This window comes from Choloepus didactylus, assembly GCF_015220235.1.
Source record: "Choloepus didactylus isolate mChoDid1 chromosome 26 unlocalized genomic scaffold, mChoDid1.pri SUPER_26_unloc1, whole genome shotgun sequence".
NCBI classification, from domain to species: Eukaryota; Metazoa; Chordata; class Mammalia; order Pilosa; family Megalonychidae; genus Choloepus; species Choloepus didactylus.
In genome coordinates, this window is record NW_023637614.1 from 1,483,203 (window position 1) to 1,555,291 (window position 72,089).

The 72,089-nt window shown below is 33.2% G+C and overlaps 4 pseudogenes; 3 read left to right on the forward strand and 1 right to left on the reverse strand.

The window, feature by feature from the left end:
• Window positions 1-11,241: 11,241 nt before the first annotated feature.
• On the forward strand, window positions 11,242-12,183 carry LOC119525706 (annotated as a pseudogene).
• Window positions 12,184-24,393: 12,210 nt separating this feature from the next.
• LOC119525707 lies at window positions 24,394-25,224 on the forward strand (annotated as a pseudogene).
• A 3,109-nt stretch (window positions 25,225-28,333) lies between these two features.
• Window positions 28,334-29,289, forward strand: LOC119525708 (annotated as a pseudogene).
• Window positions 29,290-39,610: 10,321 nt separating this feature from the next.
• Window positions 39,611-40,586, reverse strand: LOC119525750 (annotated as a pseudogene).
• Window positions 40,587-72,089: the final 31,503 nt, after the last annotated feature.

Sequence of the window (72,089 nt, forward strand, 5' to 3'; positions counted from 1 at the left end):
TAACAGCTGAAGCTCCATCCTGTTTTCACAGGGATCAGGTGATTACATGTTATCTATATTTAAGAAGGTTGAGAGGGCTTTTCTGCTATCTTGCAAACATTCACAGCTTTTTTAAACACTTTATCTTCTCCTTCAGTATAATCTTCTAATGTGGGACTTGAAGGATATGAATCATCTGTCCTTATTATATTAAGGCTTTCCACTTTTTATCATTTGGAAATTGTATTTGAGTGATTTTAGGTAAAATTTCTGTTAAATATGCTTCTATATGAGAAGGAATAACTGGCTCTTCACTAACAGAACACAAAATACAAGAGCAGTGTAGAGAGGAATGAGCATACTCATTATTAGATTCCTCTGTACAGATATCCTGTCATGCTACTTTGCATAGTATCACATCTATTTCCTCTTGATAATCAGAAGCAATTGCACCAGCATGTCCACTAATACTCATCTTTGCCTGTTGATTCAAAGGGATGAGGAGCACAAATTGGCAACATAGCAGTCTTAACTTCCAGTTCAATGGAAACTTTGTTGCATATCTTGTTGGATGCACTTCTCTTTTTGAAATAGCTTCAGAACAGCAAAGAATAACGTCTTAGGGACAGGAAGCAAATATTTTCTAGTGGATCACAAATGGTAGTAGTGAGTAACGCCACTTCCATTTCCATGCTGAGATTCCTGGACTCCTTTCAAGCCCACTGCTGATAGATGCTGCTCAGAAAAAAATGGATTCCTTTCAAAATATCCCTGCTCATTGACAGTGCACCAGGTTACCCAAGTGGTCTGATGAAGATGTACAAAGTGTTTCAGGTTCTTATCATGCCTGCTAAAACAACATCCATTCTGTCACTCATAGATCAAGGAGTCATTTTTAAAACAAAGTCTTAATATTTAGGAAATACATTTCAGAAGAATATGATTGCTATAGATAGTGACTGTTCTGAAGGATCTAGCCAAAGTAATTTCAAAACCTTCTGGAAAAGTGTTACCATTCTACATGCCATGAGAACCTTTGTGGCTCATGGGAGGAGATCAAAATATCAACATTAACAGGAGTTTGGAAGAAGTTGATTCCAATCCTCGTGGTGACTTTGATGTCTCAACACTTTAGTGGAGAAAGAAACTGCTGTTGTGGTGAAAATAGCAAGAAAGCTACAATTAGAGGTGGAGCCTGCAGATGTGACCTAATTACTACAATCTCATGATAAAAATGTAATGGATAAGAGTTGCTTCTTGTGAATGAGAAAAATGATTATGGGCTTCTTGAGATGCAATCTACAAATGGTGGAGATACTGAGAACATTGTTTATATGGCAACAAAGGATTTTGAATATTGCATGAATGTAGTTGATAAAGGAGCAGCAGGATATGAGAGGATTGACTCCAATTTTAAATGAAGTTCTACTATGAAGAAAATGCTATCAAACAGCATAACATGCTACAGAGATCCCTTTTGCTAAGAGTCAATCAGTGCATCAAATTTCATTTTTGTCTTACTTTAAGAAATTTCCACATCCACCCTAATATTCTGCAACCATCACTCTGACAAGACTGCAACCATCAGTATGGATCCCAGACAAGCCACCTGAAAAAAAAAAGGAAAAAAATTATGACTTTCTACATGATCAAGTGGTGGTTGGAATATTTAGTAGTAAACATTAAATTAAATTAATGTATATAGATTATTTTTATGTATAATGCTCTTATATACTTAATTGACTACAATATAATACAAATAAAGTTTTATATGCATTGGAAACCAAAAAATATGTACTTTATTTTGATATTCACTTTACTGCAGTGGTCTGGAATGGAGCCTGTAACATCTCTGAGTTATGACTGTATATTCACAATACAAGCATATGAAAAAGAAGTTATATCAAGAAAATATGTAAATATCCAATATATCAATTAAAAAGAATATCAGCCCACTGAAAAAGAGACATAAGATCTTGATCATATACAATATAACATATATTAATCACCAATAATTACATGCAGAAGAGTTCATTAACATTAGTAATCAAACAAAAGTAAATATGAGGTGCCACTTTGCACAAATTTCAGTGCCCAGTTAAAGAGAGAAGAACAAAACCTCTGCATCAAATATTGGCAAGATTGAGGAGCAAGTGGGAATCTCATACTTAGGTGTTTGGATGTAAAATGTTACAATAAATTCTGAAAGCTGGCATTTTTAAAATAATGTTTAATATACCTTTTAACCTGTGACACAGTAATTCCACTGTTTGATATACAGCAAATGGATTTATTGGGTATGTACACAAAATACTTACATGAGGATTTGGGTAGTGGATTTTTTTGTTTCAAAAAAGCTCCAAATTCAAATGTCAATGAATAGGAGAATGGTGAAAGAATTGCTGTCTATCCAATAGCACAGTATACAGCAAATCAAACACAGCATGGATGAATATTTTCCACAAGCTATGGGATCTCAGTTTAGGAAATACTTTAGTTGGTGCATGTATTGTTATCTGTTATCAAATTGGTATGCATTTCTCATAGCAAAGGAAAAAGAAAATATACCATTCCTTTAGACATGTGGACTAGGAAACATGTCTTTAATTTAAAATCACTTGATTGCTTATTGTGCACCTTCAGAAACATGACATAATTTGCATAACCTTGGTTTAGTTTCAAAATTCAAAAACTAACATCTATTTCATGTGCGCTTATTAATGATATATTTATAACACAGGGCTTACTACCTATTTGTCTTTCAATAACAAATTCTAAGAAAAAATCCTATATAATAACTATATCTTTAATATTTCATTGTAACTGCATTTTCCAGATTTACTAGATTGAGCTGATATAACTTTTTTTAAAATTTTTCCATTATCACTTTAATCCATGAGTCTTAAGTGAATGACTACCTTCACATATGTATATCTCCATGGAATTCTACATATCATATCTATTTTCTTCCTTTCCTTGAATATGTCTCTTACCTTTTAACACTGGGAAATATGTAGGGTGTGCACATTAAGACAATTAAAAAACCTCTCTGATGATTAGGGGATAATCAATGAATTACATGCCACTTCCTCAGGGAATATTACAAAAGAGAAGGGAAACCATAAATTCTTCCTACCAAAGTTAAACATGCATAATTTGTGAGAAGAAAACAAATTCTTCATTAAAGGGGTTTAAAAAGACTTATCTTTCCCTGTGATGATCACTTTTTCTTGGTAATTTCCTGTGATTCTGGGATTCTGACTGCAGACACTTATGTGGTTACTGACAGCTGATTTCTTCATGAACATCATTAATATTCATTATCTCTTTGTTAACTTGGGCTCATGCATAACAAAATAGTGCTCCTAAAGTATTAAATCCTGTGAACTGCTCATATGTCACAGATTTGGCTCATGTGAATGACAGTAGGAATTTGGATGCTGCAAATGCAGATGAAATTAGAAAAATCTGAGATTTCATCAATGATATCATCTAATTGAAATTATTAAGGTTAAAAATGACAGATATAATTAAAGACACAGTTTCATTTGAATGTCATTATCTGAGATACAACTCAAATATTTTGGATGAAGAGTGTCCTATGTAATATTTGATAAATAACAAATATTCTTTTAGTGAAAGTATGTACCATACAATATTTGATAAACTGGAAATACATTTCAGAAAAGCATATCTCATGAAAGCCACCAAGGTTCTGGTTTTGGTTTTGTTTGTAATTTACCACTGGACATGGTCTTTCACAATAGGCATTACAAACTGCTTGAGTAGAATGACAAATAGTATGCTTTTTAAGAGTTATAGAGTTATAGAACATCCGTGAACCCAAAATAATTTCTACTCACACAAGTATATCTAAAAATTGAAAAATCAGTCATTCCTTTGCATACCTCTGTACACATTGTTCTCCCAGAGTTAATCTTAAATTAAGGGAATAAAATGTACACATTAAGGTGTTAATTAACAGGTGTAGCATATTCTTTTCCATATCAAAGGAATGGGCAGGTTGTAAGAATCCAGACGTTAAAAAGAGAGATAGTAACTGAGAATTAAAATGGAGATTCAATAAATACTAGAACATTTCTTAGAAAAAGAAATGAAGACATCAAAGTGTTATGATAGGTATTCAAATACTGAACTGCCTTGTGCAATCTAGTGAATATCCTATTGTAAAGTAAAACCCCAAGATATCAGGCCCTGGGAAAGGGCAAGTTTCTGATAAGTTTAATAAATGGAGACACACTTATAGTTCATATATATATATATGAAAGACTGATGGATCTGGAGAGGAGAATGAGGCTCAAAAAAGAACAGAGGAAAACTTATTCAGGAAGAAAGGTGATTCCCAATTTCAAGAATTGTCCTGTCCACAAGATGGTGGATCATGCTTGCATAAAAGATGCCAAACATTGCAGATTCATAGATTTTCTGCTCTGCTGAAAATTTTACTGCACAGCAGTGAAAAATCATCCTTACTTGACAACTGGCAAATGGTGGTGACTCTAGACTGTCATTGCTCCAACCTTTAGGGCCTCAGTTACTGTTGTGAATGCTAATTCTGGAGATTTCACTACATTATAATAATTTTACCTTGCATTTTGTGACACTGGTAAACTTAAACTCTATTGTCTTGTCCAATTGAAAAATCATGCTTGTGCAAACATAGATATTCATTGTGGGGACACTGAATGTGAGAGGAGTTTAAAAGGGAATGCATATGGATTAGGCTAAAGTTGCTTCACTAGCTTCAATAAATTTTGATTATTTACTGATTTTCCTTGTTAAATGGTATGAAAGGAAGATAGAAGGATTTGCCATTAAACTATTTGAAAATCACAGTGTTATACTCTACAACATTTTTCATTTTAAAGTTGTAGAAATAAATTGATAGCTTATGATATGATATCATAAATACACAGATAAGTATTTGAAATGTTTTGTAGAACATATTTCACAGTGTTATATGAGATGCAATAGGTATAATAAATTAGTCACATATTTTAATGTTGACTTAAATCATAGATTTTTAGCAAGCATGGGTCTATAGCTTATGGGCCTGGAAGCTTATTCAAATCATGGAATATCTATTAAAAAGCTATAATATTATAAGTACAAATTTGGGCATAAATGTGAATATTTATTTCAAAGGAGAAATAAAAGCAAATTTCAGATATGAAGAAACAATTATAGTCTCATAATTAATAAAATCTTTAAATATTTGTATTACACTACAGACAACTCAGTCTATTAGGTAATGAGTGTTTTATAAGCCAATTCACAAAAGAACAAACATATGTCATTTAAGGAAACATGTCATTGATTTTAACAATATAGATACAATCACAAAACCTCATATGAATTATTATGAACTCAATTCCCACTTAATTGGACACCAGAAATGCCTCCAGACATGACAGTGCAAACTTACATTGGAAAAGTGCAATGGAGCAGAAGACAGAATGTAAAGTATTCTGGTTTGCTAATGCTGTCATTCTGCAAAATATCAGAAATGGATTAGCTTTTATAAAGGGGGTTTATCTGGTTACAAAGTTATAGTCTTAAGGCCATAAAAGTGTCTAAGCTAAGGCATCAAAAATAGGGTAACTTCATAGAAGAATGGCCAATGGCATCTGGAACACCTCTGTTGTCTGGGAAGGCATGTGGCTAGTGTCTTCTTCCTTTGCTCCCGGGTTGTGTTTCTAAATGGTGTTCTCACAGGATGTTTCTCTCTAGGCATATAGGGGTATTCTCTTAGTTTTTCTTAGGCAAACTCTGGAGGAGAAAAAGTCTACTTTCAGTTACCATCTTCAAATTGTCTCTCTTGACTGTAGCAGCAAGCTCTTTTTGTCTGAGTTTATATAGTGCTCCAGTAATCTAATCAAGACCTATGCTAAATGGGTGGGGCCACACCTCCATGGAAACAATCTAATCAATGGTATTACCCACAGTTGGGTGGGTCACATCTCCTTGGAGAACATCCAATCCAAAGATTCCAACCTAATCAACACTAATACAGTTACCCCCCATGAGATTGCATCAAAGACTATGGGATTTTGGGGGATGTAATACATCCAAACCAGCACATGAAGAGAAGGTGGTTTTCACTAATCATGGATATGGTCATGAGGTTTTAACAATATATACAGAGACCAATCACTGTATAACCAAACATCCATTCTGCAGCCCATAGATCAAAGAGTCATTTTATTTTCAAGTTTTATTAAGAAATAACTTTCATGAGGATATAACTGCCATAGATTGTGACTGCTCTGATGGGTCTGGCCAAAGTAAATTAAAAACTTTCTGGAAAGGATTCACCATTCTAGATATCATGAAGAATATTTGTGATTCATGAGAAGAGATCAAAATGTCAACATTAACAGGAGTTTGGAAAAAGTTGATTCCAAACTCATGGTGGCATTGAGGGGTCAAGACTTCAGTGAAGGATTTAACTATGGATATGATGGAAATAAGAGAACTAGAGTTAGGATTGTAGCCTGGAGATTTGACTGAGTTGCTAAAATCTTAGGCAAAAATTTAATGGATGATGAATTGTTTCTTATGGATGGATGAGCAATAAGAAAGTAGTTTCTTGAGATGGAATCTGCAACTGGTCAAGATACTGAGAACATTGTTGAAACAGCAACAAAGGATTTGGAATGGTACATGATCTTATTTGATAAAGCAGCAGTAGAGTTTGTGAAGATCACTCCAATTTTAAGAGGAGTTCCACTGTGAATAAAATGTTATCAAATATCATCACATTTTACAGAGAAACATTTTGTGAGAACTCAATCAGTGCATGAAACTTTAATGTTACTGCATTTAAGAAATTCCCACATCCACCCCAATGTTCAGCAATAACCATCCTGATTGGCCAGCAGTCATTAATATAAGGACATACAGGTCCCTTGCAAAAAATTTATTACCCCTGAAGGCTCAGATGATGGTTAACCTTTCAAACAATAAACTACTTTAATGTACATAAATTGATTTTTGGATAGAATGCTCTTACACAACTTAATGTACTATACAGTAGTGTAAATATAAGTTTTAAAGTCATTAGAAAACCAAAAAATATCATGTGACTCACTGTATTGAAATATTTGCTTTATTGTGGTTGTCTAGAATGGAATCCATAATATTTCCAAGATATGCTTATATATTCACACTTTAAACATATGAAAAGAGAAGTTATATGAAGAATATATGTAAATATACAAAAATTAAGTTAAAAAGAAAATCAGCCCAATTAAAAATAGACAGAAGATTTAGACCCATTAAAATAAAAGGTATGCTAATCAACAATAATTACATGCAAAAGCATTCATTAACACTAGTCTCCAGGCAATTGTATGTACAATCACAATGTGCTACCAATTTACACCAATTTCAATGTTTAATTAGAGAAAAATAAAACAAAGCCTCTCTGAATCAAAAATTGGTGACAGTAAGGAGCAAGTTTGACTCTCACACTTAAATGCTGGGATGTTAAATGTTACAATAAATTTTGAAAGCTGGCAGTTTTTTTATAAAGTTTTATATACCTATAACCTTGACTCTGTAATTCCATTGTTTGATATAAAATAAAGAGAAATTAGTAAACATTTAAACAAATATACTTATATGAGTATGATAGTGTATTTTTTTTTCAGAAAAGCTCCAAATACAAATGTCCATTGGGAGGTATATTTATCCAACAAAATAGTATAAAGCAAATCAAACACAACATGGTTGAACATTATTTATAAGGAATGGGATCTCAGTTTAGAAGTACTATAGTTGGAGCATTTATTGTCATTATGTTGTTACGTGTTTTTCATGTTAAAGGAAAAGGAACATATACCACTCATTAGACATGTGGACTAGGGAGGATCTGGCTTTAATTTAAATTCCATTGGTTGTTTATTATGTGACTTCAGAAAAATGACATAACTTACCTGATCTTGGTTAACACTGAATTGTGAATAGTAATATCAATTTCACTCATGTGCATTAATTTATAACACAGTAATTTATAACACAGAACCCACTACTCACTTGTGATTAAACGACAAAGTCTAAGAGAAAATTCTATTTAATAATTATATCATTTAATATTTCATCATGAATTTAATTTTTCCAGTTTTACTCTACTTACCAGACATATTTTTTTTCCATCACCACTTTAGTCCTCGACTCTAAGTGAATTACTACTTTACATATATAGGTTTCCATGGAAATGTATAAATTATTTATGTTTTGTTCCTTCTCTTGAAATCCACTTTCATTTTCTCACTGGGGAACATTTACAGATTCACAGATAGCATGCACATTAAGACAATTTTTTAAAAAAATCTCTCTGATGAGTTCAGGATAGTCAATGAATTACACACTACTTCCTCAAGGAACATGACAAAAGGGGAGGGAATCCATAAATTCTTCCTACTGAAGGAAAAGAAGCATAATTTGAGAGAAGAAAATTGACTCTACATTAAATGTTGATAAGAATGGTCTTTGATTCTGATGATCACTTGGATCTTGGAATTTCCTCTTACCCATTGCTTCTGACTATAGATATTCCACTGATTACTGACAACTGATTTGCTCAATTCCATCAAAGATATTCATTATCTCCTTTGTTACCTGGGAATGCCTGGGAGTAGGATAGTACTTCTAAAGCACTAAATCCTATGAACTGATCTTATGGCACAGATCAATTTGATTTATATTTACTGATTCTGGCATGTTGGATACTGTAAGTGAAGATGAAGTTAGAGAAATATGAAAATTTCATCACTGATCTCATTGAATATAGTCCATTAAGGTAAATTTTTGGATAAAATAAAGGACACCCATTTTCATTTGAATTTCAGATAAGCAGCAAATATTTTTAGTGTATATCCCAAGTAATATTTTATTAATAACAAATATTCTTTTAGTACAAGTATGTCCCATGCAGTATTTGATAAACTGGGACTGTGTTTCATATAAGCATTACTCATGAAAAATTAAAGGTTTTGTTGCTGTTTTTGATTGGTGTGAGTTTTATCTACTGGGTAATTTACTATTGGGTCTGATCTTTCAGAATAGGCATTGCAAACTGATTGAGTAGACTGCTAAGTATATAGTATGTTTTTTATAATTTATGGAGTTAAAGAAAACCCCTAAAACAAAAATTATTTCTAACTCATATCACTATATTTAAAGATTGAAATATCAATCATGTCTTTGCATACCTCTGTATCCTTTGTGCTCCCATAGTTTCTACTAAATAATGGTATTAAAATGAACACATTAAGCAGTGAAATAACTGATATGGCATATTCTTTTCCATACCAAAGGAATGGACATTATGGAAGAACCCAGATGTCTTAAAAGTGAGATAGTAACTGAGAATGAAAATGGACACAGACTAATAAATACTAGAATAATTCTTAGCAAAATACTGAAGACATTAATGTTTTGTAATAAGTATTGGAATATTGAACTCCTTTCTTCAATCCAGTACATCTCCTCTTGTACAGTAAAGTCCTAAGAGAGAAGATACCTGGAAAAAGCAAGATTCAGATAAAGTTTCCAAATGGAATAGGCTTAGAATTTGTATCCTTGCAAGGAGGAAGGACCTGGAGGGGAGAATAAGGCTCATTACAGAACAGAGAAAATCTCATGTAGGAAGAAGGGATGGAGGTGGCCCCCAATATCAAGAATTGCCATGGCTCCCAGAGTTCCTAGATTTGCTGACCCTCTCTTGAAAGATCTATCCATCACAGCACTGAAAATCTTATTTGACAACTGCCAAATAGTGGTGATCCTGGCTGCAATTGCTCCAATCTTTATGGCCTCCATAAAAGTTGTGCATGCTAAGTCTGGATTTCCATTATATTATAGTAATTCTACTCTGCATTTTATATGACTTGATATTTTAAACTCTATATATATGTTCAATTAACAAATCTTGCAATCAGAAACCTAGATTATTTTTGAGGGGACACTGAATGTGAGAGGCTTTTAGAAGGGAATCAAACTGGACATGGTTAAAGGTGCTACCTTTGCTTCAATCAGATCAGCTTCAATTTTAACTATTTACTGATTTTTATTATAAAGCTTTGTTAAATGAATACAGCAGGATTTTAATGGAAATATTTGAAACTCATAGTGAGATACTCTATAAATTCTTCATTCTAAAGTTCTAGTAATATATTTCGAGCTTCCAAAATATGATGTACTAAATTCTCAAATAATTTAAATATCTCATAGATATCATCATTTTCACAGTACTATATGAGACAAAATGGGCATAATTATTCAGAAAAGTTAATATTGATATGAACCATAATTTTTTGCAAGCATGGGTCTAACTCTTTTCGGCCTAGAATCTCAAAGTACAAATTTGGACAGTAATATGAAAGCTTACTTCAAAAGGAAAACAAATAAAAACAAATTTCAGATATGAAGAAACTATAAAGGTAACATGATTAGTAAAATCCTTAAATAATATTTGTATTGATTAGATTAGAAAACAACTCAACTTAATGAGTAGCAGGAGTGTTTTAGAATCCTTTCCACACCAGGAAAAGTACATGTCATTTAATGAAATATGTCATTGTTTTCAATCATCTACATTCACTCACTAAACCTCAAGTGAATTATTATTACTTTGACCCTGGAAATACCTCTAGAGAGAAGAGTGCAACTTTACATTGGAGAAGTGCAATGAAGCAGAAGACAGAATGGAAAGAGAAGGTGGAATTCACTGATAATGATTATGGTCATCATGTTTTCACATCACATACAGAGGCCAAGCACTGTGTGATAATATTATTAAGGCCAAGTCTAAAGCATTTGTCATGTCCTAAAACTTAAGTTTCATTAGCTTCATGTTAACTGTGAATCTTTCATACATAATATCAAAATGCCACAACAAATCTCATGCAAATATTCAAGTACACTAAAGAAAAACTGTGATTTCATTGTATAGATAAAGAGTTCAATATTTCCACAATTGTGATATCCATGGATATGCACCAAATAGTGTAGGCTCCATTTAGAATTTAATCAATGTTGTATCGGTGCAAATCGTGTTTCATATGGATCCCTCAATTTGGGGAAAAATTATTTTACATTCAAAATCAGATGTGTTGATTATTTTTTATCCATGAAGAAATATTCTCCATTTGGTCTAAAGATATTAAGATTATATAATGCTACATGAAAACAAATAATGATGCTTCTGTTTCTTCCCAGAAGAGATGACTGGATAAAATGGGCCAACAGAACCTGACAAGGCTGACTGAATTCATAGTGCTGGGAGTCACAAGTCACCTAGAGCTGCAGGGTCCCCTTTTGGGCATTTAACTCATAATCCACATGGTCACAGTCGTGGGCAATCTGGGTATGATCATCCCGAGCAATGTGGACTCTCACCTCCACACACCTATATATTTCTTTATCAGACACCTGGCTTTCATTGTTCTGGGCAATTCTACTGTCATTTGTCCCAAGATGCTGGCAAATTCTGTTGTGGAGCAAAATACCATTTCCTATTATGCCTGTGCCACACAGCTGACCTTTTTCCTTTTGTTCATTATCGGTAAATTTTTCATGTCAGCAGCCATGGCCTATCACTGCTATGTGGCCATCTGTAACCCTCTGCTCTACAGTGTTATCATGTCCCAGAGACTTTGCCATGTGCTTGTGGGTTTCCCTTACCTTTACAGCACCTTTGTGTCTCTGATGTTCACCATTAAGATTTTTACATTGACCTTCTGTGGTTCTAATATCATCAGTCATTTTTACAGTGATGTTATCCCTTTTTTACCCATGCTGTGCTCAAATGCAAGAGAAAGAGAATTTTTGACTATAACATTTTCAGCATTTAATATGATTTTCTCCCTCCTTGTGGTTCTAGTATCCTATGTGCTCATCTTGATTACCGTATATTAAATGCATACCCCTGAAGGTAGGAAAAAACATTCTCCACATGTGCTTCTCATCTGACAGTGCTAGTGGTTTTCTATGGGACTCTACTATTTATGTATGTGCAGCCTAAATCTGGTCACTTCCTTGATTCTGATAAAATGTCCTCTTTGTTTTACACTTTAATTATCCCCATGTTTAATCCCTTGATCTATAGCTTAAGGAACAAAGAGGTAAAAAAACGCCTTCCAAATGGTCTTTAAAAATGTATGCAAAATTTCCATTTGATATTCATCATAGAATATTTTCCTAATGAAGTATAGCAAATGCAAATGTACCTAAAAAATTTTTAACAGATATAATTTCATTAACTTGGACTACAAAACAAAACCTAATTATAAGGAATAGTTAGATCATTTTCCTTATACTCAGAAACTAATCCTCACAAGTTATATAATTAAATATCACTTCATCCCAACTGTTTTATTCTGGGTTCTCCAGAGAAATAGACTTACGGGAGATTTATATTACTGTAAAATTATTAAGAGATTTATGGTAAGAATTGCCTCACATGACAATGGGGAATGGCAAGTCTGACTTCTGTAGGGCAGGCCACAATTTGGGAACTCCAATGAAGGTGATGAATTCCCCAGAATAGTGGGCTTGCTGAAGGAGTGATAAGAATTCTTTCTGATGGCTGAAATACCTAGTGCTTATTTGAAGGCCTCCAACTGATTAGATAAGGAGTTTCCTTTCATTGTTGAAGGCAATGTCCTTTTTGATTGTAGATGTAATCATGCTTAATTGCTGTGGTAGTTGGAAGATGTATGTACACAGGAAAACATGTTCTTATATTGAATTCTTTCCTGCAGTTGTGAACCCATTTTACTTACAGTGTTTTGATGAGGCTACTTCAATTATGGTAAGAACCCCCTTAATCAGAATGGGTCTTAATATTCTTCTCACTTGAGTCTTTTTAAGAGAATAAAATTATGGCAAAGAGAAAAACACACAGCACCAAGATGCTGAGAGAAGCAAGAAACCAGCAGACACTGCCATCTGCCTAGGCATGTGGCAGAAGAACCAAGGATCACTGTTAGCTGGTCTTAGGAAGAAAGTATTGCCTTCACCATGCTTGATTTGGACATTTGCCCTACCTCAAACTGTAAACTAATAACTTTCCATTCTTTAAACCAACCCATTTCATGGTATCTGCTTTGAACAGCCTAGGAAATTAAAACAGACTTAATTAACAGACTAGTGATTTAAGTTTACAGTGTCATTCATACCTGTTTGACTAAACACCTGGTCATTACCTAGCCAAGGTGACACATGACTTCACTCCTTGATTGTGATTATATGATTCATTATGTGATTTCATAGAACCTCATTAATTCTCTGATGGGAAACGTATTATGTTACTCATCAATGAGCTATGTATGCTTATGTAAGTTTTGTTTAAGGATTTGTATTTTCTCAATCTTCTTTTCATTTTGCTTTCTAGTCCTAAAATAATAAAGTGTTAAATGGGCAACAAGGAGTTATCTTTATCCTCTTAAGACACAATGAAGCATTTTCTTTGTCCTTCTGTTATCAGTCATTTCTACAGTGGTGATCCTTCCTTATTTTCTATGGAAAAACAGACTTGGTAACTTTGATTTGTAAGCTATATGTTTGATTTCCTTCCTTATGTGTAACTTTGTGCCCCACATGCTGATTTCTGTCACTGGGCTCCAGATATAGAGATAGCTATTAGGAAGGAAATGAATGGATAATGAAATGGGCAAAAAGTAAACAGGGTGTGTGAACTAGGATCATAGAAGAAAGATATAAAAGGAAATTTAGGATATTTGATTGGAACAAACAAAAGATTTATTAAAGGTAATAGTTCATGGAGAATATGAATTATACAAAGTATTGTAAGAACCAGGAGAAATGGAAAATGTTAACATTTTCATTTACATATTTTCAGTGTATTGGGAATATAGCATTTGTAAAGAATAACATATCAACAGGAAAAATTACTCTGCATTTTTTTTATTGCTCAACATCCAAATAGCTTTAGGAAAACCTCTATGTGGAAATGGTGCCATTCATTAATAGCAGTATAAAAGGAGGATGAAGTAATTCTACTGAAATTTTCAACTGTAGTAATAAACACTTTTACCATTAATTTACACTTAATTACAACACAACTTTTGGTACAAATATTTATATGATTTCAAATTATTCTTCCTTTCACACAAACAAACCAAGAATTTTCCTATTTTCAATACTTTCTTAATGCTAGACAAATAATTAAAGGTACTAAGTAGAAGAGAAAATTCTCAACCAAGTTCAAAAAGTTACACAAGCAAGTCTGAAAGAAAAGCATATGGGATGATCTCCCAACATCTCTCCCAGATCTTATTTCCATCTTTTACATGGCATGATGCCCTTGCAGGGATCATGGCAGTACTCACACCTTCTCCTCTTCTTCCTGGGCCACTAGATATGTTCACTTTTCTTTAGCTTTGGTTGGGGTTGCACCATTACCTGTTTTCCCTTCTCTCTAACAGGGTTCCAGTTCAGCCTTTTCCACAGTGTCAGTTTTCCTGTTACTGCCAGGAGCCCATTGCCTTGTGCCACCACAGATTCCTTGTGGGAGGACACTTGGCTGCAGCTTCAATTTGGGGAAATTTTGGGGTCTCTCAGGAACAGGGGGTAGAGATCTCCCTGTGATGGTAGGCATGCTGGGCTGGTTGGCTCTGCTGGAAGCTGGGTCCCTGGCCCTACATCCCAGACAATGGAGGTGGCCCACAGCATAGCAGTCCCAGATCTTCAGTTTCCTCACCTGGTCATGTATTTTTTCTTTCTAAAATTAGTTTATGCCCATTATTTTTCACAATCCACAAGTAAAGCTTAAAAATAATGATAGCACTCTCCAGTATTATCCATATAGAATGTGCTTTATAAAAGTATACATCATCAATTTTGCTACAACTAGCTTTAGTTACTTGAGGACTCATTATCAAATTTTTGGTCAATAAATATTTTTTTTTCATTTTTAATAAAAGCATTAAGTGTAGCATACAGACTGATTGGTATTTGACAATCCCTTGATTGATAGACCTTTCGCTGTTTGCATTTTTTTTCTTTTTGCCAATATTTAAAAACGAATGCCATAGTAAACAGCCTTCTCCTTTTAACTTGATATGATAATCATTTTTATTTCTCAAATAAATGTATGAGTTCTCCTGTACAGTCTAACACTGTATTCTTGGGTAAGTTTTTACATATATACAAAATAATTTGGGAAAACTGTGCTATGAATTGTGATTTTTTTCAAGCAGAGTTGTCCTTTTTTCATTTTCCCTGGTAGGATACAAACATTTACTGACATATCATTTTTGTTGTGTGAGATGATAAAACTGCAGTATGACAACAATAGGTATGGGGTATCAGCTATCTGATATCATATTTACAACATGAATTGTCTTCAAACATCACCTTCTTTTCCATAGAAAATCTAAAATATTCCAGATTTTACTGAACAGTGTCATTGTCTGCAATAGACACAAAGCACAATGTCTCTTCATAATTATAGTGATGAATAGTTCCAAAAGAAGGCTGCTGACCTACAGGCAAATCCTTTATTGTACGTACATAAACTTCTTCCCCCAAATTAGAACCTTAAGATTTCTTTTGATTATTTATTTTCACCCTATAATCAAATAATGAATTGAAGAACCAAAAGTTTTTAGCTAACAAACCAGATTATACTTCTGTTAATACTTAAATTGCAACTGTTACAATAAGACCTTATGACTAGATTGCATAAACTCAGCCATCAGTTATTTCTAAAAGTCCTCAAATTTGATTTCCTACATGAGCTGACTAATGAATATCCTCTATGTATATCATAGCTTCTTTATTGACTTGAAGGGATTTTCTCAAAGAATCCAAATTTTCCTTTTGGAAGAGGAAGCCATTCTCACTTCAGGATATTAGAACTTGATGGGTCATGAACAGGCTTATCTAAAGTATCCAAGTGGTTTATTGTTAATTTCACATATAGGGTTGAGACCAAACTGCAACTTTTAAGGAAACTTGATTTTAATTTATTGTTTAATAATAAAATGTAACTTCTACTATGTGTGATACTTCTTAGACCAGACTCAATCTCATGGTGTACAAAGAAGTCCCCCCATGTCTGACTTGAGGTCTGCTTCCACACAGTAAATGCAAAGCATCAAGTAGACAAAACAAGCTTGTAAAAGAACAAAGTTGAAGAATTTACTATGATGATTGAAGACTTAGTAGAAAGATACAGCAATGAAGATGGGGCAATATTTTATAAAGATAGACAAATAGATCAATGGAACAGAATTATAACATCTAAATTCAGACACATATGTATATTCAACTGATTATCAGCTAAGATGCCAAAGCAATTTAATCATATCCACATGTTTATAAATATCCCTACAAATAGATAACAAAAATAGAGACAAATAAAAATAAAAGATTTGTATAGACAGTTTACAGAAAAAGTATGAAAGGCCAATACAAACTCATGTAAAAAAAGCCCTGGCATCCTGTATCATCAAAGAAATTCCATGTCAATAACAATGAAATATCACTTTCTACACAGTAGATTAGCTAAAATTTTGAATAATGATCTTACCAAATACCAGCTATTATATGTTGCTTCTGGAATCATCAGACATTGTTAGTTGAAGTGGGAAATGGCACAGTCATTTCAAATATCTGAAGTTCAAATATCTGAAGTTCAAATATTCCAACTGCCTATAAATTGAAAAATATATTTTAAAAAAGTCATATAGACATAAAATCAAATCTACTCAGCAACAAAATGGGATCAATTATTAATATGACCAACAGCATGGATAAATTTTAATAGCATTAATTCAAACAAAAAAGATACTATATTATTCTATTTGTATAAAGTTTAGGATAGGTAAAATTAATCTGGTGATAGAAATCTTATCAATTGTGGTCTGGATCTGATGTGGGGGACTCACTATAAAGAAACATCAGGGAACTTTCTGAGGTGATGGAAATGCTCTCTTGATTGGGGCAAATCTCATCCATGCACACTTACAGTCTGTGCAATTTATTATATATAAATAATAACTTAATACATTTTTTCAAGAAACCATTGTACGGTAATCTTTTGTTTATCTTTATTTTCTTTTCAGGTCAATAGGGGACAATGTTATGACTCTCAAGAAAGGAAGTTTTGCTACAGAGTATGTAAGCTCCACTGAAGAGAATTGTCTTTATATAATTCCATTACCCATCACAAGCACATAATCTTCAGTGTTTATAGAAAGTTACTACATCTGGAAATCTGAAGATTTATTCTAACCAAGAAAAGAGTTTTGCTTTTAAATACTGTTTGACTTTTTCACAGTAGTTACCTTCTACCTTTTACTCAACACAAATGCAAGAATGAAAAAAAAGAGTAAGATAATTTTATTGCATGAGGGTCATTCTTTCCAGTATCCATCCTCCTTTTAACCTCTAATTCACTATAGACCTTTAAACAATGAGCATGGTAATTATATACCTTAAGGAAAAAGGGAGAAAAATCCAGAAACAGAAAGTGGCATAACGAAAATATTATTTACAGTAGAATCACTACATAACTAAATAGATATAATTTGCGCTGATATGACTGCTAGATATTTGGGTCCTAGGTCTTCAACATTCCATTTTTACAGAAATCAATCTATGGAGAAAAATGAGCTGCTTTGGGACATATAGTTAATCACTGTGTCTCTTTGATGCCATGTAGTCTGGCTCACTTCAGTAATCTAGACCTGGGCTTTCACAAAGAGGTCCAATAGGGTGCCCAACTGAATTCCTAGAGGATTTCCTGTTAAAGAAATAATCACTGGTGACACCTCCTCCAAGGAGGTAAAAGGCAATTGTGGATCCTGGAGTCACTGTGTTTCAGAGATAGCAGCTCAATGGTTTAGAAAGCTCCATCAAATATCACTACCTTGGTCAAGTAGACACACCCTCTAAGAACTACAAGTAGATCCTCTAATAGAGGTGGGTAGAAAATACTTATCTTCTTTCTGTATAATGGACATTAAAAAACCTAAAACCTACAGCTTAAAAAGAACTACCTAGTTTCTTTTTGGAAGGAACTGGATATTAAGTGTAATCAAGTAATACAAGGCTTCAACTAAGTTTTTTCCAAGATTTATAACTATTTTGAAAATACAGGGCGACAAATATAATCCAGCTATTAATGTCTCCAAATTAGAATTGGCATCAGTATGTCTTGTGCACTTAAATCAATTATATCATCAGTAAAACAATGGATTTTTGCAAATTGAGACTGTATTCATCACAGTACTTTTACAGTGATAACTAAAATAAAATTGCATATTTCACAGGATAACCTGTGAAGTTAAATTAGATACAGAACTACTAACTACTGATGGCAATATTTTAAGAATATAATCCTAGATCATACACTTTGTGGAGAAAAGTATCCATTAAATTTAATAGTATACAATCAAATACATGTAGAAGCATGAAACAATGCAATTTTGGAAAACATATGTAGACCATATATTTCCAAGCAAAATAAATCTCCACACATTTTATTTGGGGAGATATCTAAACCAAGGATCTCCATTTGAAGAGAGACACAGCATGAGCAGGATAAGAAAATTAAGAAGCTGCATAAATCCAGTTTTCTGGTATTATGGGACAGAATTTCTATAATATTCTAAAGGGGAAAATAAAAAGAAGTAAATATTTGTTTCCTGGTTTCCCTTAGAACAACAGGTCTAAAATAGAATGTCCAGAAATAATTTTACATCCTGGTTATACTCCTTTTGTCATTTTATAATAGAAGAATATTCTAAATACATGGAAAATATTTGCAAAATATGTCTTTTGGGGTATCATAATTATTCTCTAGCCATAAACAACAGGTAGTAATTTAAAGGCAACTCACCAATATTTCTACTCTCCCAATTACTCATTAGTCTTCATAACAGGGACATAATCTAGAGAAGGATCAGGATTGTGACCCTCAAATACTAGAAATTTAAGTTTGGTAGCCCCATTTCACACTATTTCTTTTTCTGATCACATGAGGTCACTATCACAAATTGGTAGGCAAATTTCTTTCATATAAGATGCTACCCTCTGACATAAAATGGAGCAGTCCCAGGAACATCATATGAGGAAGTACACGGAGGACCAGAGATGAAAGTGTATGTTCGATGTGTGCCTGGTATGTTAGTATGAAAAAAAAAATGTGACATGGACCTGAATAAAGAATGTGTTGAAAATGAAACTAAAACATAATTTGATTATTTTAAAAAATAGCTCAGAGTATATATTTAACATACTCAAAAATCTTCAATTACTGCCATTTACATATAAGCCAACCTAAGAGAAGTAAGACATGGAGACTGGAAAGGATACTATGATAACCACTGGCATTGTTAAGGAGGCTTGACATAAGGGAGTAGATGAGGGAGATGAATTGGATGGAAAAAAAAGTATATCTGTGAAAAGAGAATTTATAGAAATTGGAAAATAACCCAATGTAGAGCTTTGAAAGAAAAATTAGGAAATAAATATGGTTGTCATTTACAATGGTGTTTTTAGAAGTTTTGTTACTGCATTTTCAAATAAAGGTATCAAACCAGCAACATACTTGATTTTAGGAGAAAAAGTGAGACTGGTACAATTTGGAAACAATCATACTGGCTGATAGTTGAAAACTTGACAAGAAAGAGAAAGAGAGAATTAAGGCTGAGGACTTAATATTAGAATTTGCAAACAGAAAAAACAAAATAAGAAAGTGCATGAGAAGGGATACAGAAGTAATACATAATGTTTTTGGATAGAAGGGAATGCTAGAACTTCAAAAATGCAGTTGGTCTTTAGTGGAAAGTGCTGCACATTTGTTAAGTAGTATATTATAAATGTTTTGTTACAAACTCCAAAAAGAAACCTCAATATAGTTGAAAAAAATGTATCACCTAAGTTGATGTTTCTCAAGTATCTGTATCCTAACCACATCATTGTGTTCCAAACCTAAATACTAACTTTTCTAAATGATTTCTTAAATGTCTCATAAGCTTTAGGTAAAGCTTAGCATGTTTAAAATCTCATTTTGATCAACCCCACCTGTGTTAGTTTTCTGGTGGATAAAAAAAACCCATACATGGGTTGGCACAAAAACTGGGAATTTTTTTGGCTCTCAATTTTGAGGCTAGGAGAAGTTCAAAATTGAGGTGTCAATACGACAATGTTTCTCCCCAAAGCCTGATGTTCTGGGGCTGGCATCTGGTGATCCTTGATGCCTGGCTTTTCTGTCATATGGCAATAAACATGACAATGTCTTCTTTTTTCTTCTCCAGTTCCAATGACTTCTGTCCTCTTCCCTTCCACTTCTCTTTCACTCTCTGTCTGAATTTCATTCTGCTTTCAAGGGACTCTAGTCAACAAGATTAAAGCCCAACCTGATACAGTTGGCTACAGCATAAGTGATGTAACATCTTGAAGAGATCTTATTTACAGTGGGTTCACAATCACCAGAGTGGGGACTAAGACTGAGAACATGTTCAAACTTGGGTACAGAATTCAATCTGACACACTACCTTAAATCACTTTCTCTAATATTCAAAAATTGTTATGGCACTTCACCCAGTTGCAAAACACAAACATTCACCCTCCTTCAATCTTTCTGTCATATATGTCTCATATAATTCATTATAATAATTTTGTTCAGTAGGTTATCATGTTTTTCTTCACAAATGTTTGTCAAATGTTCTTTCCCTCTATCTCTAGCTCCTTCACTATGTTTCGTGTTAACATTTTATTTGACCAGGAATCCAGTCATGACTTCTTTTTTAATTCAATTTTATTGACATTCTTCACATACCATACAATCACAAAATGCATAGTCAATTGCCCATGGTACCGTCACACAGTTGTGCATCCATCACCACAATTAATTTTACTTCTCAATTTTTAGAATATTTTCTTTAATCCAGAAAAGAAATAAAAACAAAGAAGAAAAATAAAATCTTCCCATACCCCTAACCACTACCCCATCCATTATTGACTGATAGTATAGTACATTTGTTACAGTTGATGAAAGAATGTTAAAATACAACTACCTGTATTACATAGTTTGCAATTTGAATATTTTCCCCTATATACCCTTCTATTATTAACTTCCAGTTATAATGTCATACATTTGTTCTAGTTCATGAAAGAGATTTCCAAAATTTGTATATTTAATCACAGAGATTGTCCAACACAAGATTCACGGTTTCATACAATCCCATCATTTAACCTCCAACTTTTCTTCTGGTGACATACATGACTCTAAGCTTTCCCTTTCCACCACATTCACACATCAGTCAGGATTGTGAGTTATTCTCATAATAACATGCTACCATCACCTCTGTCCATTTGCAAACACCTAAGTTGAACCTAGTTAAATATTCTGCTCATAACAAGCAAACACTCACCATTCTTTAGCCTCATTCCATATCCTGGTAACCTATAGCCATGCCTATGAATTTACATATTATAATTAGTTCATATCAGTGATACCATACAATATTTGTCCCTTTGTGTCTGACTTATTTCAGTCAAATTAGCACACTCAAGGTTTCTTCATCAACCAATTTTTCTAAGATAGTTTTGTTCACACACCATACATTCCATCCTAAGTAAATAATCAGTGGTTCCCTGTATAATAATGTATTTATGCATTCATCACCATCACCACTATCTATATAAAGACATCTCCATTTTTTCAACAAAGAAGGAGGAAGATTCAAAGAAGGTAGAGAGACAAATGAAAAAGGATAACAGAGAAAAAAACATGACAGCCAGAAAGCAACAAATGGAAAGATAGAATTAAGGAAAGTAGAATAAGAGCCAGACAACATCATGAATGCCAAGAGTCCTATAGCTCTCCCTTATGACCCCCTGTTATAGGCATTTAGCTTTGGTATATTGCCTTTGTTACAGTAAAGGAAGCATAATGCAAAGTTTATGTTAACTATAGTTTCTAGTTTGCATTGATTGTATTTTTCCCACCTTGCAATGTTGACATTTTTTTAACACCTTGCAATGTTGACATTTATTTGTTCTCCTTCATGTAAAAACATATTTGTACATTTTATCACAATTGTTGAGCACTCTAGGTTTCACTGAGTTATACAGCCCCAGTCATTATCTCTCCTCTTTCCTTCTGGTGTCCCACATGCTCCTAACCTTCTTCTTTCAACCATACTCACACTCATCTTTGTTCAGTGTACTTACATTGCTATGTACGATTACCCAAAATTGTGTTCCAAACTTCTCACTCCTGCCTTTTCCTATCTCTCTGTAGTGCTCCCTTTAATATTAACTTTAGCACAGGTATCTTGTTCACAAACTCTCTCATTGCCTGTTTGTCAGAGAATATTTTAAACTCTCCCTCATATGTGAAGGACAGTTTTTCCAGATATAGGATTCCTGGTTGGTGGTTTCTCTTTTTCAGTATCTTAAATATATCACACTGCTTCCTTCTTGTCTCCACGGTTTTTACTGAGAAGTCCACACAAAGTCTTATTACGCTTTCCTTCTATGTGATGGATCACTTTTCTCTTGCTGCTTTCAGGAGTCTCCCTCTGTCATTTATGTTTGATAATCTGATTCTTAAGTGTCTTGACCTAGGTCTATTCATATCTATTCTGTTTTGGGTATGCTGCAATCCTTGGATCTGTAATTTTATGTCTTTCATAAGAGATGGAAAATTTTCATTGATTATTTACTTCATTATTGCTTCTCCTCTTTTCCCTTCTCTTCACCTTCTGGGACACCCATGACACATACATTTATGTGCTTCATGTTGTCATTCAATTCCATGAGATGTTGCTCATATTTTTCCATTGTTTTCCCTATCTTTTTTGTGTGTAGGATTTCAGATGTCTGGTTTTCCAGTTCCTGAATGTTATCTTCTGCCTCTTGAGATCTGCTGTTGTATGTCTCCATTGTGTTTTTCATCAATTTTGTAGTGTCTTTCATTACCATAGATTCCGCCAGTTGTTTTTTTCAAGCTTTCAATTTCTACCTCATGTTCACCCAGTATTTTCTTTAGAGCCTTCATATCTTTTACCATATCTTCCCTGAACTCATTGACTTGGTTTTTGTATTGATGTAGCACATTTATTTGAAAATCTTTAATTGTTACATTGAAGTGAAATAATATTTCAACTGTATCTTAATTGAGGTGTAAGTTTGCTTCTTTGGGCTATATATTCATTATTCCTAATATAATATGGAGTTTTCTGTTGTCTAGGCATGTAGTTTCCTTGGTTACCCTTATCAGATTTTCCCAGACCATAATGGGTTCAGGTCTCAGAATGGGACTATATTCAGTGTCAAGTTTACCTGAAGGTGTTACTTAGAATATTGACAGACATTCCTGTGAGGCCTCTAACCATTTTCCAATCCTTCCCAGCAGGTGGGTCCTGTCAGCCTGCCACTCCCCACTGGTGTAAAGGGTGTGGTTCCTATAATTCTCAGCTTAAGTTGTTTCTGGTTTGATTGTTTTCCCCCAGACCCTGGGGTCTGAGTTCTGAAGGAAGGTCAAGCACTAGAGCTGAGCCCCACCTCCTTCTTCTTTGGGGAGATACACCCCCTAGGGAGTTATCTTCTGCATTTGAATTCATCCTTTGTCTTTCTAACACTGTTAACTCCACCTCTGTCCGGGTCAGAGTGCTTTGAACTGAAAATGGCTGGGGCTTTCTCCACTGAGTCACTCAGGTTGAGAGACACAAGGGAAAGAAAGCTCCCTTTCAGAGCCAGTCCACAGCCTCCCAGTTTTGCCCAATGTTCAGAGACAGCACCTGGTCTTCTGGGCTCCATTTCTTGGGTCACAGGTGCTTTCTGGCTCTCTAAGGTCAGTCATCTCTAAATGCCTCTGTTTTGTCTTTTCTTAATTATTTTTTTTCCATCAGCCCCACCTCCTCTCCACTAGGAGCAACCTCAGGGAACTTTGCTACCTGTTAAGTTTTTGTCTATGTTTGTAGCTTGTATTCAGCAGTCCACATTTGTTAATTAAAACCCCAGTTGGAGCTAGGTTGCACTATATTCACTTGCTCTGGGAATGCTACTTTCTCCCACAACAAGGTCTTGCAGCTCAGCTTGCTGTGGGTGGAAGGGGTCCCCTGCAGAGTTGTGCAGTTTTTACTTACAGTTTGTATGCTGTTATCTCAGCCATGCCACCCAATCCAGGTTGGTGTACTATGTTTGGAAAGACACCATTTTCCCCCAGTTGTTCCAGATTATTTACTAGTTGTTTCTGGTTGTTTATTGGTTACCAGCATCTTGCCTCTTCTCCTTTCATAACTTCTTGACCCATTGCTTTACTTTCAGTCATGCCCTACATCTACAACTTTCTAATTCTACATTTCATCTCCTTCAAAACAACCAGGTAATGAAGTACATGGGAGCATGAATGAGTGAGTGAGTGAGTGTGAGTGTGTGTGAGAGGGAGAGGAGTTGGTGCATGAGGTAGAAGAACCTGCTGTGCCACCCACCACCACACAGCCCCAGGAGCAGCCAGGCAGCTGAGATGGCTGCAGGAGCCAGTGCTGTGGAGCCTGGGGACAAGGGCAGATGCTGTATCCCATCCCCAGCCTCCCCTGCCTGGCCCTGTTGCCCCACTGTTTGCCCCCAGTGCTCCTGCCAGGCCTCCTCCAGCTCTTCCCACCCCTGTCAGGCAACTGCTGTTGCCATCAGTTGTAGAGCAGGTGGGTTCCTTGGGGCAGCAGCAGCATGTGCTTCCCCAGCACCCAGATAGCAAAGCATTCCACTTGCAGCAGAAGTTGCTTACCTGGGACCTGATAAAGTGAATTACCTCAGAACAGGCTATGCAGGATCCCTATCTCTTAGAAGACCCAGTTGGTACATCAGATGTTTTTTGTCAGTTGTCAAATTCCTTACCCAAAATGAGAATTTTTAACAGAAGAAGAACCTGATGACAAAGAAGACAAAAAGACACAGCAGCAGCAGCAGCAGGGCAATAACCATACTAAAGGAACTGGTCTCCCAGGGAATCAAGGCAGCAGTCACATGCAGGGACACCTGTTGAAAAAAGTGAGAATTGTTCCTCCTACCTCTACCTCAGGTGGACTCATCATGACCTCAGACTATCAGCATTTCAATCCACATGCTGCCTATCCCAACCCTGGACCAAGCACATCATAGCCACAGAGCAACATGGGACATTGAACTACCTCCCTGCAGCCTCTACAGTACTCACATCAGACACATCAGTACTGAGCTGCTTTGGAAGAATGACAGTGCACAGTCGCTGATGCTGCAGTCTGGTCATGAAGCTCACTGTGGGCACCTGGCATGCCCTGAGAATGTACTATATAAACACATGTTCAGAATGTCCAGTAGCCAAGTTCCATCACTTTTCACAGATTGGGGTAGTGGCTTCCAAGTTTTACCAAATTTTGGATTAGACTTGAAAAGAAAGTGCTAGCCCAGTTAGTGTTGTGGATGTGCTACTTCCATAGTTTACTTGACATGGATCAGACTGACCAATGCATTTTTTTCAGTGACAGTCTGTAGCAGTAGAAGCCATGAAATGTTCTAGGAACAAGCAGTAGTCATTTTATGTGGTGAATTCTTTCAGTGTAACAACAATAATCTGACCAATCATACACACACACACACACACACACACACACACACACACACACACACCAAAATAGTTAACTGGTTTTTAAAAATTATAGTATATGTTAACTCAACAAAATAACCAAGACTCAAAATGAGATTATTTTGATACACCTTTCTTTTTTTGTGTCTTATCATTGGGTTGATTAATTTTCCACATTAATCAGTGTTTTTTGACCAAGAAAATTGCTTGGATTTTTTGGAAAGTACAAAAAACCACATAGTTTTTCCAGAAAGGTTTCAAAACTCCGAAAGATTAATTTGCAACTTATTAGTTTGTTTTTATTTTTAATCTATGAATTGAATGGTGTTAAGGCTGCTATTTGATAGTAATTAAGTATGTTGTCACTGATATAAATCTGGTTTAGCAAATAAACTAAAATGGTTATCATAGACAGTGTTTTAATTTTCCTGTCGGTGTTGCTGATTTTTGAGCATACTTTAAGATGAAAAAAAGCATGAATGATAACTTTCTTAAAAAAGTGCAGCATCCAATTCAGATATTTCGTCCTGATTTTAAAGCAGGTTGATACAGTGTTACTAAAATTTCATTCAGTTAATTTTCTTTTTTAAAACCTGTTCACACATTGTTTGGTGTGCCCTTACTTCAGTAAAGGAGAAGGAGTAGAAGAGCTTTAGAGTTTTTGAGGAAAAAAATCCTACAACATACAATATACTGTATCAGACTATTTTAAATGAATGACATAAGTATTCTGAATAAAAAAAATTGAACATTGTTAAAACAAGGTGTTATGTAATAAATTTATTTTTCATAAATCAAAAAAAACACAACCAGATGAATACTTTGAAAACTTATATTCACCTAATTTCAAACTTCTCAATGACTTTCAATTCACTTAGAATAATATAAAATATCCACTGTGGTTCACATTATCAGTTTCTACTAATTTTCAAGTTCCCACATAACCCAGTCACACATGCCTCCATTATGTCTCCCCTTAAAACAACAAAACTAAGTTCTTTTCTACCCAACAGCATTTTCAACAAATGCACCACTGCCTGGAATCCTAGAATGTTTTTCCTCAGACTCATTATATAGTTGGTTCCTTCTCATCCTTCAGATTTTAGTTCAACTGTTACCCTCTCAGAAAAGTCATCCCTTAATATTTTAAGTAAAATCATTTTCTCAGGTTGTAACAATATGTATTCTTGTTTGATTCACTTTTTGAATCTATCACAATATGCAATTATGTTGTTTATGTGTTTCTTTACCAGATTTTTGTTTCCCCCTTCTATAGAAATGAATATCAATGACATGAGGGAAAAGTGATTTCTCCGAAGCTTGCACATTGCCTCACATTGGGTAAGAATTCAACAAATATTTGATAAATAAATAAAGAGTGTGATTCAAAGAAGTCAACAGTGAGAATGATGTTTGGTGTCAGAAAAAAGTTGGTATCAGGTACTCAACAGATTTAGGAGTTCTTTTGGTTGAATTTCTTTGATTCTTTTTTTTGCTCTCATTTATTTGTTTTTCCTTTTTCAGAATCATTTTCTATTTTTTCTTTCTATTCTATCCTTTCTAGAATAAGAGAAAATGAAAACAACTCTGGCTTCTATACTTCAGGCATTTATGATGATGTAGTCTTGGCTCACAGGAATTTAGCTACAAATTTATAAATATGAAACAATGAGAGGACTTCTTTGGAAACCCTGGAAACCCAGTCTGTGCTGGCAAGAGACTCTATTTAGTTAGATTCTTGGAAAGTACTTGTGCATATTATGATACCACACTGACTTCTGGCATATATATATATATATATATATACACACACACACACACACACACACACACACACACATATAACAAAACCATAGAAAGACTATAAAATAAGGATGTTTACTATTATTAATATATCAAAAACATTAAATTTTAAAAATTAAGATATGTTAAGCCAGATGTTTTATAAATTTATAAAATAACAATATGAAATTTTATAATAAAAAGTGTGTAAAAATAAAACACAGTGGAAAAAATATAAGGAGTTACCAGAAGGGGAAAAAAAAAAACATAGCAAAGGAGGAAAATGAAGTAGTATATAATAACCATAGTGGGAGAAAATTACAGAAATCATAACATTTCAGAGATATCATTTTTAAAAAGCTGTAAAATAAGTAACCAGAAGAATAGACAGGATATAACTCCATGTGTTCTTGTCTGTGTAAATAAAATAGAAAATAAGAATAAAGTGAACACATGGATGATAGAAATAATAAAGTAAATTTTATCTGGATAGAATAAACAGAATGAAGCAGGGCTGTGGGTAGAATAATCTATTATTGAGATACAGCAAGAAATCTCAGATTGAGAAACCATAAGGAGTCACATATGATTTCTCAAGTCTTTTCCACTCAATACAGGAGACATAAGAAATTGAACACAGCTTCAAAGTTTGCAAACTAACATTGTCATAATTTTATAACACTATGAGGAAATAAACATTCCCCAGATGATGCATTATGCTGGATCATATCCATAATTTGCTTTTCTCTTCCAAAATGATTGCAACATTTATCAAATTTAGCAGCTTGAGTTTAATAAATGAGTTAATCTATTGCATAATTGGAAGATATCTCATACATGGAGTTGTCACTGTTATCTAAATATGGTCTTAGAAAACAATTCCTTTAAGTTGGTAATCATTCTTTTCTTGTCCAAACAGATGATTTTCTAAACTCTTACATGGCCCCTGAAAACTTTACCCAGGTGACTGTGTTTATTCTCACTGGTGTCTCAGAGTGTCCAAAGCTCCAGATTCCCCTCTTACCTGGTCTTCCTGGTGATCTACAGGCTGACAGGGGCTGGGAACCTGGGCATCATCACCCTCACCAGTGTTGATGCTGGACTTCAAACCCCCATGTATTTTTTCCTTTGTCATTTAACTATCATCAATCTTGGCAATTGTACCATAATTGCCCCTAAAATGTTGATTAATTTATTGGTAAAGAAGAAAACCACCTCCTATTATGAATGTGCCACCCAGTTGGGTGGTTTCCTTCTTTTCATTGCGGCTGAGATTTTCATGCTAGCTGTGATGGCCTATGACTGTTATGTGTCCATTTGTAATCCCCTGCTCTACATGGTGGTGGTATCTTGATGGGTCTGCCTTCTCCTAGTATCTCTCACATACATCTATAGCTTTTCTACAGGTATTATGGTTTCATCCTCTTTATTCTCTGTGTCTTATTGTTCTTCCAAAGTAATCAATCATTTTTACTGTGATAATGTTCCTCTGTTAGTCTTATCCTGCTCTGATACTTATTTCCCAGAAACAGTAGTTTTTATTGCTTCATCTAAAAATTTGCTTTGCTCCATTACTATAGTTTTATTATCCTATGTCAACATTGTCTTGTCCATTCTAAGGATGCATTCATTAGAGGGAAGGAAAAAAAGCCATTTACACCTGTACTTCACATATGATGGCAGTCACAGCTTTCTTTGGGACACTGATATTCATGTATTTGCAACCTTGAATGAACCATTCATTAGATACTGATAAAATAACTTCAGTGTTTTATACCCTGGTGATACCCATGCTGAATCCCCTAATCTACAGCTTGTGGAATAAGGATGTGAATGCTGCCTTGAAGAGATTCCTGAAAAATCCATGTTATTCCTTTAAATCAATGTCATTTTAGAACTCTACAACTAAATGAAGAGATGGTTGAGGTAGGTTGCCATTATGTCACTGAAAGTCAAAGTTAAGGAGCTAACTTACAGAGTTGCAAGTGATCCTGGGAATTAAAAGAGGCTAGGCTTTTAAGAAAATCAAATGGGAAAAGTAAGTTGAAATTCTTGGAGCTGTTCTGTTAATAACCAAATAGGGTATTCACTAATTTGCCCAGGAATAAGCATGTAGCCAGTTTTGAAATAAATATTTCTAGGAGTGAAAGGAGACATTAGTTAAAAAATCAAATAAATTTGAATAGTGCAACAAAATATGGATGAGAAAATAAACCAATCTTATTCTTTGGCTTTCTTCTTACCTTGTATCTATGAATGATTAGGTATAGTAAATCACTAAATTACAAAGACTGTGATAAAAAATGCTAAAATCCTTGTTTCAGCTTAGGCAAATTCAACCAATAAGTATATTTTAAAAACTCCCTCTCAATGTTTTTGAATGGCAAAATTTAACCTATGGAATTTGTATCCTGAATTCTAAGAAATGGAATATGATAGAAATTGTTTTATTTCAATTAATAGAATTTATTCATTTTTAAGAAAGACACAGGGCACCATCAGTTTACATGTTTTCATGCTGGATATCACTTGATTAATAAATCTAGCAGATTTTGAAAAGATTTTCATTTCTCCTTACTGTTAGTATCAGTCTTATTTTGTAGGTGTAAAAATGTGCTGGATTGTGGTAATCTTAGCCAATTAGTGCACTGTATTCAGGAACATTCCTCAGGTGATAAAAGGAAAAATTTATTGTCAATAACAATTTTGTTCTATTTTTGGATATTTTGTGATGAGTGAGTGTACATGAAAATCTATTGTATGATTTTGATTATATAGAGGTAGCCAGGCTATAACTCAGAAATAACATTAGAATCACTACATAAAGGTTAATTAATCATATGTTTAAGAAGCTCCAGATGTAACTATAATATTGGCAAATAGCAAAGACTCTCTTTTTGCAAACTGAAAACAATATTACAGAGAGCAAACAATTATTAAAAAAATTAAGTTGCTTAAATTATGAGAATGAGAAAGGTATTATAAGCTTCACTCAGTAATTTTACTGTAACTTTGGAGAAAATTGATCAGTAGATGATATTCATGTTGTGTCAAAGATTATCTCACATAATTTATTCACAAAATGAAAACCATACCTTTGAAGAGACCCTAGCATTAAAACCTTAACCAATGAATTAAGGATAAATAATAATAAAAACAACCTAACATCCTGTGCATCCAAGTGATACACACCATGGATTATGCACCATCATCATGAATATTAGTGACAATATTAATCTAAATACAATTATAATTCAGCCCTTACTTTTACATTATAGGAAATACAGCAGGTAGAAGAACCATGTAAACATACTAGAAATGATGTCAATACATTTGAGGGGAGAGTATATCTGACCTCTTCCAAAAGTTGATAGCACTGAGAATATTTTATCATTAGTATAAATAATATTATGGAAATCTCCTAAAGAAAGCCTAAATGGACTTTTTCATTAGATTCTGGAAGGAATACAGAAAGATAGGAAGGAAGGAAGAGAGGGAGAGAGGAAGGGAGAGGAGGCAGGCAAAAAAAAAAAAGAAAGAGAAGAAACATGAATGATCATATATACAAAATACGTCTTTGCAGCAAATGCAGTCATTTTAATTGTGGCAATAAATTAGGCATTTCTACTTTGGGAAGTAACTTTGGCATTTATTTCTTCTTAGGTAGAAAGCAATATGAAGTTTTATAAAGAAAGAGTTTTGATTTTTGAGATCAATGCTGAAATATTAAGGGAATGAAATTGAATGATGTTTGTTAATTTCTTTCCAATGCTCCAGCATATATTTCTAATCTCTCTCTCTCTTTTCTACACAGACATACACACACACACACACACACACACACACACACACACACACACACACACACAGTGGATTTTCATATTTGTTGAATTGACGGTGCTGGTAAATGGATTACAGTTGTGTTGCCATTTCTATTTTCTTTCATGCATAAAAGTATTCATAACAAAAGTTGACAAAAACCTGCAGAAAGTTCAGAAACCCCTATTTGATAACATAGCCATGTGAAATCCTTTATATATCCAGAAGAAATAGGTTAAAACAAGTAATGTCATTAAAAGTATTTGGCAACACAAACAAGAAAACCATGACAGATTATTTTTTCTCTTCTTTGAAAGTAACTTTAAATGAAAAATAGAATATTTCTGTTGTATGTCCCAATCTGACATGGAAAAGACTGAACACTGCTTTACAAAGTAGATATCAAGAGTAAACTGTGATAGCCGTTTTTCAAACTTTCTTAATAAGGAAAACATAGAAGTTTAAAAATAAAGCATAAAGATTATATTGTAATGAGATGAAAAGAAACGGCCCACAGCTCTACATCTCGGCACCCACATTCCCATTGGCCAGAGTGTGTGTTCATGAAGCAAATGTAGATGGAAAAAGGATGTAATAGTAACTTTTTCAGCTTTTATTTTTCTTCATGATTGTATCATTGTTTCTAAATCACTTCCTTAATTATTTATTACATTTTGAATATCTACTATGACAGACAAGACTTCAGCAAACATACATTATCTTTCAGTCAAATTGAAATAGAGTCATAGAACTAACTTGATTTCTTTTTAATCTTCATTTAAGCATCATTAGTCACAAAAACAACACCTGGATGATTTTTCTGTAACTAGGTACCACTTACATATTGCAACAGTCATCTCTGAAGTCTGAGAAACACTGACCAACAATAATTATTTTTTTACTTACTCATGAAAGCAAGGATATAGAGTATGATTATATTTATTCTGATTTTTATTAAGGTAGATATGTAACTATTTTAAAAACATAACAGTTGGCTTATTTACCAAAAATCCTCATATGATTCTCTAATATTAAAGGTCACAGAGATATAAAATTATAACAAGCAAAACCTTAGATTCCTCTGGAGACTAGATAGACAACATGAAATTTATCAGGTAGCCCAGTGTAGGGAAGTAATATTGACTAAGAAAAACAAAAGTGCATGGCCCATTTGCAAACATGAAACTTTTAGCTTTGTTTTGTTTTACTCTGCATGACTCAGACAAAAGATATTCCTACACAGATGTCAACAACATACCACTGAGACTATTTTGTAGAATCTATGTGCTCACAGGTTCAAATACTCATTTTTATATCACGTAAAATAAAGACGACCTATTGTAATTTAATTGCTTGATGACTGAAGTACAATGGAGTTGACAATGTTGTAATTCACAGATATTAAGAAATTCTGTTCACAGATAGTTATTAATGAATGTCACAGAGCAGCAAACTCCAATCACATCCTTCCATTAAAGAAGGAATTAAACTGTCAAAACTGTCATAGAGAATCAAGATTTTGGAATTTAGGAATCTACTAAAAAATATCAAGTATTCATATAAATGCTTAATAAAGAAAGAAAGTGAAATTTTGGTTAAAGAATGCTGTGGCATTTCAACTTACCATCCACAATATCTCATTCCCCACTTCCTAGCTAGCCAAGGATATATTGGTTCACTCTCTTGGGGCTTTCTAATGGTTCCAGGGGAAATATCTATCCTATGCTCTAATAACTGTGGTAGTTTGTTCTGATCTGTTTGGTAGCTCCCTGAGGGATCAACCCAGAGGCTTGCATTTGTTTCACCCATCTCAGAGCTTTCTAAGGGTTATCATGTCCACCTCACTAGCATCTGTCAAAAATACATAAAAGCAAATATACTCACTGAAGTGACCTGGGGGAAGGGATAACAGGCAGGTCAAGCAGCAGAGGAAAGCCTGGTAAGGAGGAGGCTGTGGATGAATTTGTGGGGTATAATCAAGTAAAAAAATGCAAATATTAGGGAATCTAGAAATCATGCTTATGCACAGAAATAGGTGGAAGCTTGGAAAAGAGCTGAGAAGATACTAAGCTTTTGTCCCTGAATGGCCTTTAGTGTCCATGAAGGCAAGAAGTGAAGATAAGGTAGAGTTGCAAATGACCTGAGTAAATGTTGAAGAAGTGCCTGAACAGACAATCTGTAAATATCAGCAATTTTATTTTTCTTTCCTTTGAGGAAATCTCTGTCAAAACATTAGCTGACAACTAAACTAATGGAAAGAACTTTAGCAATCCACATCAAAAATAAGAATCTTTAAAAAACTGTTTTAAAAAGTCATTAAACAAACAGCTTCAACACACAATTGGGATAAGGAAGAAGAATCTGATTTAGAGTTATCACATACTGTATTCAAATACTCAAATCCCCATTTTTCAACAAATAGTTATGAGACATGAAAAGAAACAAGAAAACATGGCCAATTCATGGGAAAGAAAATAAATAGAAAGTGTCCAGGAGGAAGCATAGATACTGGAACTCCTAGACAAAGAACTTAAGGCAACTTCTTATATATATATTCAAAGAATCAAATGAAACCATGGAAAGTGAACTAAAGGAAACCAGGAGAACTATGTTTCACCAAATATAGAATATCATTAAAAAGAAATTATGAAAAGTAACCAAATAGAAAATTTAGAAATAATATGGACTAGACTGAAACAAAAATACTCTAGTTGGATTCAACAGCAGACTTGATAGGCAAAAGGATCACTGAACTTGAAAATATGTCATTGGAAATTATTCTCTCAGAGGAATAGAAAGAAAAGAATGAAGAAAAATAACACTACCTAAGACACATACAGCATACTAACATACCCTGTCAAGCATAACAACATAAGCTTAATGACAGTCCATGAAGGAGAGTAAGGGGAGATAAGGGCAGAAAGAATATTTGAAGAGATAATGACAGTGACCCAAATATGATGATAGGCATAAAGCTGTACACTAAAGACAATGGACTCCAAATAGGATCAATTTAAAGAGATCCACTATGATACATATTATAACTACTTAGGGAGATATATTTTGCATTTTTCATCTGTAGCTTTTGTTTTTTCATATATATATGATTTAGAAGGCAAAGTATAAAGTGATAATTTTAAATCTATGTTAATGGGCATAGACTATACAGATATGATTTGTAAAATTAACAAGGCTAAGCAGACCTCTATAAGAGCAGTTATAAGTAGGTATTCAAACTTGACTATTATCAATTTAAAATATTAATTTCATGTTTTAGGGTAATCACAAAGAAGATTACTGAAACATATAGAGAAAGGAAGTTAAAATCACACACTGGAAACTCAAACACAAAGAAAGCAGAAATGGAGGGGCTGAGGAAAAAAGTTAAGTATAGAGGAAAATGGCAAAGTGTGTTTTATATCCTTAACTCTGTTAAAAAATAATTGACTAAACCAGCTAATTGAATGGTAGTGATTACCAGAATAGATTTAAAAATAGATACAACTATATGCTGTCTACACGACACTCATTTTAATTCCAAAGTCAAAACTAGGTAGAAAGTAAAAGGATGGATAAAGTTAGTAAACAAAAGAAAAAAATCCTTAACCTAACAAAGTTGTTGTGGCTATGCAGATAACAGACAAGATACTTAAAGTAAAAAATTTTTAAAAGACACAAAAAAGCATATTTAATGTGGATAATAGTGATAAAAGAGTAAATCCATCCATAAGCTATAAGAATTATAAAAATGTATAAATTTAAGAACATATTTCAAAATACTTGAGAGAAAAATTTGGTAGATTAAAGGGAGAAATAGACAGTTCTACAATAATATTTGGAGACATCAAAACACATTTTTGGGGGTTCACAATTCAGTACATAACAGGATATAGATTCGCACTGTCTTGTCACTGTAAAACCAGGCCAAAAGAGGAAATGAGAAGTCAAATCATTCCCCTGAGCCAACCCTCTATACCAATAAGGCTTTCTAAACTAAAGTAAATGACAATTAATGTATTTTTACTATGAGGGATCAAGAAAAGCATGTATTTTAATACATTCATTTAATTATGAAAGTAATATTTGAGTGGAAGATAACAGAAAGAACACATTGAGCCATTTAATAAATAGTGGTTATCACTACAATTTTACGCCAAATGAATATTCCTGCAACAAAATTTTGCAGGGACACATCTTTGCTTAAACCTATAGTTGTACAGATTTTAATCTTAGATCTGATCAACTTTAGATATGTATTAGTCATTAAAATGACAATTTGATGACATTTCAAAGACTCCTCCAAGTTTGGAAGTAAGATCCAGTGGCATCCTCTTACTCATTAGATATTACAGTGTGGTTGAGTCATACTGTACTAAACAAATACTTTAATATTTTCATTTAGCATCACCTCCAGTTAAAAGTGGTGCCTTCTAAATGACATTGATCATTTGAATTATATTGGTAAATTTGGAAAACATATGAAAAACACAGTACACATTCAAAACAGTAAATGCAAGGATGATAGAAAATATTGATGATGCTCTTTCAATTTAAAGGCAAATGAAAAGCACTATGGAAATTTTGAAACAAATCTGAATAACTACAAATAACAATAACATACTTGACTTCTTAGCTGTGGGTTCAATGAAAGGAAATTATCATGAAAATCTTAATAATGTGGATATGGAATTTCCCTTCCTTAGAACATTCATGTTTGTACTATCAAAAGAATATCAATTGAATAGAGAAGATTTGGCTGTAGATGTGTAGCTTTCCTGAAAGACCATAATAAAGTTTGTTGAAATACCACACTAGTCCAGAAAATTCAGTTATCAAACAGATTATTTATAAGTCACCTAGATCTGGTACTAAAGAAAACCAGCTAAATGAAAGACGGGGCCATGAAGTGCCACTGGAAATCTGAGTGATAATCCCTGTTTTAAATTCTTAGACTACTGAATCAAATACCATGAAATGGGTCAGGGTAAGTAATAGGAATTTATCTGCTTGTGTTTTGAGGCTGGGAAAAGGACAAATCAAGGCAACATGAAGGCAAAGCTTTCTTCCCTAAGACTGGTGTTCTGGGGCTGGCTGCTGGCAATCCTTGGCTCCTTTATCAGAAGTTCTCTCCCTTCACTTTGAAGTTCAATTTCTTGCCTCCTGTGGCTTTCTCTGTCATGGTCTGTATTTCAATCCACTTATGATGGACTCCAGGGTAGGATTGTGATCCATCCTGATTGAGGTGAGCTATACTTTCTTAAGTGAAGTAACTTCATCAAAATTTTCTACTGGCAGAGGGTTCACTCCCAAGGAATGGATTGGATTTAGAATTTTAAATTTTAAATCAGAATAGACCATATCCAAAGTGGATTAAGATGAGATTTTTGCCATAGAGCTGATACTGAAAAGGCTGAAGTCTTTTGGGATATTTAGATGGGGTGAATGCATTTTGCATGTGGGAAGTACATGGCATTTTTAATTCCAGATGGTAGACTGTTATGCATTGAATTGTTTCCTCCAGAAAGGTAAGTTCAAGTCCTAACCCTGGTCCAGTGAATGTAATATTATTTGGAAAGTGGGCTTTTGATTTCTGATTAGTTTAAATGAGACCTACTAGATTAGATAGATCCTCATCTAATATGACTGGTGTATGTATAAGCAGAGGGAATTTGGATGCAATAAAAGAGGAACATGGATGGCTATAAAATGTAGGCAAAAAAAGAACTATACCAGAAGCCAAGGATCCTTATGAATTGTCACCCACTGCCAGAACTCTGTACATTTCAGAGGAACCATGGTCCTTCCAATATTTTGATTCATACTTCTAGCCTCTAAAATTGTGAGACCACAAATTTTTGTTATTTAAGAGAACTAGTCTATGGTACTTTTTAAATCATAGCCCTAGCAAACTAGGGCAATCATAAAATGGATTTTATACCACAATTGATGAAGGAGGAGGAGAAGAGGAATGGATATCATGGGCATAACAGTGCAAAAAACCACACACACACATACAAAATTACACTGGTGAATACTATACTACTTCATACTTTGAATTAGTAAATACTACCAGTTTTTTCAAAGTGGTTATACCAATGTATATTCACATGATCAATGCATGGTAGTCATAGGTGCTCAATAGCCTTGTAATCATTTAATATTTTCCATCACTGTTTTAGACTTTTTCAATGATGTGTATGGGAAACTGTGGTTTTCATGTGTGTTACCCTGATGCCAAATGGAATTGAGAGACTTTTTCATGTATTTAACAGGTATTGAGATATTTTCTTTTAAAAAGTACTCATTCAAATCTTTTTCCTATCTTTACATTGTGTTTCATGTCAATTATTTATTGATTTGTAAAAGTTCTGTTTTTTATCCACATTGGAGTCTTTTGTCTAATATAAACTCTTGGTTATTTATGTCTGATATTAAATACTGTTTATTTTGATGACCAGAATTTCTTAAAACAGCCTAATTAATCTTTCATATTCTTACATGAATAGTAATTTTTGAGTAACACTTTAAATAGCATAAATGTTCTAATAACACAATTATATTTATCTATATTTTACTCTAAAATCTTTATTGTTTGAGTTTCACATTTAGATCATCAATCCACCTGGAATTAATTCTGTATAGGATATGAGGAAGTGTTCTGATTCTTCTTTTATTTCAAAATAGATACAAAGATTACCTAACACTATTATTGAAAAGATCATCCCTTATCATTTGAGACACAATGATGCCTCTATTATAAGTCAAGTGACTGTGTAAGTGTGGATTTGTTTTCTGGACTCACTCTTGTTTTATAGGTCAGTCAGTTTATACTTTGCAAATTATCATGGATAGATATATTAATTACTAGAGTTTTATAAATGATATCTATGACTGTTGCTTCCACAACTTTGATATTTTTTTTCTTTGTGGCATGAGGTAGTGATCCAATTTAATTTTTTTCCAAATGGATATCCAGCTTTCATGGCATAATTTGTTAAAGAGAGTTTTCTTTCCACATTGAGTGGGGGATTCCTTCTTAAGTTGGGTGTGAGCCTTTCAATTGTTGACAGTTGTCACCCCTTCTTATGTACAATAAACCTATTAATGTGCTGGTAAGATGAGGGTGGAGGTAAACATTCTATAATCCTATAATAAGTCCTTAATATTTTAGGTAGACTGTGTCCTTGGAACGTGAACTTCACAAATGTTTATCACCCTTTTTCTTCCCTAGAAGATACAGGAGGTCAAGAGAGACCTGGAGTTGGATTTCTCTCTTCCCAAGGTAAGTTAAGCTCTTGTTATGTTTTTGGTTTTGTTTTTTTGTTTGTTTTTGTTGATTGTTTTTTTTTCATCTTTCAAGTTAGTACACACTCAATCATCAGCAATTAGTCACATCAAGTACTTATATTGTAATTCAAGGGAAATTTAATACATCCCCTTTGAGTACTCCCATCTGGCACTGACTCCAGGGAATTTTCTTTACTTAGAAACTTGGAACCAAATTGAATACAGCAGAATAAGTAAGGTAGAAGGAGGGATGCTATGAAATGAGAATCTTTCCATTATATACCTTGCTCATTAAGAGTAACTTTGAGGAACAATAACAAACAAAATGTCATTTCTCATACATAGAGTGTAAAGGTAGAGCTGGAAACTGAGCCAAATATCCCAGCATCCTAGGAATCCTCAAATATGGACTACCTTTTCAGATTATGGAGCATCTACATTGTGTAGTCAGTTGCAGGTTCTTCACAGCTACAATTTTGCCTTTCTTGATCCTCATGTACACACCATTAAAATCTCAAAATAAATCAAAATATTAACATGTAGTTACAGCATATTTTGGGCAGTTTCAGAATAGATCTATTGAAGACATGTAATTGGCAAGTGGAAAGGATAGAATTTTAAAATGGAATAAAATTCTAATGTGTTGGGCCAAAGAGTGCAAAAGATGTATCTAGAGGCCAATATGGATGTGAATGGGGAAGGGCACATGAGGCAGGTGAGTTAACAACAGGGAAGTCCTTCCAGGTATTTTGAAAGCAGACTTAGCTTGATAATGAATGCGTGGGGTTAGTATGAAAAATGTGAAAATAAATGAAGCCATCAAACCCTGAAGACATCAACTCTATTTATAATAAGTGAAAATCAGGTTACAAAATGACTAAGAATAGCAATATATGTAGATCAGTGAATGTTTAATATGGTTATGTTCGAACATAGTTTAAATGACACAGTTAATCTACATTCATAAAATGTTACACAAGAAGGGCTGTTTATTTGGAAAAATTCTAAGTTTTATTAGATAAAAAGAAGCCATCTTCTTTTCTAGTTTCTGAACATAAAAATATGGACTGACTCACAGCATTCTTTCAGTTTGATTCAATGCTGAAAATATTATTTATTTATAAACCAATTTTTCTTAAGCATTTTTTTCCATGCCTTTTTTACATCTTTGTTCCTCAAACTGTAGATGAAGGGATTCAGCATGGGAATCATGATGGTGTAAAACACAGACACTATCATATCATGGTCCAAAGCATAGCTGGAACTTGGCCTCACATACATGAAGATAATGGCCCCATGGTAAATTGACACTCCAGTTAGGTGAGATCCACAGGTGGAAAAGACTTTTTGCCTCCCCTCAGCAGAATGAATCCTCAGAATGGCCAACAGAATAAAACCATGAGATTATGACAATCAATATAGTAATTATCTCAATAGAGCCAACAAAGTAGAAGAATAGAAGCTGGTTGATATGAGTGTCAGAACAGGAAATTGTGAGGAGTGGAGGGATGTCATTAAATACATATCTAATTTCATTGGAGGCATAGAAAGATAGGCTAAAAGTGGCCGCTGTGTGTAATGCTGCATGCAAAATGCCACCAAAATGGGAAGCAATGATGAGTGGCACATAGACTCGGGGTGACATGTTAACTGAATACAGCAGTGGGTTGTAGATTGCTACATAGTGATCCTAGTCTACTGCAGCCAAGAGAAAGCATTCTGTGGTCCCAAAAGTAACAGCTGGAAACATCTGTATTGTGCATCCAAGAAATGAAACAGTTTTATTCTCTGCCAATAAATTGACCAACATTTTTGGAGTGAAAACTGAAGAATAGCAGGCATCCATGAATGACAACACACTCATAAAATAGTATATGGGGATGTGGAGCCAGGAATCCCCCATGACCAATACAAACAGTCCCAAATTTCCTATCAGAATAAAAAGATAGATTGCTAGAAATAGGAAAAACAGGAAGAAGTTTAGCTCAATATTATCTGTGAAGCCTATCAATATAAACATGGTGACCTCTGTCAAATTTTTCAACTGAATACTGCATGGCTCCAAATCTGATGGTAACACTGACATCTTGGTGTTTATTGATAATTCTGCAAGACCATATGTGGAGAAATAGTGTTCACCAACTATATCCCCATGTCTGTTTCTTAGAAGGGCAAATGACAACCTAGGCAGTGATAGGACAGATATTGTTGAAGGAGTGGGGCCAACATGGATGCATTTCCCTGTATCAATAAAAGGAAGACATGGTTTCATTCATTTGTTGCTTAAATTTCTCATGTTAAAAAGGAAAAAGATAAAAACACCCTGACTAATGGATTACTTTATGTTAAATATTCTATTCCCTTTTCTTTTATCACATCATATTAAAATTCCCAAAGAACAATGAATATCAGGATTTTGGCATCCAAAAATATTACAGTGTAAGGTATCACTTGAGTACTAGTTTGAAAATTGCTACAATGTGCATGAAAAACATTTCCTATATGATCATGACTATAAAAGGGGAGCAACCACATTTACTTCAAAAGGTTGTGTTATCATTTTCATTTGTCACTATATATTGAGCAATTTCTCTTGCTATCTCTTCTTTACGGATTGTTTAGAAGTGTGTTGTTTAACCTTCAGATATTTTTGAGTTTTCTAAGTCTCTGATGGTTATTGACTTGTAATTTTATTCCATTGTGATCTGAGAATGTGCTTTGAATAATTTCAATCTTTTAAAGTTTATTGAGGCTAGTTTATGACCCAGCATATGATCTATAGTGGAGAAAATTCTGTGAGCACTACAGAAGAATGTGCATCCTGGTGATTTGGGATGTAATGTTCAATATGTGTCTGTTAATCTAAATTCATTTATCAGAGTTCAGCAAAGGTGGTATTGAAGGGAAAATTTGTAGCTCTAAATGCATATATTAAAAAGGAAGAAAGAGCTAAAATCAAAGAAGTAATGGAGCAACTGAAGGAAGTAGAAAATGAACAGCAAACTAACCTTAAACCAAGCAGAAGAAACAAAATAACAAGGATTAAAGCAGAATAAATGACATAGAGAATGAAAAAACTATAGAGAGAATAACACCAAAAGTAGTTTCTTTGAGAAGTTCAACAAGACTGACAAGCCCCTAGCAAGATTGACAAAATAAAAGAGGGAAGACCTAAATAAACACAATAATGGATGAGAGATGCAACATTACTTTGATCCTGAAGAAAGTAAAAAAAAAAAAATTGTAAGGATACTATGAACAACTGTATTCATTTACTGGGTTATAGTCTGTTTCTTTGCTTGGGGTAGAGTAGGAACATGTTGGAAGTAATGTAGTTATTTTATGTTTTTTGTTTTTTCTTATTCCTTTGTTTTAGTTTTGTTTGAAATGATGTTTTTCTTATTGTCTGTTTTTCTTGAAATTTTTTTGATAAAGTTAACTAAAAAAAATGAAAAAAGTAATATACAGAGCCCCCCTGGGGAGCTGGAGGGAAATGCAGAGGTTCTGGGCTTCCTCACCTGGATGGTTGCTGATGTTCTCACAAATATTGAGGACTGGCGGTTTGACATGCTGAGCCCTCTATCATGGGACATGCCCTTATGAAGCTTGTTACTACAAAAGAGAAACTAGGCCTGCTTGTAATTGTGCCTAACCGTCTCCCCCTGAATAACTCATTGTTGCTCAGATGTGGCCCCTCTCTCTCGAGCTAAGCCAACTTGGGTGAAATCAATGCCCTCCACCCTACATCGGATATGACACCCAGGGGTGTAAATCTCCCTGGAAATGCAGGATATGACTCTTTGGGATGAATCTGGACCCAACATCATGGGATTAAAAATATCTTGACCAAAAGGGGGATGTGAAATGAAACAAAGTGAAGTTTCAGTGGCTGAGTTATTCCAAATGGAGTTGAGAGGTCATTCTGGTGGGCATTCTTACACACTATACAGATATCCCTTTTTAGGATGTAATGTATTGGAATAGCTAGAAGTAAATACCTGAAACTAACAAACAACAACCCAGTAGCCTTGGCTCTTGAAGATGTATGAATAACAGCGTAGCTTACAAGGGGTGACTATGTGATTGTGAAAGCCTTGTGGATCACCCTCCCCTTTATCCACTGTATGGAAGCATGGGTAGAAAAATGGGGACAAAAATCAAAAGAAAAATAAGGTGGTTTGAGAGGGAGATTTGGGTTTTCTTTTTTATTATTATTTTTTATTATAATTCTTATTTTCACTTTTCTGGTACAAGGAAAATGTTCAAAAAATAGGTCAGGTGATGAATGAGCAACTATATGAGGGTACTGTGAACAAACTTTGGATGATTTTATGACATGTGTAATATATCTCAATAAAAATGTGTTAAATTTAGAAGAGAAAAGCAAAGTGAAAATTATGTAATTTATAAATGTTCCCAGATGACTAAAACTGGAATAAATTGGAATAACATTTCAACTTGTCTTACAGGAAAGCCTTTTCACACTAAACATTTTCACTTGCTCTTTCCGAGCAATGATCCTGTTCCATTAGTTCCTCTGAAACAGTTGTGAACAAGAAAGCATAAATTATTCTGGAAGTGTATGCACCTTGTATGCCATCAAAAACAATGCAATATCTTTTGTTGTTCAGTTTTCTTTCTTCAAAAACATAACACTAAGATATACATTTTTGGATTATACAACTTATTGTACTATCGCAATTGATTTTCAAATGTTTACAATAGCTGCATAATATTTTTCTCTATATATTCACTCATTATTTTTGCAAAGTAATAATGAATGAATTTTCCAGTCATAGCACTATCCAAAAGAAATCATAGCCAAACTTTAATATATTATAATTGCTAATGGAGCTTCAAAAATAAATATAAAATAATATAACTTAAATAATCAGTAAAAAAAGATTGTGTGATGTAACTACTGTTTTGCTACAATTTAATGTTCTAATTCTGGTATTTTTCCCTATGCCATCAGAATGTTTCTTTAGTGGATTATGAAGAAAGAAAACTGCATGACCAAAGAAAAAATGTTTAATAGCAAAAAAACAGAAACAAAAATGAGACATGGAAGAAGTACTTGCATCTGGACTGAATACCTCAGTGATTGAAATACAATACTGGATCCAATATATTTTAGCATGAGATTTCAGCATGGTGACATTTGTATTTCTTTCAGTGTGTTAAAGACTGAAGTTCTTGACTTATTCTTAAGTATTTGGCAACTGTGTTTTCTAGGGTATAAAGGAAGGAAATATCTGCCATGCTTTGGGCTGGGATGCATTCAGCAAATTACAAATGATTTATATTCACATCATGAAACACACTAGAATTTTGTCTTACTGATATTCCCTATATTAAGAAGGGAATGAGGATATCAGCTTTAATCCACAGTTGGAAGAAGAAAGACATATGTCACTATTCATCAAAAACAGATATCACAGATCCATGTGGAAGAGGAGTTAAAAGAGTTAATAGCAACAAAGATACGGGGTTAGGGAATGAAAAGTGCTCATTTGATCTTTACAGAATTCAAGAGTAAAAAATATATAATTAAGGTAATTTCTGATTTCAGTGTAAATCCAGACACCTTATATGTTGCTTATTGAGAACACACATGTTCACATGCCTAAATACAATAGTTTGCAATGTAATTTGAATAGCTATACTCACAAAATTATCATAAATCAATCAATACTATAAATATGTGCTAATGCATTGTGTATCAGAAAAGCATTTATTTTAACAATAATCCTCATTCTCCCTCCCTATTTCTCCACCTTAATCTCCCCACACCTCTTCTCCTCTTGGTCCCATAACCCTATAGTGAAAGGAACTGAAAATAATCAGGTAAGTTTTGAAAAATGTACTTTTTGTTAGTCTACAAAACAAATTCATCACAAAGTTTACTTGGCTGACATACACAGCAGAAATTTCAGCTGCATTACTGTTCTAGCCTTCACTTTTCTTCCCTGTATGATACACAAAAACATTTATAAGAGTAAGAACATTATATTTGGCTTCTATGTCCCTATATTAAAATCTCTGATTTACCACCTAGTGATAGTATGAACCTGGAAAAGTAATTCATTGTTCCAAATAAAGGAATAATAAAATTAACCAAGATTTTCAGGCCTTTTAATTTTTTCAAGTACATGAGCATGGTGTCATGACAGAGTAGTTATTTATGAACTTCATTAAGTTATTTTGTATTAAATTTTGATTGTATGTTTAGGATGCATATAATTGAAATATTACATCCAAATTTTCTTTATGTGAAACACAATAGAGAGTTGTAAAAATCAACTTTTATAATCAAAGCATTGAACAATGAATGGGTTCCAAACCATAACTTGTACTTCTCTTTCTTCTTTTAATTTCATATATGCCTATTATATTACACCATCTATATATTAAAATACATTTTATTGTGAATAAACCCAACAAATCTCATTATTCTATGCATAAGATGCCATAAAAATCCATCCATTTCACTGCATTCTGCCTTTGCCATGTCAGTAAATAATAGTGAGTTTTCCTGTAATTTTCCTGGTAATCTTGCTGATATATTCCCTGGCAACTGTGGTGTACCTTATTCTATCTGGAGAGAATATAGTTTATGAATGAAAGTATATTTTTTTAGCAAATGATGCCCCATTAAAGAATTTATCTACTTCACTACAATGTACTGGTTACATAATAGAAAAAATGCTGAGTTTTAGCTACTTCATCAAGCCAATCTTCAAACAGGCATTTCTTTTAAGTAATATTTGAGGAAATTACACTAGTTGTATTTATGTAAAGCTGCTTTAACAGGAGATAAAGCCTAGAAAGGAAAAAAAGAAAAAAAACACAGATCTTGAATTTAAAAAACAAAATGAAACATGATCATTCCCAAAGACTCAAAACTGTTTCCTCAATTCTCATGTAGTCTGAAAACATAAAGTAACAGATGTCCCTGAGAACAGTTTTACAAAATTTAAACTTGAGAAGAAGGAAAGCTGTGATAGCAGCTACCACATATTATTATGTGGCTGAGGGTTGGGAATTTTGTGTACATTTTGTTGTGTAATCTACATTGCAAAGTGCAATCTAAAAATATTAGGGTCTTTGCATAGAAGAGAAAATTATACCCAACTGTAAGTAGTACATGACAAAGGTGAGAGAGTTAGTTATTCAGATAGACAGAATTCAAGCCCAGATTTCTCTGAGCCCACAATTTAACCTATTTCCACTCAATCACATTGCAATGCCATTGTGGCATGCCAACATTCTGGAATCATTTCCTAGAAAAATTACAAAATAGTATCCTCTCTTATTTTTATTCATTTGTAAAGCCATCAAACTTACAAACAAAAACTATGAAATCAAAAGCTAACAAACTGATTAAACTATCTTCTAGGTCAATTAGCTAACTAGTAAAATAAATATGAAATTATTTATTCATCCATCAGAAAGAAAAAAAACAGCTCAAAAGTGACATATACTCAATGGCTTGTTATAAGATAATTTTCTGTCGATTTAATGAAGTGTCATTACTACAGTCCCTATTCTGACTATTATCTTTCATCAAGAAAGTTAAAACAAATTTCTCTTTATAGCTCTATTTACCTAAATATGTAGGAATTCCTTCCTATTTTCCCTGGAAGGAAAGAGGTTCAAACTTTAGTACAACACTGAGTTAACTAGAATAAAATGTATCAAACTTAAACACTAAAGCATGTAATACTGATGTATTAAAGCACATAGTTTGAGATTCATGATAACAGCTTCAAAAATATTTTGTAAGTGAGAAGAAAAAAATTCTTTTAATCTTATATGTAGAATTAAACTGCTAACTTAAAGAATGCTGTGACTAGCATAGATTTGGATTCTTTTGTTAGTTCTTAAGTTATTCTTGAAGTCCACAGGGGATGCCCCAATGAGAAAACACCTCAATTCTCTTCTGGGACATAAAAGCACAAGTTGATTTTTTTTTTTTCTGTAGAGAACCTGTGAATGGTTCTGGAATAATGGAATATATGATAAAAAATGGATACATGAATGAACTTTGACTTCTGGTAAAAACTTACCCATCAGTGGTAAAATGAATGCCCTAGGATTGTAAAAGAAATCTAATTGTATAGGACATAATCTTAGCTCTGATATTAATGAGCTATGTGACATTGGGTTAACTACATAAAATTCCTGAAATCCAGCATCCTCTTCCAGGTAACATAACCTGCTTAATTTTATCAAAATCCAGTAAAAATGTATATAATGAAATAATATGGTCATGAAGTATAAATATGTGCAATATTAACATGAAACAATAAGATGAAAGCATGAATGTGTGACAGAAATTATAATTGTTAAAATTAGTTTATTTCACATTTAAAATTCAAAGTGCTACAGTTCTAATGAAATGAAAGATAAATTTAAACACAATGAGATTTTCAGAGAGGAGATTACATATGAATAAATAAAATTATACTGTAAATTCATGGATAGAAAATATTACGAGGAGAGATGAGTTAGTATATATATAAATGCATTAAGTTATATGATAGAACATTAGAATATTAAAGGTCTGACAGTGTAAAAGTTCACACTTTTTGAGTAGCATAAAGTCTTTTCATTACTTGAGGATTTCATATACTAATCTATAGACTACTACCTCAGTATGTATATAAGAACTCTAGAAAAATTATTTAAAATACATATATGCCTTTGTCTCATATCTTAGGACTCCAAGTTGATAGGGAATTCTAGTTGTAGAATTTGAATTTGAAAAAGAGAGAGAGAGAGAGAGATGAAACTGGTAGCCAGACCACTTGGAAACAGTAAATCCATTAATTAAATGTAATCCCAAATTGTTCTTTAGCTTTAATGCAAGCCTAATAAATTAAGCAGACATTTTGCAGAAATTGATTTGCTGATTCTACAATTGATAACATAAAGCACAGGGAATAAGACAGCCACAACAATATAGAAAACAATATTGGAAGACACAAAATCTAATTTCAGAACTTATCAGAAAACTAAAATAGTCAAGAGAATGTGGTATTTATGCAAAAGTTATAAACCTAGTTCAATGGAACAGAATAGAGAGTTCAAAAATAGACTCACTCCTATATAGTCAATTGACTTTCAATGAGGATGCCAAGGAAAATCCATGGGGAAGTTAAGTCTTTTGAAAACAATGGGGCTGAAAAAATTGAACAGTCTTTTGCCACAATAAAAATACATTGATTCACTCTTTGCACCACATAAAAACTTTTCTCAAATGAACCTTAGACAGTCATATAAAACCTTATACTAAAAAACTTCTAAAGAAAATGGAGGACAGATCTGCATGACCATGATTTAGTAAAATTGTTTTTACATAAAAGGTAAAATGTATGAGCCATAAGAAAAGAAGTTGATACTTTTACTTCATCACAATAGAAATCTTATACTTTGTAAGACTGTAAACAGCGTTCTGATATGTGTGGTTTTTAAAACAGAACCCTCAGAACACTAACCATACAAGAATTTTAAGGAAAGATTAATTGGCCTATTTTAAGAAATTCCATTCAGCAAAATTAACAGTATGAAAAGAGCAACCCTCAGAGTGGGGGGGGTGATATTTATATCAGACATACATTATCACACATATATATCTGAAAAGTAGTTGCATGCAGAATGTAAAAAGAACTTTCACAAATCAATAAGTAATTGGCATGAAACAATATTAGATTTAGCAAAAGACTTGAATAAGCACTTTTCAAAAAAAATTTCTAAATGGCCATTAAATTTCATTAGCATCTGGATAATGCAACTGAAAACTACAATGATATGCACACATGTCAAGAATGGCTAATATGGCTGTTCATGACCAGGATATTGAGAACTGTTAACTATCATGCTTGCTGGTATCAGTATACATTGGTATCACTCCTTTGTCAAACCATTGGCCAATATTTACTAATTTTAATATGCATATTCCATGACTCAACATAGAATATATACATATTCTATGACTCAACAAGGAATATACACAACAGAATTAAGTACAATTTTTCCATCAAAATAGGCCTTATAATGTTAATAGAAGCACTGTTCATAAACCCTCCAAACTAAGCCAATCTTAATAATGAAAAATAGAGTAGTGGATAATATTCATAATATTCATAAAATGGAATTTTATATAGAAATGAAAATGAGCAATCTCAAATGACATGTTACAGTGAATTAATGAACAAACCCAGCCACAAAAATTAATATGTATCAGTATCCACTTGTATAGAATCCAAAAATATATGAATACAATACATGCTTTTGGAAGTCAGAATACTGGTTATCATTTTGGAGGAGTTGGCTGTTCATAGCAGAATGGAAAATAAGAGATTGTTTGAGGTTCTAATAATGCTTCATGCTGTATTTTTTTGCTGTTGTTCTTGTTAAATCTGGATTGTGATGAACAGATATGTTGTTTGTCAAATTTATTTATGGTGTGTCATTTGTTTATATGTATATTATAGCTCAATATTAGGTTAATGTACAACACATGATGAGAGAAAATGTATATACATATCAATATATTATGTTTCCCTTGTGAATTTTTAAAACAATGCAATAAGCAGTCTATAAATACTTCTCCATTGTGTCACAGCCATAAAGCCATGGATAAGCCATTGTACTAAAGGAGAATTATTAAGGGCTACAAAACAGATTAAAATACCTGCCCTACAAGTACAATATTTTGATCCCAGATTTCTGGGAGGCAGCAGAAGAGATTTAACCTAGAGAAGCTTGGGAGTATAAAGATGTGCTTTGTAATTGGAAGATATCCCATTAGCCTTCTCTGAAGCCATCAAATGTTTCAGATATAATAAAAATATCACATGCCTTCTCCTCAGGGAGAGTCTCATAGGAGGAAAGAAACCCACAAATTATCCTTATTGTGTTGTGTTAGCAACAAATTCCTCATTAAAGGAGAGTAGAAAAGAACTTTTTCCATGACTCCCATTCTGAGTTCCAGTAACTTTTCATGACCCTCATTTAAATATCACTTGTAATTTCTACTATTCAATCCAGTTGACTTAATGACAGATTAACACTCTGATAGGATAACTGGAGTTTCTGGGTAGTGTGGTTTTGCAACAGTCTTTTTTTAGGTGATGTGGAAAGTTAGACATCTATTTAATTTCTTCCACAGTTCTTTGGAATTCTTTGAATAATAATCAAAAAAAAAAAAAAAAAGATAAGACAAGAAGAGCAAGCTTTGTGGACAGGAAATTCCACCCCAAATCCCTGAGATTTTAATGAATTTTTTTATTGAGATCTTCAACCAAGATGCCAAGTCATGTACAGTTAATCTGATTTCTTACAGAATTATTAACCTCAAGATTTCCATAATGCTTTCCTGTTTTAACTAAAAAGAATTTTTTTTCAATATTTTCTATAATCTTACCCTGTTTTAAATATGCCATGTATATTTCATATATTTCCTTGATTTATCAATATTATCATAAGGATCAATGTCATTTCAAAAGTGCTGCCTTTACTTGGAGGTGAGACCAAAGCAAAATATTAATGTGTCTCCTTCAGTACAGCATGCCTCCACAGTAACATGTCTCATTGATAAGAAGATAGCCCCTTGCTCTGACCTTCTGTGCTTAGAGGAGTCTGAAATTGTATCAGATGATCACTTGAATGACAAAATACACATATAATGGGGATGAAAACTAAGATTAAAATCTGGACAGCTGTGAGTTAAAACAAATAATGGTCCTGCAGACTTATAAAGCAGCATTATGTATTGAACTTTTCCACTACTTATTTAGTGACTCTGGATATTATTTCTCCCAGTTTCTACTTAAAAAAATAATATTTCTTGTAATGTATTAATATATATATATATATATATATACAATTTTTGATTTTTTATTAGAGAAACACATATATTGTCTCCTACTTTTGTGTTGAAATTATACGGAAGAGCACTGGAGAATAATTTAACAAATTTTCCTCATGACCTAATGTATAATGGTAAACTCTCTGCTAAGGATTTTCTTTTTCATGTTTGGAATTTGATAAAATGAGAATGTAATTTTCTTGAAAAAATACAGTGTTACATCAGAACAAGGTCATCTTCAATAATCATATAAAGTAATGAAAATAATTATATTAAAATTTGTAAAAAGTTTAGTACTTTAGATAAAACCAAAAATGATGAGAGTAATGGTTTGTTGTTTTTTATTTTTTCATATATAATTAAGTTGGTATTTATTGGCATGGTTTGGAAAAGTGCACACTTGTTCTACCTCATGGCAATTCAGCCAGACATGTTTAATACTGATTTCTTTTACATTCACTGAAAATTATCCCTAAATGCATCACTTCTTGAGAATTAAACTCAGTGTTTCTGACATACTTCATGTAAGATAATTAATACCTTGTCTATTATTTTCATAATTTTGTCATAGAACTCTATGTTTTTGATTTGTCAGGTATCAAATCACTCAAACCTGCTGCTGCTGGGTTTTCTTCATTTGTCAACATTTGTTAAGTCAACTCTTACCATGAATATTTTCAAATATAAAGGAAAATGGAAAGAACAATACAATTCTAATCCATTTAACAGCTCTATTGTGTAAGTAATTGCTGCAATCCACCCTGTGTATGGGCATAGTGTAATGTAGAATGAACAGAGAGATTAATTGGCTGGAGCATTTGAAAGCAAGTAACAAACATCATTAAATGTCACTGTCTTCATATATCAGCTTTGATTTCATAAGTAAGCACTTTCTCAGCCTTAATATCTTTTTCGTACCCAAAAATTACAACTTCTGTAGTATCACCTGCTTTACTTCTCCTAAATGGTACTCCATTTGCAACATGAATATCTTCTATATACATCAGTTCCATCTATATCCCATCTCACTTCCTTCCTTCCTTCCTTCCTTCCTTCCACACTCCCTCTTTCCCTCCCCCTGCCCCCTCCATTCCTTCCTCTTTCTTTCTTCCTTTCTTCCTTCCTGTCTTCCTTCCTTCCTTCCTTCCTTCCTTCCTTCCTTCCTTTCTTTCTTTTTCTTTCTTTCTTTCTTTCTTTCTTTCTTTCTTTCTTTCTTTCTTTCTTTCTTTTTCTTTCTTTCTTTTTTCTTTCTTTCCTCTTTCCTTCTTTCTCTCTTACTATCAACAGAATACAATCAAAATGATTAGAATTTCTTTAGAAAGGTTGCATAACATTAATGATTATTAATGAGATTAATATCTTTTTAAATGCTATTAAATGTTTTAAGGGATAAAGTTTAGTATATCTTCAAATATTTTGGCATTATATATAGTGATATTTACATTGCACCCCTATTTACCAAATTGACTTTAAACATAGAAGTAAGGTATAAAGTTTTCATTAAATTCAGGATAAAAACTTTGTCAATAACATTTCATAATTATGCTGGGGTATCCCTACTTTATTTCACCAGAAGCCACAGGATATCAGGTTGTTTCATTTTTAGTGATGCTAAATTAACCCCTTGTTTAAAATTCTAATAGTTATATCTCTTTAACAATATGATTTCTGCTTTTTAACAAGCAAGTAATTCTTGGGATAAATCTTTCACACATTATGATTATCCTATGGCAAATAAATTTCCCTTACAAAAAGTAAAATTATTCAGTGAAATTCATGATGTCTTTTCAGTTACATTTGGACTTAGCTTATATACTATTTATGATATACTTACATCAGCCTATATTGCAGTAACTAAGCACTTCATTCAAATATAATGTTTACTTATTTATTACCTATATAGCACTACAAGCATGATGTATAATTTTCTTTAATGATGTTATGAATTCACAAAAAGATAGTATTTTTTCCTACAATCAATACTAGAGGAAGGAACATTGTCAAAACTCTGAAATTGAAGATATCTTATGCAAATATCTATTATTTTATTATATCATGTTACTATAAATATGGCATATAATGAGAGTAAATTATCATTCTCATATCCTTTCTCAGTAAAACTTCAGACCAGACAAGATGGACAAGCAAATTTAACAGTACTAAATGAGTTCCCTATATGAGAATCCAAGTTTGCTCTGCAAACTTCCTGTCTTGGGTTCTTCCTCATTATTTGCATGGTCTCCATGGTGGGTAACCTGGGTGTGATGGTTAAGCTTGTGTGTCAGCTTGCCCAGGTTATGGTGTCCAGTAATCTGGTCAAGGAAGCACTGGCCTAATTGTTACTGTGTTGATATTTCATGGGCTTAAATCATCAGTAAGTGGATTTCATCTATGGCTGATTATGTCTAAAACCATCTGAAGAGATTGCAGTCAACAATTAGAGAAGTTTCATCCAATCTGTTGAAGGTCTTAAAAGGAAAAGTGGAAATGTCAACAGCCAGAAGACAGAATTTCCATTTCCCAATGGTAGTTTCAGAAAATTCTTATAATAATCTCAGACTATTACCAGAAGAAGATATAAATATCTCTTGTAGGCTCTGTTTCCCTAGAGAACCCTGAATAATACATTGGGCTTGATCATGCTCAACAGGATATTTTCCATGCTCCATACCCCATGTATTTTTTTCTCAGATAAATGGTTTTCACTTATCTTGGTTATTCAAGAGTTGTGAAACCAAAATGTTATTTAATTTTCTTTCAATCAACATACAATCATCTTTAATTGGTGTGTTACTCAACTCACTTTCTTCAGTATGTTCATCACAACTGAATTTTTTTTCATTTTGGCCTATAACCACTATGTGGCCATCTATAACACTCTGTTCTATACAGTCACTGTGTCACAAGCAGCATGTCACCTGCTCATGGGGATTCCTTATCTCCATGCTTTCTTTTTGTCTTTGCTGACCAGTATAAAATTTTCAGTTCTTCATTTTCTGGCAATAATGTAATCAGTCATTTCTACTGTGACAATCTGCCCTTGGTACCTCTGCTCTGCTCAAACATACATGAAATTGAAGTGATAGAACTGATCTTTTCAGCTTTTAATATCATGTCATCTCTTCTGATAGTCCTTGTGTCCTGCATGCTGACCATTATGGCTATCACCAGGGTGACCTATGCAGAGGGCAGGCACGAAGTATTCTCCACATGTGATCTCACCTGACAGTGGTGGCTGTCCTCTATGGAACTCGATTCTTTATGTAGGTGAAGCCCAAATGCAGTCATTCCCTTGATACTGATAAAATGACATCTTTAATTAACAAGATGGTAATTCTCATGCTATATCACATGATCTAAAGTTTCAGGAAAAAAGAGGTGAAAACTGCCTTACATAGAACCTGGAAAATGTGTATACATGTACAATTTAAAATTTACTGTAGAATATGGTAGAAATAAATTATGTAATAGGCAATGTATACTATACCAGTCATTCCTTTAGCCTTGTTCTTTCTGTGACCATGGAGATAATCAATAATTAATGAAGGAGAAATATAAAGATCCAGAAATTCCTTCCATATTTTCAAATTGAAATCAACCCTGGCTTATGTTAGAATAAAACTTGATTGTGGTTGCAAGAAAGCTCAATACCATGTGATGATTAGAAGTACTGAGTCACTTGAACTTTATCAAATGCCTCTATTCCAAACCTCATAGTCCAACTCATTCCTTTGTGTGCCTTTAATTTATATATGCCACTAAGAGAATCAGTTAACTCAAAATACTTTGCAGTGCTGCAACCCACAGTATGATCTCTCTCTCTCTTGTTTTTTTTTTTTTTCCTAAATCACTCCATTTTATCTATATCAGTGGATATTCCAATTATGGAAAATATATGAGGTTAATGAGAGAAATTTCCAGGGTTTTACATTTTTATTTTTCCTTTCAGTATGATTGTGATCCTATCTGCCTGTTTTTTCATATGTATTGTTACCCTTACTTATCTCCTGGAAAGCAATATTTTTTTAACAAAGTCTTTCCCTAGTTTTTTTATATCCTTGCATAACAATTATAGTTCATGTTGAATACTGTTTCTTGCCTTTCTTCATGTGGCTGACTTTTCTCAAATTGGATTCATAAGAGTATGTACCATATTTTGATTAGGATCCTATGTTAGCATTGATTTGATAACTTACTTGGAGGAAGTAAAAGGAAATAATCCTATGGTTTAAACTATGGTATATTTACACTGAGAGTGAGGTATAATATGTACCATTTTCTAAATTTGTCATCTACTGGATGTAGTTGCTCCACTTGCCCACCTATATTTCCCCATGTACTTTTTGCTTATATATAGTCTTTTCAATATTCATAGGAATTCATTTACATGATTTAGAGTCTGGATGGTTCAATTGGTCTACCATCATGGAATAAAATTATCTGCATATTCAATAAATGTTGAATTAATATAAATCATCTGAAAAAAGTACAAAATGTATGGTGTATGGTCATGACAGTATAAATATTAAGTAGTTCATACAGATGATTTTTTGTAATTTTAACACAATGTTAGGTAACATAAAAATATGAACTATCAATACATGAATAAAAAAATTAACTCAAGAAAAAATGGTATTTGGAGAGAGCTACAGTGAAATAATCAGATTATCAAGTATCAAATACAAAGAGAGAATCCTGAAATCAGCAAGAGAAAATGACCCATCACATACAAAGAAGCTTGATAAAACTGTGTGTGGATTTCTCAGTAGAAACTATGGAGGCTAGAAGAAAGTGGTATAATATATTTAAGACACTGAAATAGAAAGCCACCAAGAAAGAATCTATACCCAGCAAAACCCTCCTTCAAATATGAGGGAGAGTTTAAAATATTCTCTGACAAACAGACAATGAGGGAGCTTGTGAAAAAGATGCCTGCACTACAGAAAATACTAAAGGGAGCACTACAGACAGATAGGAAAAGACAGGAGTGAGAGGTTTAGAACACAATTTTGGGTGATGGTAGCACAGCAATGTAAGAACACTGAACAAAGGTGACTATGAGTATGGTTGAAAGAGGAAGGTTAGGAGCATGTGGGACACAAGAAGGGAACAGGAAACAAATACTGGGATTATATAATTCAGTGACACCTAGACTGCTCAACAATTGTGATAAAATGTACAAATATGTTTTTACAAAAGGGAGAACAAATGAATGTCAACATTACAAGGTGTTGAAAATTGGGTGATATTGGCAAAAAAAAGTGCAATCAATGCAAAGTAGAGACTAAACTGACCAGAAACATTGTGTTATGCTTCCTTTAATATAACAAAGTCAATATACCAAAGCTAAATGTCTTCAAGAGGGGGACATAAGGGAGGGGCACAGGACTCCTAGCATAAGTGATATTGTCTGACTCTTTTACTGTACTTTAGGTTAACTCTATCTTTCCTTTTGTTGCTTTTTTGCTGTCATTTTTTCTTTCTTTTTCTATTTCTTTTTTCTCTCTAGCTTCTTTGACTCTTCCTCCTTCTTTGTAGAAGTAATGGAGATGTCCTTATATAGAGAGTGGTGATGTGGTGAATACATAAATATGTGACTATACAGGGAACCATCAATTGTTTACTTAGGATGCAAGTATGGTGAGTGAACAAAACCATCTTTAAAACAAAAGGGATTGATGAAGAAATCTTGAGGGCATGACATTGAGTGAAATAAGTCAGATACATAAGAACAAATATTGCATGGTCTCACTGATATGAACTAATTATAATATGTAAACTCATAGACATGAAATATAAGTTACCAGGATATAGAATGAGATTAAAGAATGGGAAGCAGTTTCCTACCATGAGCAGAATGCTCAAGTAGGTTGAAATTAAGTGTTTGGAAATTGACAGATATGATGATAGCACATTATTTTGAGAATAATTAACAATGGTGAATGGTACATGAATGTGGTAGAAAGAGTAAAAACAAGTCATGTATGGCACCAGAAGGAAAGCTGGAGTTTAAAAGATGGGAATGTATAAAGCAGTGAATCTTCTGGTGGACAATGTCCATGATTAACTGTGTGATTATTAGAAATCTCTTTCTTGAACTAGAACAAATGTATGACACTATTAGAAGTTAATAATAGAGGCATATATATGGAAAATATACTGATTGCAAACTATATACTAGAGTTAGTAGTATTTCAGCATTCTTTCATCAATAGTAACAAATGTACTATACAAATACTATGAGTCCATAACAGAGGGGGATATGGGAGGATTTGAGTTTCCTTTTTTTGGGGTGATGGATGCATAGCTGCATAATGGTACTCTGGGCAATAGTTTATGCACTTTGGATCTTTAGATAACTGTATGGTATATGAACAATCTCAATAAAATTAAATTATGTAAAAAAGTAGTGCCAATAAGGAAAGCTACACTTTTAAATATGTGTATTAGAAAAATAAGGAATTTAGTAAAAATAAGCTAGGAAAAGAAAATCCAATTGAACCGAAAATAAAGAGGAAGGAATAATAAAAACGATTACATATATCAATGAAATAAAGGAAAATATATATAAAATTAAAGAAAACAAAATTATTTTATTATAAAAATCTATTATATTAATAATATCTTATTAAGTATAGTTATGGGGGAGAGAGAAACAGAGACACACAGAGAAAGACTAAAATAAAACATAAGCTATGATAACATAATCATTTATATAAGAGGGAGTAAACATACATAAATAACATTCAACAACAATAGAGGAAGAAAACAATATGAAGAAACATGGACATTTAAACCTTTAGATGAAAAGGACTAATTAACAAAAATTCCAATTTAACAAAATTGACGAAAGAAGAAATTTTAAGAATGTCTTAATAGCCATATTTAAAGTTTTTTAACATAAATATTTACCACAAAGAAAATTCAAGCATGAGATAAGTTCTCAGATATATTGTACAAAGAACTGAGGGAAAAACATTTCTAATCCTTTGCCAACTTTTTCCAAAATAATATTGCTAAACTTTATATCAAACTCTGAAAAAAACACAAGAAAAAAATGCAGATGCATATATGATTAATATAAATTAAAAATATGCAATAGAATTTTAACAAATGGAATAAAAGCATATATTAAAAGGATAATATATGATGAAAGTGGGCTTTATTCTAGGAACATAAGGCTTGTTTACCATTCAAAAATCAATGTAAATCAACACATTGAGGAACGATAAGCAGAAAAGCATGATAACTTCAATCAATGATGGAAAGACTTTTGAAACAATTATGCACTCACTCATGAATTACAAATGGTCTCAGAAAACTAGGGATAAAAAGGAAGTAATTTAATTTAGTAATGGGCATTTTACTACTGAGAATCATTACCTGTGCTTTCTGGCCATTTGTATATCCCCTTAAAAGAAAGTCTTCAAGTTCTTGACATTTTTTAATGGGATATTTGTCTTTGTTGTGGCATTGTAGGTGTTCTTTATATTTTCTGCATAATAAATCCATATCAGACATATGATTTGTTACTATTTTCCCCCATTATGTAGGTGTCTTTTCCCTTTTGTGATTATATCCTTTGATATGAAAAATTTTTAAATTTGCTGAAGTGTAATTCATTTTTTCTTTTTTTGCTCTTGATTTGGTGTCATATCTAAGATCCATTGCTCAATCTAAGGTCATGAAAATTTTCTCCTATATTTTCTTTTGAGAGTTGTTTGATTTGTTCTTATATTCATATAATTGAATTTATTTTTGTGTACATTGTGAGGAAGGGTATCTAATTTGTTCCTCTGCATATAGAAATCCAGGTTTCACAGGGGTATTCTTTCCCTATTGAATGTACTTGACCCTTATTGAAAATCAACTGGCTGTAGAGATGTGTTTTATTTCTGAACCCTCAATTCAAAATTATATATTTTTAGCATAGTGGCAACTCCATATATTTCTTGGATTAATAAAATGAAGAAAAAAATGTTTTATAATGTCATTTACTATTCCAGCATGACTTTGCAACTCTTCCACTTTTGCTGGGATTGAGCTGATATCTAATTTTTTCCCCATTGTAACTTTAATCATTGACTCTATCTAAGGGAATGAGTGCCTTTATATCATGTAGGTCCTCCTGAGACTCTACAAACCATTTATTTTGTTTTGTTCCTTCCTTCAATTACCTCTATCTTTTCTCACTGTGGAATAGGTAGGATGACCTACATAATTAATCAGTCCATAAAGGCAATTTTTGAAGTCTCTCAGATGATTTGAGCATAAGAATGAATTACACACTGCATCCTCAGGGAGCATCACAATGGGTGAGAGAAACCATAAATCCTTCCCACAAAAAGACAAGAAAGAGAAATTTGGGAGAAAAAAATCTAGTACTTGATTTAAGGTGAGTGGATAAGAATTGTCTTTGACTCTGCTTAAACATGGATTTTTAAATTTCTGACTGTAGAAACTTATGGTCTCTGAGAGCTGATCATGTCAAGTACTACACAAGCACATATTATCTTCTTTATTAAGTGGGCATTAAATTGTTTTCAAGGCATTAAATTCTATGAAATGTGCATGCACCCAGGATCTATTTGTGTTGTGTGAGATGATCATTGGACTGGGGGTACAAGTGAAGAGGAAGTTAAAGTATCTGAAAAATTTATCAATAATCTAATCTAATAGACTCTTTTAAGGTTAGGCTTGTCAGATAAAATACAGGAACCCAGTGACATTTGCAATTGTGGTAAAAAGTGAATAGATACTTTAAGTGTAAGTATGTCCTAGGCAACGTTTGACAATTGACTTTTTTAGAAAAAAAAATGTATATCCAGTGCAATACTTGATAAATAATAAATAATTTTAGTGTAAGTATGACCTATCCAATATTTAATAACCTGTAAATACATTTTATATAAGTGTGCACAATGCAAATATTGCCCTTCTGTTGTTTTTGTTGCACTCAATTTTTTGTTCCAGGATGTTTTTTTTCCAGAATCAGCTTACAACCTAATTGAGTAGATGGCCAGTATGTAGCATAACTTTAAGAGACACAGAATTATGGAAAATCTCTTGAACTGAGCAAAAGTCCTCAAAGGTAACATCATGATGAAATATTGAAACTTCAGTCATTCCTTTGCAAACTTCTGTCTCCTGACTGTTCTAATGGTTATTCTCAACAGGAGGTATTAAAATGTACAAATTAACATGTTCAAAAAAGATAAGGGGCATCCTGAGGAAAGAGCAGAGTAAAAGAACCCAGATATTTTCAGGTAAGTAGTACTTAACACTGAAAATGGAGATAGACTCATAAACACCAGAGTACTTCTTAAGAAAACATTGAACACATCAAATTAGTACAACTGGTACTGGAATTCTCACTCCTTTTCTCAATCTAGTGCACTTCCTATTCTACAGGAAACCCTATGACAGCAGGCCTGTAGTAATTCCAATTTGAGATAAAGTTTTAAAATGTCCTAAGTTTTAGCTCCCGAAAGTTTCACCCAGCCAAACGACCAAAAATCATCCTTACTAGACAAATTGTCAAAGTGGCTCTGGAATACTGTTGCTCCCAACTGTAGGCTAGGAATTTTAGATGGAGGGAATGGGAAAGTGCAGAGGATCAAAATTCTCTAAATGATAGTTGTGCAACCTAAACCTGGATATTTCATTATATTACCTATTTCCATATTGCAGTTTGGGGGTCTGAATTTTTTGAAATATATTACTGTTGGAAATGAAAATCATGCTTTCAGAATCCTTGGTTTACACTGAGAGGAACCTGAATGTGAGGGGAGATTGAAAGGGGTTCTGAATGGTTTAAGCTAAACTATCTTCCCTATCTTCAATCATGGTGGTTGTGCTTTGATTTGCTGGCTTTCCTTGTGTAGCTGAAGGAAAAGAAGGCATGAAATTTCTCACAGAAATGCTTGAAAATCACAGTGATAGATGCTATAAATTATCCATTTTACAGTTACAGAAAAAATGAAAGTTTGCAATATATGATGCAATAAACACACCCACATATATTAAATGCAACAGAGAATTCATCACCTCAGCGCTCTATTAGAGGAAATAAACCATATAAAATTAACTAGTCAAATTGTCTGAATATTGAAGTAAACCACAGAATTTAGGAGGCATGGACCAGACAATTTGTTCTTGAAGTATATAGAAATTGTGACTATTAAAAAATAAATTCAAAATGAATATTGGGGCATAAGGATGTCCTTAAAATGAAAAAAAATTCAAAATTCAATTATGAACAAACTCATAATGGTCATTTATTTCATGAAATCCAGAAATAAAATGACTGCTGATAAATCAATGACACATGAAAACATGCAGGGTGCTGAAAATGTACTTAGAGGTCACTGTTACCAGAAAAGGTAGCATTATTTAATTACATAAGACATTACTTTGAACAATGTAAATATATAAACTAACATCAAATAAACCTTTAACTCTATTCCTGTATAGCTGGCCCCCAATAATTCCTGAGGACTTTCCAATGCTACCTAACATTAGGTGAGGTACAATGGAGAAGAAGAGAATTGGAAAGACATGACCTTAATTGAGGATGGATATGATCATGATCATATCATTTTCACAACATTTTGCAAATATATATCATTGTGTGAGTGCATTGTTAAAGATCCACACAGGGTTTTGTAGTGCAATTGAGGAACCATAAAATATAAGCTTCATTTTTCCATCTTCTATCTGCCTCTCTCATTCAGAATATGAAAAAAAAAATCAAACAAAAATTGAAGTTCACTGAATAAAAGTTGTGATTCCATTGAGTAGATAAATTAAATATAGTATTTCTATATGAGTACATACATGGTTTTATTATCAGTGGATATTATCCAAACATTATTGACTCTATTAAGGGTTTGGTCTGTGTCATATTTCTGATCTTATACTGGGAAAAGGAACATTTTCAGTGTCTTTATCTTCAAAATCAGATGCTGGGACTATTTTTCTATCCTTCAGTATAAAAGAGATTCTATATTATGTCTAAAATAATACAGTTTGTTTATATAATTTTATATGAAACTAATAGCAATGCTTCTGTTTTTTCCCAGAAGAGAAAACTGGATGAAATGGGCCAACAGAACCTGACATTGCTGCCTGAGTTCATTCTATTTGGAGTCACAAGTTACCCTGAGTTGCAAGGCCCCTTTTGGAGTTTTTCTCCTCATCTACATGGTGACAGTGGTGGGCAACCAGGGTGTGATCATCCTGACAAAGATGGACTCCCACCTCCACACCCCTATGTATTTCTTTATCCAACACCTGGCTTTCATTGATCTTGGCAATTCTACTGTTATTTGTCCTAAGATGCTGGTAAATTTCACTGAGAAGCAAAATACCATTTCCTATTATGCCTGTGCCACACTGATGGCCTTTTACCTTTTGTTCATGATCAGTGAACTTTTCATTTTGTTGGCCATGGCCTATGACTGCTATGTGACCATCTGTAACCCTCTGCTTTATAATGCTGTCATGACCCAGAGACTTCGCCATGTGCTTGTGGGTATCCCCTACTTCTACAGCACCTTTCAGTCTCTGATGTTCACCATTAAGATTTTTACTTTGAACTTTTGTGGTTCTAATTTCATCAGTCATATCTACTGTGATGATGTTCCCTTGTCATCTATGCTCTGCTCCAATGTACAAGAAGTGGGATTACTGATCCTAGTATTTGCAGCATTTGATTTGATTTCCTCCCTTCTCTTAGTCTTAGTGCCCTACATGCTGATACTGATAGCCATACTTTGAATGCATTCAGCAAAGGCAGGAAAAATGCTCTCTCCACATGTGGTTCTCATCTAACTGTAGTGGTTGTATTCTATGGAACTCTACTATTCATGTATGTGCAACCTAAATCTATTCATTCTTTTGAAAGTGAAAGAATGGTCTCTGTGTTTTACACTTTAATCATCCCTATGCTTAACCCCTTGATTTACAGCCTAAGGAAAAATGAGGTAAAAAAAAAAATCCTTCTACAGAGTCTTTAAGATTCCATGAATCTTGTATAAAATTTTCAATTCAGAATACTGTTCTAGGAAGCAAAGAGAAAAAAATAACATTTGATAATGTTTTTAATAGATAGAATTAATTTTCCTTTGGCTCTTTAAGCAAAGACTTTATGCACTTCCATAGATCCTCATCATTCCCATAAATGGAACATTTTTACACTCTACCATTCTACATCCCTGAATCATTTATTTGTTTCTAAGTGTGGTTTGGTTTGCCTTTTTTAAAGACAAAAATCTACTCAATCTTGTTTCCTCTTTATGTTTTGAGCAAAAACAACAGTGTGTAGAAATTTTGAGAGTTTTCTCAGTATGCTGTTGACACCTTAAAGGTTTTATTCTACTGAAATCATTCATTTTTTTCTGGGATAATCATTTCTTATTAACTCTGCTTTACTATTATATGTGTGATACATATTTGATACATTTGTTCATTAGCACTTGACTTTATTACCTTGCTCTTGATATATGTAATGCACCACCTGTTGATTTCTATAGCCATATTTCAGATGCACACATAGCAAGTAGTTCAGAAAGAACCAATGTTAGGAAGAAAACAAATGCAAAGAACATGGAGTAAAGAAAGAAGGGTAAAAAGAAAGAAATTTATGATGCCTGATTAGAAGGACTAAAGGATTCATTAAAGATGAAAATTGAAGGATAACATAATGAAAAGATACTATTGTGAGAACCAGAATATAATATTGACATATACTCTAACATGATTTTAATGGATTTGGAGAATGTCATATTAGTGAAGAAGAAAAATATCTCAAGAGGATCAATAGTGTAGAGTAAAATATTTTCATTACAGAGTACCCAAAATATCAAGAAAGCAATTCATTAATAGAGTATACAAAAAGGATTGTAAGGAAAACTCTAATTTATTAATGTATATTCTATTCATGTCAGAGATACACTCTTCATTATTATACATTTCATTACTACAATACTTGGAGACAGATATCTACATCATTTCTAAATCTTCAATATTTCAAACTGACAACAAACAATACAACTTCCTATATTTCATGTTTTCTTCTTAGCAAAATAATTAAAGAGAAAAGAGGAAGTTCTCAACCATGAAAATATTTACACAAAGCCAATAAAACTCAGTTTTTACTCTCTGCTTTGTTTTGGCATAGATAACATATAAGAAAAAACCTCTGAACTGGTAAACAAGATAAATATAGTCTATGGAATTTGAGACTCTGTATTGATTGAACAGTGAAAATGTGAACTCAAAAGAAATTGTTTAAGGATACAATATATATGTATGTATATATAAATATTGATGAAATAAAAAAACTTGATAATGTAGACCACATATTGAATTTTTTTTACTCATTCTATCATTCTGCTTACATGTGTTTTATGTACAAACTTAAAAATCCTATGCCCTCATAGAATTTATATTTTAATGAATTATGCAGAAAACAATCCAATTCTAAATATGCTATAAGTGGTTAACATTTTGTGTCATCATGTTTAGATTATAGTGTTCAGTTGTTTGACCAGGAATTGGAATTGTTCTTGCTGTGGAGCTATTTCATAGATGAGATTAGAATGCAAAATACATTGACTTCATGTAAAGATTATACTTAATAACATCGGTGAGCCTCATTGAATGAACTGCTGTTAAGAGCAACAACTGAGGCTTCCAGCATTCAGAAGGAATTTTATTTCAAGTCTACACCTTCCACCCCATTCTGAGTGTTCATACTAAGGAATTCAGAATCAAGATTTCAACATCACTTACCAGAATTTCATACCCCCAGTCTGCTCTACAGAATTTGGACTTCCCAGTCCAAACTATCACTTGAACCAATTCTTGTAATAAACCTCTTAATATGTACCTGCATTATCCTTTTGGTTCTGTTTCTCTGGAGAATCCTTACTTATTCATCCTGGAACTCAGAAGAAAACTGAAGAATGAAATGAGATAAGTAATAGACAATATACATATACAACAGATCAAATGTGCATTCACAATATTTTATGGTTGTAAAATTCAAAAACTTTAAAAATAATCATTTTAAAGAGTCCAAGTTAGTGGTACTTATTATATTGCCAGTGTTTTGCAACCATCACCTTTATCCAGTTCCAAAATATTTTTATACCCTCAAATGAGACCACAAGCCAATTAAGAAGTAACTCCTTGTTTCCCCATCACCTCAGTTCCTGGTATCCACAAATCTGTTTTTAGTCACTATGAATTTATCATTTCTGGACTGTTTATGTAAGTTGAATCATAAAAATATGATACTTTTCATAACTGGCTTCCTTAACTTAGCCTAATGTTTTCAAGATTCATCCATGTTGTAGCATGTATCAAGATTTTGTTCATTTATGTGGGTGGATAGAATTGCATTCTCTGTATCGACAATATTTTGCTGTCCATTCTGTCATGAACATTTGTCTTAGATCCATACTTTGGCTACAGAGAATAATGTTGGTATGAAAATTCAAGTATCACTATTTGTTTGAAAATTTGTTTTCAGCTCTTTGAGGTTATACCTAGGAGTGGAATGCTGTGAAAAGCATATGGTAGTTTTATGCTTAACTTTCTAAGAATTGCCAAATTGTTTACCACAGGAGCTGGACAATTTTCTATTCCCACCAGCAATGTAAAAGATTCAAATTTATCTCACTCATTGTCAAACTTGTTATTTTCATATTTTAAAAAATTAGGTGTCCTACCTTTTGTGCAAACCTATATTTGCTTTTTATTTTAATGCCCTAATGACTAATGATATTAAGATTCTTTTATGTGCCTTTTCCCATTTGTATATATTTTCTTTAAAAAATAGTGCCTGTGAACTCCTTACCCCATTTTGTAATTGTTTTGTTTTGTTTTCTGTTTTTTTTTACTTTGTATATTGTTATGATAATTTTATGCAATCTGGACAGGCAACCCTTATTTGATACATGATTTGCAAATATAATCTCCCATTTGTTAGATTAGCTGTTTATTGATAGTATCTGTTTTTGCACAAAAGACTAGTTTTGGTGATGTCCAACTTATCTGTTTTTTAATTTGTTGTTTTGCTTCTGGTGGCAGAAATAGGAATCCATTACCTAATCATGATAATGAAGATTTCCTCTTGTATGTTCATCTAGATTTATATAGTTTTACTCTTACCTTTAGATCCTTTGTCCACTTTGAGTCAATTATGGTCTATGGAGTGAGGAAGAAATCCAGCTTCACTATCCTGAATGCAGACATCCTGTTGTCTCAGTAACCATTTGTTGAAGAGAATATTCTTTCCTTATTGAATAATCTCATCACCCTTGTTGAAGGCTTTGTTTGTTATTGATATCTAGTTTCATTCCATTGTTTTCAGAGAAGATAGTCTCCATGATTTCAAACTTCCAAAATGTATTGAAACTCATTTTATGGCCTAACTCATGGTCTATGCTGTAGACTGAACAACTGAGAAGAATGTGCCGTCTGCTCTTTTGGAGTGGAGAGTTCTTTGTGTATCTGTTAAGTCAGGTTTGTTTAGAGTGTTGCTGAAGTCATCCAGCTTTTTTTAACTTATCTTCATCTAATTGTTCTATTCATAATTGAAAATGGTATTTTCCTAATTTCATTTTAGAATAGTCTCTCTCCTCATTTCTCCCCATTTTTGTTTTATTATTGGGTGCTTTGCTGTTTGGTACCCATAGTTTATAATTGTTATATTTAGATGACTGACATTTTAACAATGATAATGACTTTCTTTGCCTATTGTAACAGTTTTAAATTTAATGTGTATATTTTAGATTACTTTAGCAATCTCACCTCTTTTTTTCATTTTGTTTCATGTATTTGTATCTTTGGACCTAAAGTAGTCTCTTGTAGGCAGCTTTTAGTTGGGTCATGTTTTTCTTTTGAAAAATCTATTCTGCCAATCTCTGCCTTGAATTGGAACATTTCCTCCAGTATGCTTTATATTTTTTGTTTCCTGTTTCCCTTATTACTTCTTTCCTTTGTTTGATTGTTTCCTGGGGTGTTCATTTTGATTTCCTCCTCTTTTACTTGGTTCTTATGCAGTCCATCTGTCCCTCTAATATCATTGTGATAAATTTACTTCTTTTTACCTTTGTATGGTTATTATCATTGTTTCATAATTATTGTTTTATGCATTTATCTGTTAAATCATACAGGAACAAAGACACAAATATAATACTGGATTTTATGTTTACCAAGGTATTTATCTTTGCAAATATTCTTTATTTTTTCATTTGGTCTTGACTTACTCTTGAGTTTACTTTTATTTCAGACCCAAGGAATACTCTTGTATTCCTAGTTATGGTATCTCTCAGCTTTTGTGTATCAAGGAATATCATAATTTTTCCTTCATTTATGAAGGAGAGTGTTAACAATAACTCTCTTTCATCATGTTAAATGTGCCATCACAATAGCTCCTGGACTCCATGGTGAGTTATAAGAAACTGGAGTTAATAATATTGATAATCCCAACTATGTGATAAGTTATTTCTTTCTTGTTGCTTTCAAGAATCTTTCATTGTACTTGTTTCATAATATTTTGATTGTAATGTTTGAAATTTGTGGATAACTTTGTGTTTCACTTTCTGGAAATTCACTGAGCTTCTTGGTTATGCAGACTTATGTCCTTATGTAATTTGGTAAGTTTTAAATCAATTTGTCTTCAAATATTCTTAATACCCCATTCTCTACTCCCTCTACCCACTTCAAGGATTACCATTTTGAATACATTGGTTTACTTTATGATGTTCCAGAAGCCTCTTAGACTGTGATCCATTTTATTCATCCTTTTTTTCTTTTCTCCACAGATTGGATAATTTCAATTGATCTACCTTAAAGCTTCCTGATTTTTTTTTCTGTTCTCCAAATCTGCTGTTGTAAATTTTTAGCAAGTTTTCTACTTGAGTTTCTTGTTTTCACCTCCAGAATTTTAATTTCAGTAGTTTTATATCTGTTTTTTTGATATTCTCTATTTGTTAATCATCATTTTCTTGTTATCCTTAATTTTGTGTATGATTTCCTTTAGGTCTATGAGCATATTTAATACAACTTATTTGTAGCCTTTGTCTAATAATCTGAATGTCCCTTCTTCCCCAGGGACATTTTCTGTTAAATATTTTTTCTTGTGGATGGGCCATAATTAGCTGTTTCTTTGTATGCCACATTGTTTAAAATGCAATTTTATTGGGATATGTTCACATGCCATATAATCAATCCAAAGTATACAATCAATGACTCACAGTATCATTTTGTAGTTGTGCATTCATAATGACAATCAACTTTACAATATGTTTATTAATGCAAAATAAAGAAAAAAATAAAAGTAAAATAGAACACCCAAATCATCTCATAACCCTTATCCTCCCCAATTATTTATAATTTTTTGTCATTATTTTATTACTCAGCTGCCTATACACTTGGTAAAGGGAATGTCAATAACAAGGTTTTCACAATCACGTGGTCACACAATTAAAGCTGTATAGTTATACAGTTATCATCAAGAATTAAGTCTACTGGGATATAGTTAAACAGATTTAGGTATTTCCTTCTAGCTATTCTAATACACTAGAGCCTAAAAGGAATATCTGCATATTGCATAAGAATAGCTTCCAAAGTGACATGTCAACTATATTTGAGATATCTTGGCCACTGAAACTTTATTTTGTTCCATTTCCTTTCCCCCTTTTGTTCAAGAAGACATTCTCAATCTCATGATGACAGAGCCAAGCTTATCCCTGGGAATCATGTTCCACATTGCCAGGGAGACTTGTACCCCTGGAAGTCATGCCCCATTAGGGGAGAATATCTTGATTTTATTTGCAGAGTTGCTTGAGATAAAGTGTCTACATCTGAGAAACAAAAAAGATTCTCTGGAGTTGACTCTTAGTAGGTTTAGCTTCTCCTTTGCAGGAATAAACTTCACATGGGCAAGGACCAAGATAGAGGTGTGACATTAAAATGGGATTTCCTAATGCTTGAGTGCATATCAGGAATTCCTCTGGTAAGGAAGTTTAAATTATCTAAAATTTCCCCCCATCCCTCAAGGGGACTTTGCAAAAGCTTTTTCATTATCTGCCCAAAATACTTTAGAGTGCACTGGGGTATGACTATTAACCTGGACAGGGTAACAAGATCTCATTCCCCATTCTAGGTTTCATGCAACCATGTTGTTTAAATAAAGCGACCATACAGGTAACATGAGAAAGAGTGTTATAGAGAATATAAATTTGGTACCAAATAAACATCTCTTAAATAGCAGTCAAAACTCAGGAACAGATGTGACTGCTGTAAGAGTTACAAACTACAGTCCTTTGCAACAAGCCTCACTGGACACTCCACACTCCTGTATCAATAGCCCAAATGCTGTCCATGCTCTATCCTCTGATTCCTATTCTCTCTAATTCAATTCTCAGCATTTCCTTATCATATTTAGCTTATAACATTGAGCCCTTGCAATATTTGCCATTTTGTTTCTCACTTATTTCACTCCACATTATTCCCTAAAGTTTCATTCACCTAATTGCATGCCTCAGGAATTCTTTCCTTCTTGCAGGTATTTAATATTCTGTTGTATGAATACACCATAGCTTCCCCTTCCTTTCACCCAAAAATGTAACATTAGGTCACTGCCATCCATTGCAAATCATGAAAACTGCTGCCATAAACACCAGTGTGCAAATGCCTATTCCTGTCCCTGCTCTCAGTTCTTCCAATTCTATACCAAATAAAGGCTTGCAGGAACATATGGCATCCCTATACTTTGCTACCTGCGGAACGACCACTCTGCCCTCCATGGCAGCTGTCCCATTCTACTTCCCTACCAACAGTGACTAGGTGTATAACTCTTTGCACATGTTCTCCAGAACTTATATCTTTCTGTTTATTTTTTAAAGTTTTATTAATACACCATGCAATTCATCCTAAGTGAATAATCAATACCTCCCTGTATAATCAGTTCTGCTTTCAAATCATATTATATATGAGAACATTCAAATTTCTTCTCCAAAAAAAGAAGAAAAAATAGTATAAATAAAATAATAATGAGAAAAATAAAAGAAAATATACAGAGAAACAACAAGAATCCCATACCCCTCCCTTACATTGCCATCCATTGAAATTGAGCTTTGGAGTATTGCCTTCGATACCAATTAATGGAATAATATTACAATGTTATTGTTAACTATAGGCCCTAGTTTGCATTGATTGACTTTTTTCATGTATCATCCCATTTTCCACACCTTGCAATGTTGATATTCACTTGTTCTCCTTCATGTAAAATCCTTTTGTTTCTCCACTTAATCGCCATCATTGTCTCTATAGATTTTACTAAGTTATACAGTACACATTTTATCCTCTATCTTTTTCTGGTGTCATAAATGCCCTAGCTTTCTCTTTCAACCCTACTCTTACCCAACTTTGTTCATTATACTTGCAATATAGTACTACCATCAGACAGTATTGTGCTATTGATTTCTGGATCTTTACAATCAATCCTGTTGATCACTCTGTACACTTTCAGCATTAAATGTCCAGTATCCACCTTCTCTCTATTTCCTGTGTTCTTAACTTGAAACTCTCTGAGTTTGCTCATTATATTTAGTTCATATTATTAATAACTTACAGTATTTGTCCTTTTGAATCCATTAATTTCATTCAACATAATGTCCTCAATGTTCACCCATGTTGTTGCATGCATCATGACTTTTTTCTCTTAAACTACTGCATAATATTCCATCATATGTATATATCACAGTTTGTTTATCCACTCATCCGTGTTGACCATTTGGGCTATTTCCATCTATTGGTAATCATGTATAATGACACTATAAACAGTGTACAAATGACTATTCATGTTCAAGCCTTAGTTTCTCCAAGTACATACCTAATAATAGGATTGCTGGATCGTACAAAAATTCCTTTCTTAGCTTCCTCAAGAACCACCAAACTGCCCACCAGAGCAGTTACATTCCACCTTATCACCAACAGTGAATAAGTAAACCTGTTTCTACTCATCCTCTCCAAAACTTGTAGCTTTCTGTTTTTTCTTTGATAATGGCCATTTGAGTAGGTGTGAGATATGTCATTGTGGTTTTGATTTGTATTATCCGAATACCTAGTGAAGTTAAGAATATTTTCAAATGTTTTTGAACCCTTTGCATTTCCTCTTCAGAAAAGTGTCTAGCCATGTCTTTTGCCCATTTTTATATGGATTGTTTTTTTTGTTGTTGTTGTTGCTGATATGTATGATTTTTTGATATATTCCAGATATTAAACACTTAACTGCTATGTGGTTTCCAAATATTTTCTCTCATTGCATAGGCTGTCTTTTTACTTTCTTGACAAAGTCCTTTCATGTGAAACAGTTTTAAGGTTAAGAAGATCCCAATTACCTATTTCTTTTTCATTGTTCATGCTTTGGGTGTAAGGTCTAGGAAACCATGTTTTATCACAAAATCTTTAAGATATTTCCCTACATTTCCTTCTAAAAGTTTTATGGTCTTAGCTCTAATATTATGTCCTTGAACCATTTTTATTTACATTTTGTATAGTGTCAGATAATGGGCCTCTTTCATTCTTTTGGATATGGTTATCCAATTCCCCATGCACCATTTGTTGAAGAGGCTATGTTTCATTTGAGTTACTTGACCACCTTGTCAAAAGTCAATTGTCCATAGATGAAAGGGTCTAATTCTGAACTCTCAATTCAATTCTATGATTGAAGAATCCATCTTTAAGTCAGTTCCATCCTGTTTTGAGTATTGTAGCTCTGTAATATGCATTAAAGTCATGTGGTATTAGATTTCACAATTCAATTTTCTTTCTCATGATATTCTAGCTCTTCAGGGCACTCTGCCCTTAAAAGTAAACTTTGTTATTTTTTTTCTATTTTTGCAAAATAATTTGTGACTTTCATTGGTAATGCATTGAATCTATATACCAATTTGAGAAAAATTGACAACTATATTTAGTCTACCAATCCATGAATATATAAAGTCCTTCCATTTAGTTAGGTCTGCCTGTATTTGTTTCAGCAATTTGGGTAGTATTCTTTGTATAGGTTTCTTATATCTTTGATTAAATTTATTTCTAAATATTTAATTCTTTCAATCACTATTATAAATCAAAACTTTTCTTGATATACTCCTCAGAGTGCTCCTAAATAGTGTATAGAAAAACTATTGATTTTTGTGCATTGATCTTGTATCCTGCCACTTTGCTCTACTCATTTATTAGCTCTAGTAGTTTCATTGTAGATTTTTCAAAATTTTCTATGTATAGGATCATTTCATCTGCAAACAGTAAAAGTTTTAAGTCTCCATTTCCAAATTGGATGTCTGTTTTTCCTTTTTCATGCCTAATTGCTCTACATAGAATTTCCAGCACCATATTGAATAACAATGGTGATGGTGGTCATCCTTGTCTTGTTCCTAATCCAGAGAGAAAGTTTTCAACCTTTCCACACTTAGCATGATGTTAGTTGTGGGTGTTTCATTTTTCCATTTATCATGTTGAGGAAGTTCCTTCTATTCCTATCCTTTGAACTGTTTTCAACAAGAAAGGATGCTGAATTTTATCATGACTTTTCTGCATCAATTGAGATGATCATGTGTTTTTTTTCTCTTTACTTTATTGATGTGAAGTATTATGTTTATTGATTTTCTTGTATTGAATCACAGTTGCAAACCT